The sequence below is a fragment of the Cydia strobilella genome, chromosome 9 (genome assembly GCF_947568885.1).
Source record: "Cydia strobilella chromosome 9, ilCydStro3.1, whole genome shotgun sequence".
NCBI classification, from domain to species: Eukaryota; Metazoa; Arthropoda; class Insecta; order Lepidoptera; family Tortricidae; genus Cydia; species Cydia strobilella.
The window spans coordinates 3,319-75,407 of NC_086049.1; the positions used below are offsets into that span (position 1 = coordinate 3,319).

General features: G+C 39.1%; 4 protein-coding genes across 4 annotated transcripts; 2 read left to right on the plus strand and 2 right to left on the minus strand.

Moving 5' to 3' along the window:
* Window positions 1-25,709: 25,709 nt before the first annotated feature.
* Window positions 25,710-30,418, minus strand: LOC134743968 (uncharacterized). Its single transcript, XM_063677599.1, has 4 exons — window positions 30,261-30,418; window positions 27,061-27,272; window positions 26,673-26,893; window positions 25,710-25,906 (listed from the first exon to the last, which is right to left on the minus strand). The coding sequence occupies exons 1-4, from the start codon at window positions 30,273-30,275 to the stop codon at window positions 25,710-25,712; spliced, it is 645 nt and encodes a 214-aa protein (XP_063533669.1). The 5' UTR covers window positions 30,276-30,418.
* A 983-nt stretch (window positions 30,419-31,401) lies between these two features.
* Window positions 31,402-38,070, minus strand: LOC134744009 (uncharacterized). Its single transcript, XM_063677641.1, has 6 exons — window positions 37,581-38,070; window positions 36,718-36,815; window positions 35,398-35,812; window positions 34,751-34,864; window positions 33,331-34,260; window positions 31,402-32,623 (listed from the first exon to the last, which is right to left on the minus strand). Exons 1-6 carry the CDS (start codon window positions 37,830-37,832, stop codon window positions 32,048-32,050), a joined length of 2,385 nt encoding a protein of 794 aa, XP_063533711.1. The 5' UTR covers window positions 37,833-38,070; the 3' UTR covers window positions 31,402-32,047.
* Window positions 38,071-40,803: 2,733 nt separating this feature from the next.
* Window positions 40,804-42,649, plus strand: LOC134744022 (large ribosomal subunit protein eL38). Its single transcript, XM_063677657.1, has 4 exons — window positions 40,804-40,987; window positions 41,197-41,257; window positions 41,591-41,713; window positions 42,590-42,649. Exons 1-4 carry the CDS (start codon window positions 40,913-40,915, stop codon window positions 42,613-42,615), a joined length of 285 nt encoding a protein of 94 aa, XP_063533727.1. The 5' UTR covers window positions 40,804-40,912; the 3' UTR covers window positions 42,616-42,649.
* A 1,863-nt stretch (window positions 42,650-44,512) lies between these two features.
* Window positions 44,513-56,822, plus strand: LOC134743969 (protein artichoke-like). The gene is made up of 7 exons (XM_063677600.1): window positions 44,513-44,702; window positions 48,341-48,592; window positions 49,147-49,282; window positions 49,676-49,786; window positions 49,934-52,854; window positions 54,019-54,212; window positions 56,694-56,822. Exons 1-7 carry the CDS (start codon window positions 44,513-44,515, stop codon window positions 56,820-56,822), a joined length of 3,933 nt encoding a protein of 1,310 aa, XP_063533670.1.
* Window positions 56,823-72,089: the final 15,267 nt, after the last annotated feature.

A 72,089-nucleotide genomic window follows, 5' to 3' on the forward strand; every position in this document is an offset into this window, starting at 1 on the left:
CTAACCTAACCTAACCTAACCTAACCTAACCTAACCTAACCTAACCTAACCTAACCTAACCTAACCTAACCTAACCTAACCTAACCTAACCTAACCTAACCTAACCTAACCTAACCTAACCTAACCTAACCTAACCTAACCTAACCTAACCTAACCTAACCTAACCTAACCTAACCTAACCTAACCTAACCTAACCTAACCTAACCTAACCTAACCTAACCTAACCTAACCTAACCTAACCTAACCTAACCTAACCTAACCTAACCTAACCTAACCTAACCTAACCTAACCTAACCTAACCTAACCTAACCTAACCTAACCTAACCTAACCTAACCTAACCTAACCTAACCTAACCTAACCTAACCTAACCTAACCTAACCTAACCTAACCTAACCTAACCTAACCTAACCTAACCTAACCTAACCTAACCTAACCTAACCTAACCTAACCTAACCTAACCTAACCTAACCTAACCTAACCTAACCTAACCTAACCTAACCTAACCTAACCTAACCTAACCTAACCTAACCTAACCTAACCTAACCTAACCTAACCTAACCTAACCTAACCTAACCTAACCTAACCTAACCTAACCTAACCTAACCTAACCTAACCTAACCTAACCTAACCTAACCTAACCTAACCTAACCTAACCTAACCTAACCTAACCTAACCTAACCTAACCTAACCTAACCTAACCTAACCTAACCTAACCTAACCTAACCTAACCTAACCTAACCTAACCTAACCTAACCTAACCTAACCTAACCTAACCTAACCTAACCTAACCTAACCTAACCTAACCTAACCTAACCTAACCTAACCTAACCTAACCTAACCTAACCTAACCTAACCTAACCTAACCTAACCTAACCTAACCTAACCTAACCTAACCTAACCTAACCTAACCTAACCTAACCTAACCTAACCTAACCTAACCTAACCTAACCTAACCTAACCTAACCTAACCTAACCTAACCTAACCTAACCTAACCTAACCTAACCTAACCTAACCTAACCTAACCTAACCTAACCTAACCTAACCTAACCTAACCTAACCTAACCTAACCTAACCTAACCTAACCTAACCTAACCTAACCTAACCTAACCTAACCTAACCTAACCTAACCTAACCTAACCTAAAAAAAAAAAAAAAAAAAAAAAAAAAAAAAAAAAAAAAAAAAAAAAAAAAACCTAACCTAACCTAATCTAATAGGTTTTCCATTTTCCATCCCATGACTAATGTTGAAGGTCCTATCAAAATCGGACAAGCCGTTTCGATTTGGGAACCAAACAGACAAAATGTCACAAACTGTCAATTTTGACAGATAGTATTAACAATGTCACTCGGTGCTATATTCTATCCCAAAAAGATAATTTTCACTGAAAATGACCAAAACTGTCAATCTGTCAAATTTGACTGATATGTCAAACAACTCTATACTATGTCACTTAGTACCAAACTTTAACAAAACATGTTAATTTTCACTAAAAATGACAAAAACTGTCAAACTGTCAATTTTGTCTTTTTTGACAGATGTGTCAAACTACATTTTCCATCCCGTGACTACTGTTGAAGGTCCTATCAAAATCGGACCAGCCGTTTCGATTTTGGATGCAAAATTGTCAAAATGTCACAAATATCAATTTTGACAGACAGTATAAATCTACACTTAACAATGTCACTTGTTGCTAAATTATATCCCAAAAAGATAATTTTCACTGAAAATGACCAAAACTGTCATTCTGTCAAATTTGACTGATATGTCAAACAACTCTATACTATGTCACTTAGTACCAAACATTAACAAAACATGTTAATTTTCACTAAATATGTAAAAAACTGTCACTGTCAATTTTGACATTTTTGACAGATGTGTCAAACTACATTTTCCATCCCATGACTACTGTTGAAGTTCCTATCAAAATCGGACCAGCCGTTTCGATTTTGGACCCAAAACTGTCAAAATTTCACAAAATGTCAATTTTGACAGATTTGACAGATAGTATAAATCTACACTTAACAATGTCACTTGGTGCTAAATTATATCCCAAAATGAGAATTTTCACTGAAAATGGCAAAAACTGTCAAACTGTCAAATTTGCCAGATATGTCAAACAACACTAAGTACATAAACTATGTCACTTAGTACCAAACAATAACAAAACATGTTAATTTTCAGTAAAAATGACAAAAACTGTCAAATTGTCAATTTTGACAGTTTTGACAGATGCGTCAAACTACATTTTCCATCCCATGACCAATGTTGAAAGTCCTATCAAAATCGGACCAGCCGTTTAGAAGATACAGAATTTTTCCTCAAACTGAATTTCGGTCAAGTTCGAGTCGGAATTAGCTTTTTCCATACAAAATCGGTCGAGGCGCCTGATGAAGGTAATAGCAATGTTTCTCTTTATTTTTACCTCTAAAAAATTAATATCTCAAAAACGGTAAGAGATAAAAAAAAATGGACTTGAAATTCGAGCTATCGGCACCACATAGTAGGTGCACGAGGTACGGCATGCCTACCTTATATATTTTTTTCAAAATTTTTGGACGCTAAAAAAAAATTCAAAAAAATGCAAAAATAATCTAACCCGGGTCTAAAATCTTTATTTATTATCCGATTTTAATGTAAAAAACGTCATTCGATGCGCAATTATTGAAATTTTGGGGTAGGGTAGAAACCAAATACCTAATTATTATAAGTTTTTAATAAAAAATTAAAAACCGCAAATTTTCAAAAAAAATGTATGGGAGGTACCAGACGCAGGGCGATTCAATACCAAAAGCGAAAGACCATAGATAGATTAGGTAAAAAAAAGCCCCTATGCCAAATTTGAAAGAAATCGACCGAGAATAGACCCTATAACCTAACCTAACCTAACCTAACCTAACCTAACCTAACCTAACCTAACCTAACCTAACCTAACCTAACCTAACCTAACCTAACCTAACCTAACCTAACCTAACCTAACCTAACCTAACCTAACCTAACCTAACCTAACCTAACCTAACCTAACCTAACCTAACCTAACCTAACCTAACCTAACCTAACCTAACCTAACCTAACCTAACCTAACCTAACCTAACCTAACCTAACCTAACCTAACCTAACCTAACCTAACCTAACCTAACCTAACCTAACCTAACCTAACCTAACCTAACCTAACCTAACCTAACCTAACCTAACCTAATAGGTTTTCCATTTTCCATCCCATGACTAATGTTGAAGGTCCTATCAAAATCGGACAAGCCGTTTCGATTTGGGAACCAAAACGGTCAAAATGTCACAAACTGTCAATTTTGACAGATAGTATTAACAATGTCACTTGGTGCTATATTTTATCCCAAAAAGATAATTTTCACTGAAAATGACCAAAACTGTCAATCTGTCAAATTTGACTGATATGTCAAACAACTCTATACTATGTCACTTAGTACCAAACTTTAACAAAACATGTTAATTTTCAGTAAAAATGACAAAAACTGTCAAACTGTCAATTTTGACATTTTTGACAGATGTGTCAAACTACATTTTCCATCCCATGACTACTGTTGAAGTTCCTATCAAAATCGGACCAGCCGTTTCGATTTTGGACCCAAAACTGTCAAAATTTCACAAAATGTCAATTTTGACAGATTTGACAGATAGTATAAATCTACACTTTACAATGTCACTTGGTGCTAAATTATATCCCAAAATGAGAATTTTCACTGAAAATGGCAAAAACTGTCAAACTGTCAAATTTGACAGATATGTCAAACAACACTAAGTACATTAAACTATGTCACTTAGTACCAAACAATAACAAAACATGTTAATTTTCAGTAAAAATGACAAAAACTCTCAAACTGTCAATTTTGACAGTTTTAACAGATGCGTCAAACTACATTTTCCATCCCATGACCAATGTTGAAAGTCCTATCAAAATCGGACCAGCCGTTTAGAAGATACAGAATTTTTCCTCAAACTGAATTTCGGTCAAGTTCGAGTCGGAATTAGCTTTTTCCATACAAAATCGGTCGAGGCGCCTGATGAAGGTAATAGCAATGTTTCTCTATATTTTTACCTCTAAAAAATTAATATCTCAAAAACGGTAAGAGATAAAAAAAAATGGACTTGAAATTCGAGCTATCGGCACCACGTAGTAGGTGCACGAGGTACGGCATGCCTACCTTATATATTTTTTTCAAAATTTTTGGACGCTAAAAAAAAATTAAAAAAAATGCAAAAATAATCTAACCCGGGTCTAAAATCTTTATTTATTATCCGATTTTAATGTAAAAAACGTCATTCGATGCGCAATTATAGAAATTTTGGGGTAGGGTAGAAACCAAACACCTAATTATTATAAGTTTTTAATAAAAAATTAAAAACCGCAAATTTTCAAAAAAAATGTATGGGAGGTACCAGACGCAGGGCGATTCAATACCAAAAGCGAAAGGCCATAGATAGATCAGGTAAAAAAAAGCCCCTATGCCAAATTTGAACGAAATCGACCGAGAATAGACCCTATAACCTAACCTAACCTAACCTAACCTAACCTAACCTAACCTAACCTAACCTAACCTAACCTAACCTAACCTAACCTAACCTAACCTAACCTAACCTAACCTAACCTAACCTAACCTAACCTAACCTAACCTAACCTAACCTAACCTAACCTAACCTAACCTAACCTAACCTAACCTAACCTAACCTAACCTAACCTAACCTAACCTAACCTAACCTAACCTAACCTAACCTAACCTAACCTAACCTAACCTAACCTAACCTAACCTAACCTAACCTAACCTAACCTAACCTAACCTAACCTAACCTAACCTAACCTAACCTAACCTAACCTAACCTAACCTAACCTAACCTAACCTAACCTAACCTAACCTAACCTAACCTAACCTAACCTAACCTAACCTAACCTAACCTAACCTAACCTAACCTAACCTAACCTAACCTAACCTAACCTAACCTAACCTAACCTAACCTAAAAAAAAAAAAAAAAAAAAAAAAAAAAAAAAAAAAAAAAAAAAAAAAAAAAAACCTAACCTAACCTAATCTAATAGGTTTTCCATTTTCCATCCCATGACTAATGTTGAAGGTCCTATCAAAATCGGACAAGCCGTTTCGATTTGGGAACCAAACAGACAAAATGTCACAAACTGTCAATTTTGACAGATAGTATTAACAATGTCACTCGGTGCTATATTCTATCCCAAAAAGATAATTTTCACTGAAAATGACCAAAACTGTCAATCTGTCAAATTTGACTGATATGTCAAACAACTCTATACTATGTCACTTAGTACCAAACTTTAACAAAACATGTTAATTTTCACTAAAAATGACAAAAACTGTCAAACTGTCAATTTTGTCTTTTTTGACAGATGTGTCAAACTACATTTTCCATCCCGTGACTACTGTTGAAGGTCCTATCAAAATCGGACCAGCCGTTTCGATTTTGGATGCAAAATTGTCAAAATGTCACAAATATCAATTTTGACAGACAGTATAAATCTACACTTAACAATGTCACTTGTTGCTAAATTATATCCCAAAAAGATAATTTTCACTGAAAATGACCAAAACTGTCATTCTGTCAAATTTGACTGATATGTCAAACAACTCTATACTATGTCACTTAGTACCAAACATTAACAAAACATGTTAATTTTCACTAAATATGTAAAAAACTGTCACTGTCAATTTTGACATTTTTGACAGATGTGTCAAACTACATTTTCCATCCCATGACTACTGTTGAAGTTCCTATCAAAATCGGACCAGCCGTTTCGATTTTGGACCCAAAACTGTCAAAATTTCACAAAATGTCAATTTTGACAGATTTGACAGATAGTATAAATCTACACTTAACAATGTCACTTGGTGCTAAATTATATCCCAAAATGAGAATTTTCACTGAAAATGGCAAAAACTGTCAAACTGTCAAATTTGCCAGATATGTCAAACAACACTAAGTACATAAACTATGTCACTTAGTACCAAACAATAACAAAACATGTTAATTTTCAGTAAAAATGACAAAAACTGTCAAATTGTCAATTTTGACAGTTTTGACAGATGCGTCAAACTACATTTTCCATCCCATGACCAATGTTGAAAGTCCTATCAAAATCGGACCAGCCGTTTAGAAGATACAGAATTTTTCCTCAAACTGAATTTCGGTCAAGTTCGAGTCGGAATTAGCTTTTTCCATACAAAATCGGTCGAGGCGCCTGATGAAGGTAATAGCAATGTTTCTCTTTATTTTTACCTCTAAAAAATTAATATCTCAAAAACGGTAAGAGATAAAAAAAAATGGACTTGAAATTCGAGCTATCGGCACCACATAGTAGGTGCACGAGGTACGGCATGCCTACCTTATATATTTTTTTCAAAATTTTTGGACGCTAAAAAAAAATTCAAAAAAATGCAAAAATAATCTAACCCGGGTCTAAAATCTTTATTTATTATCCGATTTTAATGTAAAAAACGTCATTCGATGCGCAATTATTGAAATTTTGGGGTAGGGTAGAAACCAAATACCTAATTATTATAAGTTTTTAATAAAAAATTAAAAACCGCAAATTTTCAAAAAAAATGTATGGGAGGTACCAGACGCAGGGCGATTCAATACCAAAAGCGAAAGACCATAGATAGATTAGGTAAAAAAAAGCCCCTATGCCAAATTTGAAAGAAATCGACCGAGAATAGACCCTATAACCTAACCTAACCTAACCTAACCTAACCTAACCTAACCTAACCTAACCTAACCTAACCTAACCTAACCTAACCTAACCTAACCTAACCTAACCTAACCTAACCTAACCTAACCTAACCTAACCTAACCTAACCTAACCTAACCTAACCTAACCTAACCTAACCTAACCTAACCTAACCTAACCTAACCTAACCTAACCTAACCTAACCTAACCTAACCTAACCTAACCTAACCTAACCTAACCTAACCTAACCTAACCTAACCTAACCTAACCTAACCTAACCTAACCTAACCTAACCTAACCTAACCTAACCTAACCTAACCTAACCTAACCTAACCTAACCTAACCTAACCTAACCTAACCTAACCTAACCTAACCTAACCTAACCTAACCTAACCTAACCTAACCTAACCTAACCTAACCTAACCTAACCTAACCTAACCTAACCTAACCTAACCTAACCTAACCTAACCTAACCTAACCTAACCTAACCTAACCTAACCTAACCTAACCTAACCTAACCTAACCTAACCTAACCTAACCTAACCTAACCTAACCTAACCTAACCTAACCTAACCTAACCTAACCTAACCTAACCTAACCTAACCTAACCTAACCTAACCTAACCTAACCTAACCTAACCTAACCTAACCTAACCTAACCTAACCTAACCTAACCTAACCTAACCTAACCTAACCTAACCTAACCTAACCTAACCTAACCTAACCTAACCTAACCTAACCTAACCTAACCTAACCTAACCTAACCTAACCTAACCTAACCTAACCTAACCTAACCTAACCTAACCTAACCTAACCTAACCTAACCTAACCTAACCTAACCTAACCTAACCTAACCTAACCTAACCTAACCTAACCTAACCTAACCTAACCTAACCTAACCTAACCTAACCTAACCTAACCTAACCTAACCTAACCTAACCTAACCTAACCTAACCTAACCTAACCTAACCTAACCTAACCTAACCTAACCTAACCTAACCTAACCTAACCTAACCTAACCTAACCTAACCTAACCTAACCTAACCTAACCTAACCTAACCTAACCTAACCTAACCTAACCTAACCTAACCTAACCTAACCTAACCTAACCTAACCTAACCTAACCTAACCTAACCTAACCTAACCTAACCTAACCTAACCTAATAGGTTTTCCATTTTCCATCCCATGACTAATGTTGAAGGTCCTATCAAAATCGGACAAGCCGTTTCGATTTGGGAACCAAAACGGTCAAAATGTCACAAACTGTCAATTTTGACAGATAGTATTAACAATGTCACTTGGTGCTATATTTTATCCCAAAAAGATAATTTTCACTGAAAATGACCAAAACTGTCAATCTGTCAAATTTGACTGATATGTCAAACAACTCTATACTATGTCACTTAGTACCAAACTTTAACAAAACATGTTAATTTTCAGTAAAAATGACAAAAACTGTCAAACTGTCAATTTTGACATTTTTGACAGATGTGTCAAACTACATTTTCCATCCCATGACTACTGTTGAAGTTCCTATCAAAATCGGACCAGCCGTTTCGATTTTGGACCCAAAACTGTCAAAATTTCACAAAATGTCAATTTTGACAGATTTGACAGATAGTATAAATCTACACTTTACAATGTCACTTGGTGCTAAATTATATCCCAAAATGAGAATTTTCACTGAAAATGGCAAAAACTGTCAAACTGTCAAATTTGACAGATATGTCAAACAACACTAAGTACATTAAACTATGTCACTTAGTACCAAACAATAACAAAACATGTTAATTTTCAGTAAAAATGACAAAAACTCTCAAACTGTCAATTTTGACAGTTTTAACAGATGCGTCAAACTACATTTTCCATCCCATGACCAATGTTGAAAGTCCTATCAAAATCGGACCAGCCGTTTAGAAGATACAGAATTTTTCCTCAAACTGAATTTCGGTCAAGTTCGAGTCGGAATTAGCTTTTTCCATACAAAATCGGTCGAGGCGCCTGATGAAGGTAATAGCAATGTTTCTCTATATTTTTACCTCTAAAAAATTAATATCTCAAAAACGGTAAGAGATAAAAAAAAATGGACTTGAAATTCGAGCTATCGGCACCACGTAGTAGGTGCACGAGGTACGGCATGCCTACCTTATATATTTTTTTCAAAATTTTTGGACGCTAAAAAAAAATTAAAAAAAATGCAAAAATAATCTAACCCGGGTCTAAAATCTTTATTTATTATCCGATTTTAATGTAAAAAACGTCATTCGATGCGCAATTATAGAAATTTTGGGGTAGGGTAGAAACCAAACACCTAATTATTATAAGTTTTTAATAAAAAATTAAAAACCGCAAATTTTCAAAAAAAATGTATGGGAGGTACCAGACGCAGGGCGATTCAATACCAAAAGCGAAAGGCCATAGATAGATCAGGTAAAAAAAAGCCCCTATGCCAAATTTGAACGAAATCGACCGAGAATAGACCCTATAACCTAACCTAACCTAACCTAACCTAACCTAACCTAACCTAACCTAACCTAACCTAACCTAACCTAACCTAACCTAACCTAACCTAACCTAACCTAACCTAACCTAACCTAACCTAACCTAACCTAACCTAACCTAACCTAACCTAACCTAACCTAACCTAACCTAACCTAACCTAACCTAACCTAACCTAACCTAACCTAACCTAACCTAACCTAACCTAACCTAACCTAACCTAACCTAACCTAACCTAACCTAACCTAACCTAACCTAACCTAACCTAACCTAACCTAACCTAACCTAACCTAACCTAACCTAACCTAACCTAACCTAACCTAACCTAACCTAACCTAACCTAACCTAACCTAACCTAACCTAACCTAACCTAACCTAACCTAACCTAACCTAACCTAACCTAACCTAACCTAACCTAACCTAACCTAACCTAACCTAACCTAACCTAACCTAAAAAAAAAAAAAAAAAAAAAAAAAAAAAAAAAAAAAAAAAAAAAAAAAAAAAACCTAACCTAACCTAATCTAATAGGTTTTCCATTTTCCATCCCATGACTAATGTTGAAGGTCCTATCAAAATCGGACAAGCCGTTTCGATTTGGGAACCAAACAGACAAAATGTCACAAACTGTCAATTTTGACAGATAGTATTAACAATGTCACTCGGTGCTATATTCTATCCCAAAAAGATAATTTTCACTGAAAATGACCAAAACTGTCAATCTGTCAAATTTGACTGATATGTCAAACAACTCTATACTATGTCACTTAGTACCAAACTTTAACAAAACATGTTAATTTTCACTAAAAATGACAAAAACTGTCAAACTGTCAATTTTGTCTTTTTTGACAGATGTGTCAAACTACATTTTCCATCCCGTGACTACTGTTGAAGGTCCTATCAAAATCGGACCAGCCGTTTCGATTTTGGATGCAAAATTGTCAAAATGTCACAAATATCAATTTTGACAGACAGTATAAATCTACACTTAACAATGTCACTTGTTGCTAAATTATATCCCAAAAAGATAATTTTCACTGAAAATGACCAAAACTGTCATTCTGTCAAATTTGACTGATATGTCAAACAACTCTATACTATGTCACTTAGTACCAAACATTAACAAAACATGTTAATTTTCACTAAATATGTAAAAAACTGTCACTGTCAATTTTGACATTTTTGACAGATGTGTCAAACTACATTTTCCATCCCATGACTACTGTTGAAGTTCCTATCAAAATCGGACCAGCCGTTTCGATTTTGGACCCAAAACTGTCAAAATTTCACAAAATGTCAATTTTGACAGATTTGACAGATAGTATAAATCTACACTTAACAATGTCACTTGGTGCTAAATTATATCCCAAAATGAGAATTTTCACTGAAAATGGCAAAAACTGTCAAACTGTCAAATTTGCCAGATATGTCAAACAACACTAAGTACATAAACTATGTCACTTAGTACCAAACAATAACAAAACATGTTAATTTTCAGTAAAAATGACAAAAACTGTCAAATTGTCAATTTTGACAGTTTTGACAGATGCGTCAAACTACATTTTCCATCCCATGACCAATGTTGAAAGTCCTATCAAAATCGGACCAGCCGTTTAGAAGATACAGAATTTTTCCTCAAACTGAATTTCGGTCAAGTTCGAGTCGGAATTAGCTTTTTCCATACAAAATCGGTCGAGGCGCCTGATGAAGGTAATAGCAATGTTTCTCTTTATTTTTACCTCTAAAAAATTAATATCTCAAAAACGGTAAGAGATAAAAAAAAATGGACTTGAAATTCGAGCTATCGGCACCACATAGTAGGTGCACGAGGTACGGCATGCCTACCTTATATATTTTTTTCAAAATTTTTGGACGCTAAAAAAAAATTCAAAAAAATGCAAAAATAATCTAACCCGGGTCTAAAATCTTTATTTATTATCCGATTTTAATGTAAAAAACGTCATTCGATGCGCAATTATTGAAATTTTGGGGTAGGGTAGAAACCAAATACCTAATTATTATAAGTTTTTAATAAAAAATTAAAAACCGCAAATTTTCAAAAAAAATGTATGGGAGGTACCAGACGCAGGGCGATTCAATACCAAAAGCGAAAGACCATAGATAGATTAGGTAAAAAAAAGCCCCTATGCCAAATTTGAAAGAAATCGACCGAGAATAGACCCTATAACCTAACCTAACCTAACCTAACCTAACCTAACCTAACCTAACCTAACCTAACCTAACCTAACCTAACCTAACCTAACCTAACCTAACCTAACCTAACCTAACCTAACCTAACCTAACCTAACCTAACCTAACCTAACCTAACCTAACCTAACCTAACCTAACCTAACCTAACCTAACCTAACCTAACCTAACCTAACCTAACCTAACCTAACCTAACCTAACCTAACCTAACCTAACCTAACCTAACCTAACCTAACCTAACCTAACCTAACCTAACCTAACCTAACCTAACCTAACCTAACCTAACCTAACCTAACCTAACCTAACCTAACCTAACCTAACCTAACCTAACCTAACCTAACCTAACCTAACCTAACCTAACCTAACCTAACCTAACCTAACCTAACCTAACCTAACCTAACCTAACCTAACCTAACCTAACCTAACCTAACCTAACCTAACCTAACCTAACCTAACCTAACCTAACCTAACCTAACCTAACCTAACCTAACCTAACCTAACCTAACCTAACCTAACCTAACCTAACCTAACCTAACCTAACCTAACCTAACCTAACCTAACCTAACCTAACCTAACCTAACCTAACCTAACCTAACCTAACCTAACCTAACCTAACCTAACCTAACCTAACCTAACCTAACCTAACCTAACCTAACCTAACCTAACCTAACCTAACCTAACCTAACCTAACCTAACCTAACCTAACCTAACCTAACCTAACCTAACCTAACCTAACCTAACCTAACCTAACCTAACCTAACCTAACCTAACCTAACCTAACCTAACCTAACCTAACCTAACCTAACCTAACCTAACCTAACCTAACCTAACCTAACCTAACCTAACCTAACCTAACCTAACCTAACCTAACCTAACCTAACCTAACCTAACCTAACCTAACCTAACCTAACCTAACCTAACCTAACCTAACCTAACCTAACCTAACCTAACCTAACCTAACCTAACCTAACCTAACCTAACCTAACCTAACCTAACCTAACCTAACCTAACCTAACCTAACCTAACCTAACCTAACCTAACCTAACCTAACCTAACCTAACCTAACCTAACCTAACCTAACCTAACCTAACCTAACCTAACCTAACCTAACCTAACCTAACCTAACCTAACCTAACCTAACCTAACCTAACCTAACCTAACCTAACCTAACCTAACCTAACCTAACCTAACCTAACCTAACCTAACCTAACCTAACCTAACCTAACCTAACCTAACCTAACCTAACCTAACCTAACCTAACCTAACCTAACCTAACCTAACCTAACCTAACCTAACCTAACCTAACCTAACCTAACCTAACCTAACCTAACCTAACCTAACCTAACCTAACCTAACCTAACCTAACCTAACCTAACCTAACCTAACCTAACCTAACCTAACCTAACCTAACCTAACCTAACCTAACCTAACCTAACCTAACCTAACCTAACCTAACCTAACCTAACCTAACCTAACCTAACCTAACCTAACCTAACCTAACCTAACCTAACCTAACCTAACCTAACCTAACCTAACCTAACCTAACCTAACCTAACCTAACCTAACCTAACCTAACCTAACCTAACCTAACCTAACCTAACCTAACCTAACCTAACCTAACCTAACCTAACCTAACCTAACCTAACCTAACCTAACCTAACCTAACCTAACCTAACCTAACCTAACCTAACCTAATAGGTTTTCCATTTTCCATCCCATGACTAATGTTGAAGGTCCTATCAAAATCGGACAAGCCGTTTCGATTTGGGAACCAAAACGGTCAAAATGTCACAAACTGTCAATTTTGACAGATAGTATTAACAATGTCACTTGGTGCTATATTTTATCCCAAAAAGATAATTTTCACTGAAAATGACCAAAACTGTCAATCTGTCAAATTTGACTGATATGTCAAACAACTCTATACTATGTCACTTAGTACCAAACTTTAACAAAACATGTTAATTTTCAGTAAAAATGACAAAAACTGTCAAACTGTCAATTTTGACATTTTTGACAGATGTGTCAAACTACATTTTCCATCCCATGACTACTGTTGAAGTTCCTATCAAAATCGGACCAGCCGTTTCGATTTTGGACCCAAAACTGTCAAAATTTCACAAAATGTCAATTTTGACAGATTTGACAGATAGTATAAATCTACACTTTACAATGTCACTTGGTGCTAAATTATATCCCAAAATGAGAATTTTCACTGAAAATGGCAAAAACTGTCAAACTGTCAAATTTGACAGATATGTCAAACAACACTAAGTACATTAAACTATGTCACTTAGTACCAAACAATAACAAAACATGTTAATTTTCAGTAAAAATGACAAAAACTCTCAAACTGTCAATTTTGACAGTTTTAACAGATGCGTCAAACTACATTTTCCATCCCATGACCAATGTTGAAAGTCCTATCAAAATCGGACCAGCCGTTTAGAAGATACAGAATTTTTCCTCAAACTGAATTTCGGTCAAGTTCGAGTCGGAATTAGCTTTTTCCATACAAAATCGGTCGAGGCGCCTGATGAAGGTAATAGCAATGTTTCTCTATATTTTTACCTCTAAAAAATTAATATCTCAAAAACGGTAAGAGATAAAAAAAAATGGACTTGAAATTCGAGCTATCGGCACCACGTAGTAGGTGCACGAGGTACGGCATGCCTACCTTATATATTTTTTTCAAAATTTTTGGACGCTAAAAAAAAATTAAAAAAAATGCAAAAATAATCTAACCCGGGTCTAAAATCTTTATTTATTATCCGATTTTAATGTAAAAAACGTCATTCGATGCGCAATTATAGAAATTTTGGGGTAGGGTAGAAACCAAACACCTAATTATTATAAGTTTTTAATAAAAAATTAAAAACCGCAAATTTTCAAAAAAAATGTATGGGAGGTACCAGACGCAGGGCGATTCAATACCAAAAGCGAAAGGCCATAGATAGATCAGGTAAAAAAAAGCCCCTATGCCAAATTTGAACGAAATCGACCGAGAATAGACCCTATAACCTAACCTAACCTAACCTAACCTAACCTAACCTAACCTAACCTAACCTAACCTAACCTAACCTAACCTAACCTAACCTAACCTAACCTAACCTAACCTAACCTAACCTAACCTAACCTAACCTAACCTAACCTAACCTAACCTAACCTAACCTAACCTAACCTAACCTAACCTAACCTAACCTAACCTAACCTAACCTAACCTAACCTAACCTAACCTAACCTAACCTAACCTAACCTAACCTAACCTAACCTAACCTAACCTAACCTAACCTAACCTAACCTAACCTAACCTAACCTAACCTAACCTAACCTAACCTAACCTAACCTAACCTAACCTAACCTAACCTAACCTAACCTAACCTAACCTAACCTAACCTAACCTAACCTAACCTAACCTAACCTAACCTAACCTAACCTAACCTAACCTAACCTAACCTAACCTAACCTAACCTAACCTAACCTAACCTAACCTAACCTAACCTAACCTAACCTAACCTAACCTAACCTAACCTAACCTAACCTAACCTAACCTAACCTAACCTAACCTAACCTAACCTAACCTAACCTAACCTAACCTAACCTAACCTAACCTAACCTAACCTAACCTAACCTAACCTAACCTAACCTAACCTAACCTAACCTAACCTAACCTAACCTAACCTAACCTAACCTAACCTAACCTAACCTAACCTAACCTAACCTAACCTAACCTAACCTAACCTAACCTAACCTAACCTAACCTAACCTAACCTAACCTAACCTAACCTAACCTAACCTAACCTAACCTAACCTAACCTAACCTAACCTAACCTAACCTAACCTAACCTAACCTAACCTAACCTAACCTAACCTAACCTAACCTAACCTAACCTAACCTAACCTAACCTAACCTAACCTAACCTAACCTAACCTAACCTAACCTAACCTAACCTAACCTAACCTAACCTAACCTAACCTAACCTAACCTAACCTAACCTAACCTAACCTAACCTAACCTAACCTAACCTAACCTAACCTAACCTAACCTAACCTAACCTAACCTAACCTAACCTAACCTAACCTAACCTAACCTAACCTAACCTAACCTAACCTAACCTAACCTAACCTAACCTAACCTAACCTAACCTAACCTAACCTAACCTAACCTAACCTAACCTAACCTAACCTAACCTAACCTAACCTAACCTAACCTAACCTAACCTAACCTAACCTAACCTAACCTAACCTAACCTAACCTAACCTAACCTAACCTAACCTAACCTAACCTAACCTAACCTAACCTAACCTAACCTAACCTAACCTAACCTAACCTAACCTAACCTAACCTAACCTAACCTAACCTAACCTAACCTAACCTAACCTAACCTAACCTAACCTAACCTAACCTAACCTAACCTAACCTAACCTAACCTAACCTAACCTAACCTAACCTAACCTAACCTAACCTAACCTAACCTAACCTAACCTAACCTAACCTAACCTAACCTAACCTAACCTAAAAAAAAAAAAAAAAAAAAAAAAAAAAAAAAAAAAAAAAAAAAAAAAAAAACCTAACCTAACCTAATCTAATAGGTTTTCCATTTTCCATCCCATGACTAATGTTGAAGGTCCTATCAAAATCGGACAAGCCGTTTCGATTTGGGAACCAAACAGACAAAATGTCACAAACTGTCAATTTTGACAGATAGTATTAACAATGTCACTCGGTGCTATATTCTATCCCAAAAAGATAATTTTCACTGAAAATGACCAAAACTGTCAATCTGTCAAATTTGACTGATATGTCAAACAACTCTATACTATGTCACTTAGTACCAAACTTTAACAAAACATGTTAATTTTCACTAAAAATGACAAAAACTGTCAAACTGTCAATTTTGTCTTTTTTGACAGATGTGTCAAACTACATTTTCCATCCCGTGACTACTGTTGAAGGTCCTATCAAAATCGGACCAGCCGTTTCGATTTTGGATGCAAAATTGTCAAAATGTCACAAATATCAATTTTGACAGACAGTATAAATCTACACTTAACAATGTCACTTGTTGCTAAATTATATCCCAAAAAGATAATTTTCACTGAAAATGACCAAAACTGTCATTCTGTCAAATTTGACTGATATGTCAAACAACTCTATACTATGTCACTTAGTACCAAACATTAACAAAACATGTTAATTTTCACTAAATATGTAAAAAACTGTCACTGTCAATTTTGACATTTTTGACAGATGTGTCAAACTACATTTTCCATCCCATGACTACTGTTGAAGTTCCTATCAAAATCGGACCAGCCGTTTCGATTTTGGACCCAAAACTGTCAAAATTTCACAAAATGTCAATTTTGACAGATTTGACAGATAGTATAAATCTACACTTAACAATGTCACTTGGTGCTAAATTATATCCCAAAATGAGAATTTTCACTGAAAATGGCAAAAACTGTCAAACTGTCAAATTTGCCAGATATGTCAAACAACACTAAGTACATAAACTATGTCACTTAGTACCAAACAATAACAAAACATGTTAATTTTCAGTAAAAATGACAAAAACTGTCAAATTGTCAATTTTGACAGTTTTGACAGATGCGTCAAACTACATTTTCCATCCCATGACCAATGTTGAAAGTCCTATCAAAATCGGACCAGCCGTTTAGAAGATACAGAATTTTTCCTCAAACTGAATTTCGGTCAAGTTCGAGTCGGAATTAGCTTTTTCCATACAAAATCGGTCGAGGCGCCTGATGAAGGTAATAGCAATGTTTCTCTTTATTTTTACCTCTAAAAAATTAATATCTCAAAAACGGTAAGAGATAAAAAAAAATGGACTTGAAATTCGAGCTATCGGCACCACATAGTAGGTGCACGAGGTACGGCATGCCTACCTTATATATTTTTTTCAAAATTTTTGGACGCTAAAAAAAAATTCAAAAAAATGCAAAAATAATCTAACCCGGGTCTAAAATCTTTATTTATTATCCGATTTTAATGTAAAAAACGTCATTCGATGCGCAATTATTGAAATTTTGGGGTAGGGTAGAAACCAAATACCTAATTATTATAAGTTTTTAATAAAAAATTAAAAACGTATGGGAGGTACCAGACGCAGGGCGATTCAATACCAAAAGCGAAAGACCATAGATAGATTAGGTAAAAAAAAGCCCCTATGCCAAATTTGAAAGAAATCGACCGAGAATAGACCCTATAACCTAACCTAACCTAACCTAACCTAACCTAACCTAACCTAACCTAACCTAACCTAACCTAACCTAACCTAACCTAACCTAACCTAACCTAACCTAACCTAACCTAACCTAACCTAACCTAACCTAACCTAACCTAACCTAACCTAACCTAACCTAACCTAACCTAACCTAACCTAACCTAACCTAACCTAACCTAACCTAACCTAACCTAACCTAACCTAACCTAACCTAACCTAACCTAACCTAACCTAACCTAACCTAACCTAACCTAACCTAACCTAACCTAACCTAACCTAACCTAACCTAACCTAACCTAACCTAACCTAATAGGTTTTCCATTTTCCATCCCATGACTAATGTTGAAGGTCCTATCAAAATCGGACAAGCCGTTTCGATTTGGGAACCAAAACGGTCAAAATGTCACAAACTGTCAATTTTGACAGATAGTATTAACAATGTCACTTGGTGCTATATTTTATCCCAAAAAGATAATTTTCACTGAAAATGACCAAAACTGTCAATCTGTCAAATTTGACTGATATGTCAAACAACTCTATACTATGTCACTTAGTACCAAACTTTAACAAAACATGTTAATTTTCAGTAAAAATGACAAAAACTGTCAAACTGTCAATTTTGACATTTTTGACAGATGTGTCAAACTACATTTTCCATCCCATGACTACTGTTGAAGTTCCTATCAAAATCGGACCAGCCGTTTCGATTTTGGACCCAAAACTGTCAAAATTTCACAAAATGTCAATTTTGACAGATTTGACAGATAGTATAAATCTACACTTTACAATGTCACTTGGTGCTAAATTATATCCCAAAATGAGAATTTTCACTGAAAATGGCAAAAACTGTCAAACTGTCAAATTTGACAGATATGTCAAACAACACTAAGTACATTAAACTATGTCACTTAGTACCAAACAATAACAAAACATGTTAATTTTCAGTAAAAATGACAAAAACTCTCAAACTGTCAATTTTGACAGTTTTAACAGATGCGTCAAACTACATTTTCCATCCCATGACCAATGTTGAAAGTCCTATCAAAATCGGACCAGCCGTTTAGAAGATACAGAATTTTTCCTCAAACTGAATTTCGGTCAAGTTCGAGTCGGAATTAGCTTTTTCCATACAAAATCGGTCGAGGCGCCTGATGAAGGTAATAGCAATGTTTCTCTATATTTTTACCTCTAAAAAATTAATATCTCAAAAACGGTAAGAGATAAAAAAAAATGGACTTGAAATTCGAGCTATCGGCACCACGTAGTAGGTGCACGAGGTACGGCATGCCTACCTTATATATTTTTTTCAAAATTTTTGGACGCTAAAAAAAAATTAAAAAAAATGCAAAAATAATCTAACCCGGGTCTAAAATCTTTATTTATTATCCGATTTTAATGTAAAAAACGTCATTCGATGCGCAATTATAGAAATTTTGGGGTAGGGTAGAAACCAAACACCTAATTATTATAAGTTTTTAATAAAAAATTAAAAACCGCAAATTTTCAAAAAAAATGTATGGGAGGTACCAGACGCAGGGCGATTCAATACCAAAAGCGAAAGGCCATAGATAGATCAGGTAAAAAAAAGCCCCTATGCCAAATTTGAACGAAATCGACCGAGAATAGACCCTATAACCTAACCTAACCTAACCTAACCTAACCTAACCTAACCTAACCTAACCTAACCTAACCTAACCTAACCTAACCTAACCTAACCTAACCTAACCTAACCTAACCTAACCTAACCTAACCTAACCTAACCTAACCTAACCTAACCTAACCTAACCTAACCTAACCTAACCTAACCTAACCTAACCTAACCTAACCTAACCTAACCTAACCTAACCTAACCTAACCTAACCTAACCTAACCTAACCTAACCTAACCTAACCTAACCTAACCTAACCTAACCTAACCTAACCTAACCTAACCTAACCTAACCTAACCTAACCTAACCTAACCTAACCTAACCTAACCTAACCTAACCTAACCTAACCTAACCTAACCTAACCTAACCTAACCTAACCTAACCTAACCTAACCTAACCTAACCTAACCTAACCTAACCTAACCTAACCTAACCTAACCTAACCTAAAAAAAAAAAAAAAAAAAAAAAAAAAAAAAAAAAAAAAAAAAAAAAAAAAAACCTAACCTAACCTAATCTAATAGGTTTTCCATTTTCCATCCCATGACTAATGTTGAAGGTCCTATCAAAATCGGACAAGCCGTTTCGATTTGGGAACCAAACAGACAAAATGTCACAAACTGTCAATTTTGACAGATAGTATTAACAATGTCACTCGGTGCTATATTCTATCCCAAAAAGATAATTTTCACTGAAAATGACCAAAACTGTCAATCTGTCAAATTTGACTGATATGTCAAACAACTCTATACTATGTCACTTAGTACCAAACTTTAACAAAACATGTTAATTTTCACTAAAAATGACAAAAACTGTCAAACTGTCAATTTTGTCTTTTTTGACAGATGTGTCAAACTACATTTTCCATCCCGTGACTACTGTTGAAGGTCCTATCAAAATCGGACCAGCCGTTTCGATTTTGGATGCAAAATTGTCAAAATGTCACAAATATCAATTTTGACAGACAGTATAAATCTACACTTAACAATGTCACTTGTTGCTAAATTATATCCCAAAAAGATAATTTTCACTGAAAATGACCAAAACTGTCATTCTGTCAAATTTGACTGATATGTCAAACAACTCTATACTATGTCACTTAGTACCAAACATTAACAAAACATGTTAATTTTCACTAAATATGTAAAAAACTGTCACTGTCAATTTTGACATTTTTGACAGATGTGTCAAACTACATTTTCCATCCCATGACTACTGTTGAAGTTCCTATCAAAATCGGACCAGCCGTTTCGATTTTGGACCCAAAACTGTCAAAATTTCACAAAATGTCAATTTTGACAGATTTGACAGATAGTATAAATCTACACTTAACAATGTCACTTGGTGCTAAATTATATCCCAAAATGAGAATTTTCACTGAAAATGGCAAAAACTGTCAAACTGTCAAATTTGCCAGATATGTCAAACAACACTAAGTACATAAACTATGTCACTTAGTACCAAACAATAACAAAACATGTTAATTTTCAGTAAAAATGACAAAAACTGTCAAATTGTCAATTTTGACAGTTTTGACAGATGCGTCAAACTACATTTTCCATCCCATGACCAATGTTGAAAGTCCTATCAAAATCGGACCAGCCGTTTAGAAGATACAGAATTTTTCCTCAAACTGAATTTCGGTCAAGTTCGAGTCGGAATTAGCTTTTTCCATACAAAATCGGTCGAGGCGCCTGATGAAGGTAATAGCAATGTTTCTCTTTATTTTTACCTCTAAAAAATTAATATCTCAAAAACGGTAAGAGATAAAAAAAAATGGACTTGAAATTCGAGCTATCGGCACCACATAGTAGGTGCACGAGGTACGGCATGCCTACCTTATATATTTTTTTCAAAATTTTTGGACGCTAAAAAAAAATTCAAAAAAATGCAAAAATAATCTAACCCGGGTCTAAAATCTTTATTTATTATCCGATTTTAATGTAAAAAACGTCATTCGATGCGCAATTATTGAAATTTTGGGGTAGGGTAGAAACCAAATACCTAATTATTATAAGTTTTTAATAAAAAATTAAAAACCGCAAATTTTCAAAAAAAATGTATGGGAGGTACCAGACGCAGGGCGATTCAATACCAAAAGCGAAAGACCATAGATAGATTAGGTAAAAAAAAGCCCCTATGCCAAATTTGAAAGAAATCGACCGAGAATAGACCCTATAACCTAACCTAACCTAACCTAACCTAACCTAACCTAACCTAACCTAACCTAACCTAACCTAACCTAACCTAACCTAACCTAACCTAACCTAACCTAACCTAACCTAACCTAACCTAACCTAACCTAACCTAACCTAACCTAACCTAACCTAACCTAACCTAACCTAACCTAACCTAACCTAACCTAACCTAACCTAACCTAACCTAACCTAACCTAACCTAACCTAACCTAACCTAACCTAACCTAACCTAACCTAACCTAACCTAACCTAACCTAACCTAACCTAACCTAACCTAACCTAACCTAACCTAACCTAACCTAACCTAACCTAACCTAACCTAACCTAACCTAACCTAACCTAACCTAACCTAACCTAACCTAACCTAACCTAACCTAACCTAACCTAACCTAACCTAACCTAACCTAACCTAACCTAACCTAACCTAACCTAACCTAACCTAACCTAACCTAACCTAACCTAACCTAACCTAACCTAACCTAACCTAACCTAACCTAACCTAACCTAACCTAACCTAACCTAACCTAACCTAACCTAACCTAACCTAACCTAACCTAACCTAACCTAACCTAACCTAACCTAACCTAACCTAACCTAACCTAACCTAACCTAACCTAACCTAACCTAACCTAACCTAACCTAACCTAACCTAACCTAACCTAACCTAACCTAACCTAACCTAACCTAACCTAACCTAACCTAACCTAACCTAACCTAACCTAACCTAACCTAACCTAACCTAACCTAACCTAACCTAACCTAACCTAACCTAACCTAACCTAACCTAACCTAACCTAACCTAACCTAACCTAACCTAACCTAACCTAACCTAACCTAACCTAACCTAACCTAACCTAACCTAACCTAACCTAACCTAACCTAACCTAACCTAACCTAACCTAACCTAACCTAACCTAACCTAACCTAACCTAACCTAACCTAACCTAACCTAACCTAACCTAACCTAACCTAACCTAACCTAACCTAACCTAACCTAACCTAACCTAACCTAACCTAACCTAACCTAACCTAACCTAACCTAACCTAACCTAACCTAACCTAACCTAACCTAACCTAACCTAACCTAACCTAACCTAACCTAACCTAACCTAACCTAACCTAACCTAACCTAACCTAACCTAACCTAACCTAACCTAACCTAACCTAACCTAACCTAACCTAACCTAACCTAACCTAACCTAACCTAACCTAACCTAACCTAACCTAACCTAACCTAACCTAACCTAACCTAACCTAACCTAACCTAACCTAACCTAACCTAACCTAACCTAACCTAACCTAACCTAACCTAACCTAACCTAACCTAACCTAACCTAACCTAACCTAACCTAACCTAACCTAACCTAACCTAACCTAACCTAACCTAACCTAACCTAACCTAACCTAACCTAACCTAACCTAACCTAACCTAACCTAACCTAACCTAACCTAACCTAACCTAACCTAACCTAACCTAACCTAACCTAACCTAACCTAACCTAACCTAACCTAAAAAAAAAAAAAAAAAAAAAAAAAAAAAAAAAAAAAAAAAAAAAAAAAAAAAACCTAACCTAACCTAATCTAATAGGTTTTCCATTTTCCATCCCATGACTAATGTTGAAGGTCCTATCAAAATCGGACAAGCCGTTTCGATTTGGGAACCAAACAGACAAAATGTCACAAACTGTCAATTTTGACAGATAGTATTAACAATGTCACTCGGTGCTATATTCTATCCCAAAAAGATAATTTTCACTGAAAATGACCAAAACTGTCAATCTGTCAAATTTGACTGATATGTCAAACAACTCTATACTATGTCACTTAGTACCAAACTTTAACAAAACATGTTAATTTTCACTAAAAATGACAAAAACTGTCAAACTGTCAATTTTGTCTTTTTTGACAGATGTGTCAAACTACATTTTCCATCCCGTGACTACTGTTGAAGGTCCTATCAAAATCGGACCAGCCGTTTCGATTTTGGATGCAAAATTGTCAAAATGTCACAAATATCAATTTTGACAGACAGTATAAATCTACACTTAACAATGTCACTTGTTGCTAAATTATATCCCAAAAAGATAATTTTCACTGAAAATGACCAAAACTGTCATTCTGTCAAATTTGACTGATATGTCAAACAACTCTATACTATGTCACTTAGTACCAAACATTAACAAAACATGTTAATTTTCACTAAATATGTAAAAAACTGTCACTGTCAATTTTGACATTTTTGACAGATGTGTCAAACTACATTTTCCATCCCATGACTACTGTTGAAGTTCCTATCAAAATCGGACCAGCCGTTTCGATTTTGGACCCAAAACTGTCAAAATTTCACAAAATGTCAATTTTGACAGATTTGACAGATAGTATAAATCTACACTTAACAATGTCACTTGGTGCTAAATTATATCCCAAAATGAGAATTTTCACTGAAAATGGCAAAAACTGTCAAACTGTCAAATTTGCCAGATATGTCAAACAACACTAAGTACATAAACTATGTCACTTAGTACCAAACAATAACAAAACATGTTAATTTTCAGTAAAAATGACAAAAACTGTCAAATTGTCAATTTTGACAGTTTTGACAGATGCGTCAAACTACATTTTCCATCCCATGACCAATGTTGAAAGTCCTATCAAAATCGGACCAGCCGTTTAGAAGATACAGAATTTTTCCTCAAACTGAATTTCGGTCAAGTTCGAGTCGGAATTAGCTTTTTCCATACAAAATCGGTCGAGGCGCCTGATGAAGGTAATAGCAATGTTTCTCTTTATTTTTACCTCTAAAAAATTAATATCTCAAAAACGGTAAGAGATAAAAAAAAATGGACTTGAAATTCGAGCTATCGGCACCACATAGTAGGTGCACGAGGTACGGCATGCCTACCTTATATATTTTTTTCAAAATTTTTGGACGCTAAAAAAAAATTCAAAAAAATGCAAAAATAATCTAACCCGGGTCTAAAATCTTTATTTATTATCCGATTTTAATGTAAAAAACGTCATTCGATGCGCAATTATTGAAATTTTGGGGTAGGGTAGAAACCAAATACCTAATTATTATAAGTTTTTAATAAAAAATTAAAAACCGCAAATTTTCAAAAAAAATGTATGGGAGGTACCAGACGCAGGGCGATTCAATACCAAAAGCGAAAGACCATAGATAGATTAGGTAAAAAAAAGCCCCTATGCCAAATTTGAAAGAAATCGACCGAGAATAGACCCTATAACCTAACCTAACTCAAAACCTAACCTAACTCAAAACCTAACCTAACTCAAAACCTAACCTAACTCAAAACCTAACCTAACTCAAAACCTAACCTAACTCAAAACCTAACCTAACTCAAAACCTAACCTAACTCAAAACCTAACCTAACTCAAAACCTAACCTAACTCAAAACCTAACCTAACTCAAAACCTAACCTAACTCAAAACCTAACCTAACTCAAAACCTAACCTAACTCAAAACCTAACCTAACTCAAAACCTAACCTAACTCAAAACCTAACCTAACCTATGTATTGCCGAAACGAGTAGGCCCTTTGCGGAAAAATCTTAACAGCGCGAACTATTTACGATGCTTTCATAGGTAACTGCCATCTATTGGCTGTAAGTAAAACGATTTCTTGTATTTAATTTTCATTATTTTGTCAACAGGACCCTAAAAAACAATAGATTACCGATTGTTTTTTAGAAAATAGTCTACAATATTACTGCTCTTTACTTGCATTTAATTTGAAACAAATGGCCAAAAAGCAAAAATCATTCAGAAACGAAACATGGGCTTTTATTAAATATTACAAAGTTTATAAACTTAACCTAACAATGAAGTAGGTATTTTGTGATTTCCGGTCGTCAATATACAATATATAATATACAATATGCCGATATACAATCGGTGACGTACTCGTAAACCTACTATCTAATGTGTAACATTACCACAACGGACAAACAACGGGCAGGTGCAAGTGAAAATCCAAAATAATTCTCCATCTATTCCTATATTATCAAAGCACACCCTAAACCGTTGCATCAGATACGAGATTTAGTAGACACATAGGGTTTGAATGGTAAGATACGATGCTTGGACATCAATAAAAACAATGAGGTGTCATTATAATATTACAGTTTATTAAAAAACTTCAACAAGTTAGTGATTTTGTCAAGCAAGACGTCACTGGAAAGTCGCCCGCAGTGCGCGCAGATGTTCGTCGCGCGCGGTGGCCAGCCCGCCTCCGCCGCCGAGCCAGCCGAGCAGCGCCGCGCCGAGCGCGCGCCGGCTCCGCGCGCGCTCCACGTACCGCGCCGCGCCCCCTGCCCCCCCTGCAACCCCTGCGCCGCCGCCCACGAACCACTCCACTTCCAGCTCCTCTGTAACATAGCAACAGTCCGAGTTAGGTCTTAATAGTTACCATAATGACAACCCAACGTACGACGAGATGCAAACAACCTCACATTCAAATTTTTATCAGCCGCGGTACGAGTGCGGTACTACTTTTTAGGGTTCCGTAGTCAACTTATAGTCACCTTATAGTTTCGTCATGTCCGTCTGTCTGTCCGCGGGTTTGCTTGGTGGTCGTTATTCGTGCTAGAAAGCTGCAATTTGGCAAAGTTGATTATGCTGAAAAATGTTTAAACCAGAATCTAAAAAAATATTTTTTTCAGGGTACATAGTGGGGATATAATGTTTTTTTTTACACTTCAACGCTGTGTGGGGTATCGTTGGATAGTTCTTACAAAATGAATAGGGGTCTTGAACATTAGGTAAATTAAAACTATAACAATAACCGTTCCGAAAGAAAAAAAAATTGTGCCCCCTCCCCTCTAACTTTTAAACCATGGGTCCAAAAAATATGAAAAAAAAAGTAGAAATAGAACTTGCTGTAATTTTGTGATAGCTAAAGCTAGAACCCTGAATTTTCAGTGACGTTTAGAGTATAACATGATTTAGTTATATTCTCAATAACATGTAATTTGAACATGTAGTTTAAGAAATTGCATGTCAAAGTTCCTTAGTTTTATTACTGACACACTCACTCACGATCATCATCACATTTAAGGTACTTCTAGCAGACCAGCTCCAAATTTGAAACGTAATTAGCGTAATAAAAACTTAAAAATACTGCAATATCCATACCACAGAAATCAGGCCAGAAGAACAGCGGCAGCTTGCGACAGGTCTGTATACTGAAGTCCCCCCTGTGCGCCTGCGCCGGGCCGTGCGCCGGGCCGGCCGCGTACTCGTCGTGCGCGCGCACGTGCGCCGCGCCCGCGCAGCGCGCACCGCACCAGAACGACAGCGAGTAGCGCCACGACGTGTAGTTGCTCCATTGGGTTTCTAGCTTCCAGGATGAGCTGCTGGACAACAGTCACAATAAATTTTGTTTCAATGAAAAATAACCAAAAATAAAAATAACGCTCAACGGATTTAGATGAAATTTAATATGGAGATAGTTTGCGGCCCAGGGATGGACATAGGATATAGTTATCTTTTCACGCAGACGCTAGTACCACAGAGTACTCACATATGTGGGTATAGTAACCGCAAGCTGTTGAAGTCGGCGAGGTGTGCGGCGAGCTTGTGCGGCGGCGCGCGCAGCTCCGCGGTGAGCTCGCTGGTGGCCGGCACGCGCACGCGCAGCGCCAGCAGCGCCGCCAGCGCCGCCAGCAGCGCCATCTGCCGTCGCCAGCGCCAGCCCGAGTGACGGCGCCACCACATGCTCCACGGCCGGGATTGCTGACCGACGAACTTTTATTTATTTCATTTTGATTGTGATAAAAAAACAATTTCTAAAAACGTCTAAGCTAATTAATGTATCTATAAGGATGTAACTGAGGATTATTTATAGGTTAATAAACAAGTTATTTACAAGTTTTCTTATAAAAATACTGCAACGCACAGCCTCTTTAAAGGTAGGTCCTTGATATTTGAAACTTTACTTTCGTCGAGACACTAAATCCGCTACTGTCGATTACGAAAACAAACAGCATTTTGGTACAAGCATATATGTCAATGGGATTACATAGTTAGCCGTCTATGAGGAGTGTTAGGGTCGGCAACGCGCATGTAACCCCTCTGGAGTTGCAGGCGTACATAGGCTATGGAGACTGCTTAACATCAGGCGGGCCGTATTCTTGTTTGCCACCGACGTAGTATAAAAAAATGTATTATACTCGTAAGTCTATGTCTGGGTAAAAAATAATAAAATTAAAACATACGGTTACAATATGGTGTAGGTATATCTATTTTATCCCACACTATTAACGAGGTAGAAAAAAAAACCATTTCTAATTTACGTAGTAGTAAAATACCATTACTAAACTCTGTCAAAAACTGCAAAATACTTTTTAGGGTTCCGTACCTCAAAAGGAAAAAACGGAACCCTTATAGGAATACTCGTGCGTCTGTCTGTCTGTCACAGCCTAATTTCTCCGAAACTACTGGAGCAATTAAGTTGAAATTGGGTATACATATGTAAATTTGTGACCCAAAGACGGACATGTAACGCAAACAAATGAATTTTAAACATGGGGACCACTTTTGGGGGGTAAATGAGAAAATTAAGAAATAAAGTTTTTCAAACTATATCGTGTTACATATCAAATGAAAGAGCTCATTGTGAGAATCTCAAATTTTTTTTTTATAATTTTAGGATAAATAATTTAGAAGTTATTCAAGAAAATAGGTAAAAAATGACCATTCCCCCTTTATCTCCGAAACTACTGGGTCTAAAATTTTGAAAAAAATAAGCAAAATAGACCTTTACCTAATAATCCTTTAAATTTATATTACAGGAAAACTTATTAGAAATTGCAGTCAAGCGTGAATCGGACTTAATTACTTACTTTTTGATCCGACCCCTACGGGTTATTAAAGAAATTTCACTCACGTTTCACCCAAAAAATACATTGTTTAAATTGTGTAATATACGGAACCCTTGGAACGCGAGTCCGACTCGCACTTGGCCGGTTTTTTATAAGTGTTGGGTAATTGTAAACCAAATAAAACGAAATAAATTTCCAAAACCGCTACTATTAACGCCACCTAGTGAGGACAGGTCAAACTGTGAAATGAATTTTATGTGGTCTGGGTAAAGAAAAACAATAAAATTAAAACATACCGTGTATTCTTATTTAAGGCGCCATACGCACGACCTCTCAACACTGGGTTGGGGTAAAAAATATTTCTACTTTAGGCAGGATAGAGCTGATGGTGTAACATAAAAATACTAAACTGTGGCAAAAAATGCGGAATACTTTTTATATTTACGTTATTTAAAATTCTAAGGATATTTAAGTGTTAATTGTAAACTAAATAAAACGAAATAAATTTCCAAAACAGCTACTACTAGCGCCATCTATTAAGGACTCGAGACTTAATGTTATATAAATACAAACGTAAAGAAAAATAATAAAATTAAAACAAACTATTCAACACGCGTATTCTTATTTTGATATATGTATACTAATTCGACGAACTCCCACACTATGGGGTTGAGGTGATTATTACTTTATGTAGGATAAATGCTGGTGTAAAAAAAAAATACCAAATTACTCAAATGTGACAAAAAACGTTATTTCAGATTTTAAGGATATTTAAGCGTTAATTGTGAACCAAAAAAAAACGAAAAATTTCCATAACAGCTACTACTAACGCCACCTAGTGAGGACTCGAGTCAACCTTGCAAATGCGGCCTCCCACAATAGCAAAGATAGATATAACTCCGTAATAGATAGATACAGTCTAAGGAAAAAACGTGCCTCGAAAATCAAGAAAATTTGATTCTCGTTCAGAGGGCGCTACTAGTTTTGGCCTACAGTCGTATGGATGGCGTTGACGGTTTCGTTTGTTATTTAACAATTTTAACGCATATCAGTGAAAGAACATGGGTCAAAATCATAAAAATAATTAATGCAAATAAAAAAAATCATTTATCTATATTTAAATACATTCTATCGTATTTTTATAAATCTTCATTTTTAGTTTTAAAGTGTGTCGACAGATGGCAGTGAATTTACTGGGGTTACAAAATTTACTATGACAGTACCGCTCTAGTATAAGTTACTCTATGCACAATAGTATACGGTTTAGTTAAAAAAAACCAGCCAAGTGCGAGTCGGGCTCGCACACGAAGGGTTCCGTACCATTACGCAAAAAACGGCAAAAAATCACGTTTGTTGTATGGGGGCCCCACTTAAATATTTATTTCATTCTGTTTTTAGTATTTGTTGTTATAGCGGCAACAGAAATACATCATCTGTGAAAATTTCAACTGTCTAGCTATCACGGTTCATGAGATACAGCCTGGTGACAGACAGACGGACAGCGGAGTCTTAATAATAGGGTCCCGTTTTTTCCTTTTGGGTACGGAACCCTAAACAACCATTTCTACTTTAAATAGGATAGTTGGTGTTCTTAATATAATATTAAAAAAACCTTTCATATTTGTCGGAGCGATGACGAACGGATAGTCATGGCTGGTCATGGCGAACCTAAAAGCGTTCCTAATAGATCAATATATACTATAGTATGTAACTCTATTCAAAAATCTTCTCAAATATTTTTAAATCTTCTTAAAAAGAGGCCTATGCTCAGCAGTGGGCGATAAAAGGCTGATATGATGATGATTATAATGCTTTGAAATTTTGAGGAGCAAGGATTAAAGTGTCTGTTACCTATTAATATATGATATTTATGTTATTTTAATATTTGATATAAACTCACCTGGTACTTCATCATAATTATAATAAATAAATAACACCGAACACTACAAACCACTTAATCGACTAATTATGTGATTTATGTGACACAAACTAAGTAGAGTATATCATCATCCTTTGATTCGGAGGCGGAAGCTCTAGAGATAACAGCTTCCGCACGAATGATGCTCGCAGCCGCGGCCCGCCCGCTGTTCAATCTGATTGCAAACATAAAATATATATAATTATAATAAATCAAGAAGCGCGTCACTATTAGAATAATATGTCGCTCGCAACGCTACTCTTTTAATATTACTGAAAATGCTAGGACACAGATTTATGGCTAAATTAATTTTAAATATTAAAATAATAGCATTTACAAGCGTTACTGGTGTAAGGCTTCAGGCTTCTCAAACTGCCTGCTACGTAAAGATCCCGTTTACACAGTAGATACAAACATGATTCCTAAACTATATCGTCTGGGTGTAAGTTACAGCGCGTAATGCTGGCGCCGGTGGCTGTTCGTCACGTGTTGGTGTCGTCACATGTCTATTTATATGCCGACCGACGCGACGCTCCTGTCCGTGTATGTGTAATGTAAACAATGATACTTGAACGAGTGCGCCGGACTGCCGATGCCGGGACGCGGACGCGGACGCGGACCCTGTTTAATTTATCATGAAAGTTTTATATTTTTATTTTAACGCCATCTACTTTTTTAAGTTCTCTAGACATCATCAGATGGCGCTGTAGGTGTTTTAATCACGGATCATGAGTTATGAGATAATGTGGTAATATGCATAACCTTTATCTTTTTAAGTGTTTAGCATGCACCACTAGAAGGTGGGATCGTAAATAAAGGCTATTTTATTTATTATCGTGCGATTCATGCGTCCATTGTAATTTTGCACTTGTGACAGTGGTCGAGCAAGTCCAATTACGTTTTGAAGTTCGGCGAGGCATATGTCGCTCTCTGAAGCATACAATACGCTCCTCTTAGTAATTTCGTACATTTAGTACATTCAGACGTACTCTATTCTATGAGTAACCACAATTGAAATGAAACAGTACACAATGTCAAATAGGTACACATCTTAATCTCTTTTTGTCTGCCATGTCGTAAATAATCTCATGTCAAAGTAAAGGAAAAGTAAAACTAAAGTGGATTCGTTCACTTAATTATTTTAATTCATGTATTAAAATTTTGACACGATTTGTCCATGCACGTTCTAAGGTTACGCTTATTTATACAAAGTTCAGTTCAAATTCATTACAATTAGATATTATAATTACAACATTGTTCAATCGTTTAACCTAAGTATCCCGTAATTAAAACTCAACTCATAAACACACATTTAACATATTTGTTCGTTTGTGACTAATATTAGTTTGTTCATAAATCGCCTCTCGCGGGCGGCATACGAGCCGCTACACTTTTATTTGATTACAGTCGAACCGAGCTAACGTTGCGGGGCATTCGCAATGGAATAGTGTGGCGATGTCATCATTAATGTAAAATTTATGTGAAAAATATGCCGTTTATAATGTCACTCCTCCAATTCGCTCCGTTCGAGGCGGTGCAAAGCGAGCTCGGACGGACCGTACACAAGTACCCGGAGCAAAGCTCGAGTCGTCTTCAAAGCTACAGGGATCCTCGCTTCACTCGGACCTCACTAAGTACATTCGCGCCGCTTTAAACTAAATCAGCACTTCGATCACAACCGCTCGTCTACTCGTCCTTCACTCGGTAAAAAAATAAATATGAATATGTGGAGAGGCGCGACCGGCGACCGGCTAGGCGCCCGGCTCCTGCTACCGTTTCTTTTTCCGTCCCTTCCGGTAGCCCTTCCCGTACCAGCCCCCCTCCCCGCCGCCGCCCCCCTCCCCCCCGCTGGAGGGCGGCTCGCCCGGGCAGCAGGTGCACAGGTAGCGGCGCCCGCGCACGCGCCGCCACACGCGGCCGGGCGGCAGCGGCGCGCGCGCCGGGTACCACAGGCAGCGCCGGCTGCCGTAGCGTCGCGCGCACCACGCGCACTCCTCCTCCCCCCCTACACCCCCACCACCACCACCGCCCCCACCACCACCGCCCGCCGGCTCCGGCGACGGACCGAGGATCGTGTGCAGCCCGGAGTACAGCTTCCCTCTGCACATGAACACGGCACGCGCTATGAAAGCGGCCGCGGCCCGCTCGGCCTCGCTCTCTGGATCCTCCCGTTTGACGGCGGGCTCGGGGCCCATTCTGAGCGGGCCGGCGCCGCGGTCCCGGGGCCTCGGGGGCCGCGGGGGCCTCGGGAGGCCGAGGCCGCCGCCCTCGTCCTCCTCCTCCTTGGGCTCGGGCGCGTGCGCGGCGTGCAGGAGGATGCGGGCCGACCCGTCGGCGAGGGACACCTGCGACGACAGAAATTTAAATAAAAAATGTAATCATCGAGCGTCCGAGCGCTTTCGACTTTGTCCGATCGGATATCGCGTCTCCAAAAAAATGCCCCGTAGGGAACGTATTGTAGAGGACGGCCCTCGCTTTCGCGTGAAGTGTACAGTTTTTGTTTCCGATTCGGGCCACGAGATGGCGTTGGAGGCGACCCGCCCGGCCTCTCGTTGAACTTTTAAACCCTTTTTACTTCCTCACGGTCGTGTCCGACGTCCCGACCGATATCTTGGTCCGATGTGCATCGCGCCTCTCTCTCTCACTAAGCAAAATATAAGACACAAATACACTTTGGACAAAGAAATTGGCCAGCTGTAGTAGCACCCTAAGTGTAGCCGTGAAACATTCAGCGCCATCTATTGAACGTAACTTGAGTTATTTTGACCTGAGGTCTAAGCACCAAATAAAATGGATGAAACTGAAGCTTACTGCGTAAGTGTCGCCATCTGGTAATAAGTAGAACATTAGAGGAAAAGGAATTAACATTGTCAATTTTCTTGTTTTATTCGCCCATGAAACAAATATATAAACAACTACGAACTGTATTTTCTTTAACCTCTTTTTCTGTGTCTGGGGGCTTTTGTTTGATCGTTTCAGGCTTTTAATTTTAGCACAACATTTTGAATAATTTATGTCAGAAATATATTTTTTAATCAAGTCCCACACTCACCTCAAAAGATCTCAGGTGCTCCTCTTTAACCACGGCACATAAGCCGTTCTCCAGCTTGGGCTTCTTTTCTTCGGGCTCCAAAGTCTCCGGGTCTCGGAGGCGGTCCGTCAGGGTCTCAGGGCTCCGCCAGCGATCCCATAGGGGCCGGAGACCTCGTAAACGCTCCGCTAGGGATCGTGGATCTCGCAAGCCATTTACTGGGCACTGTCGGTTTTGCAATCGTTCCGATAGGGGCCGGGGGTCCGGCGGGCGCTCCTCCGGAGAATGCGGGCGCGGCGACTCATTTTCCGGCGTATTTGAGCCGCGCAAGTGCGTCGCTGAGGTTTCTAGGTTTTGCAAGCGTTCCTCCGGGTACGGTCGGTCTCGCGAGCGTCGCGGCCCAGATTGTAGATCGGGCCCTTCTACCGGAAAATTCGGGTCGCTCGAGCGTTCCGTCGGGCGCTCGAGTCTCCGGAGCCCCGGCACCGGGCGCGGCGGCCTCCGCGGGCCCTCCATTTGTGAGAGCGGCCGAGGACGTTCAGGAAACTGTCGGTCCCGCGGTCGATCCGGCGGGTCTCTCGGACACCGGAGCCCGTTGAGCCTCGCCCCGGGCCCCGAAGGTCCGTCGGCCCCCGGCGGAGGGCTCGAAGGGCCGTCGGTTCTCGGCCTCGAGGCACGCAAGCGCTCCTGCAGCCTCCTCAACGGCACCGCATCGTCGGAATCGGACGCGGAGGAGGAGTCGAACTCCTCGGGTTCGTCGCTCTCGCTGTCTCGCTCGTGGCCGTGCAGCGCCGGCGCGCGCAGCTCCGGCCGGGAGCAGGTGTGCCGCTCGGCGGCGGCGAGGGGCGTGGCGTGCGCCAGCAGCGGGTCGCGGGAGCGGCGGTAGCGCGGCACGCGCACGCGCAGGCGCCGCGCCAGCTCGCGCATCACCGAGTCGCAGCGCGCGTTGATCTATAGCGAAATATCACATAACGAACAGTTCACCACAGCGATGACAGGGACTTATCGTAAGACTTAAATGGGATTTCATGTGTTTTTTTTAAACACGATTACGTTTAATAGCCACTTCCCTATTACGAAATAGGACTCACTTTTACGTATCATTGCATTATTTTAGAGTACAAAAGGCATTCGACCGGCGTATCGTAAACGGATGCTCTATTTTTAATATTTTGAAAAATAAAGAAACGGCTAAAAGATTATGAGAGCGGCGGAAATGTGTTACGATTTAAAAGGGCTTATTGATAAGTCCTCCTAGAATAAAATATATTTTGACTCGACTATGTTACGACCGCGGACCACCGACCGACCATTTCGTCCGTTTGTGCATCTATATGCCTTTATGGTTCGAACTCCGATATATAAAGAATATCATATAGACAATTCAAACATGAAACTGGGACACTCCCTTCCCTCTCCTCTCTCCTCCCTCCTGTAATACCTTGAGGTCGGCGGCGGTGTCCTTGGGCGTCCACTGCAGGTTGACGATGTAGAGGCGCGGGCGCATGCGCGCCGGCCGCGCCATGCACCACAAGCGCGGGTAGCGTCGCAGCACCTGACCATATTCATTACATGTATATTAGTAGACATTTATAAACAAATCGACGAAAGTACCCGAACTAACCAAATTATTTGCCCCTCCGCCAAAATAATCTTAGGAAACCATCATTAATTTATTATTAACCGGCGACCCCCCCCCCCTGCTTCGCCCGGGTACGACTAATTTACACAAAACCTTTACAAATTGTACATATATAAACCTTCCTCTTAAATCACTATATCTATTAAGAAAAACGCATCAAAATCCGTCGGGTAGTTTTAATACATAGGGACAGACATACATACGGTCGGCGGAAAGCGACTTCGTTTTATACTACCTATGTAGTGATCTGTATGCGCGTGGTGTTCATAAATCATGCAGATAAACCTCGGTCGGGCCGTACGGAACGGCAAAAATCATTCTCGAGATAAATGCAAATAATTATAATACATAGAGGAGAAGTTAATGATGATCGAGTTTGAAAAGTGGGAACGTCGACATAAGTACGGGGTACACGGGGTACGGAGTCTGTTTGTCTGTTTGTTTACCTTGAGACTGGAGCCGAGGCACAGGATGACGTCGGCGGCGGCGGCGTGGCGGAGCGCGCCGGCCCAGTTGAGCGGCCAGGCGGCGCGCGCGCGCTCGCCGAAGTGCACGATGGTGTCGCGCAGCGGGCGCCCGCAGCGCGGCGCGGGGCACGTGCGCCGCGTGCCGTGCGAGTAGCGCCGCGTGCGCTGCGTGGTGTCGAACGCGCGCAGCAGCACGGCGCGGCATCGAGGCGCGGCGCAGCGCTCCGCGAACATGTCCCCGTGCAGCTCGGCCAGCGAGCGGCGCGGCAGCCCGGAGCGCACGTGCAGCCCGTCGCAGTTCTGCGACACCACGAACTTGCACAGCCCGCGCGCCACCAGCGCCGTCAGCGCCATGTGCGTGAACGTGGGCTGCGCGCTGGACACTTCCACGCGACTGCAACCGTACGATCAATACGAGTGCGAGTTACCTCTATACTATACTATACTATACTATACTATACTATACCTACCTACTCCTTTGCTAAGCTAACTAGCCACATACTTTAATACGACAAAGTGTACGAGTGTCATTATAAATATCATAATTATAGTTTTAAATGTTTAGTGAAGACTTTTTTATCTTCTTTAGAGTTCTGTACCTCAAAAGGAAAAAAACGGACCACTTATAGGATCACTCGTGCGTCTGTCTGTCCGTCTGTCACAGCCTATTTTCTCCGAAACTACTGGACCGATTAAGTTGAAATTTGGTACACATACGTAAGTATGTGACCCAAAGACGGACATGTAACCTAAACAAATGTCAAAGTCGAAGTCAAAATTTTTGAAACTATATCGTGCTACATATCAAATGAAAGAGCTCGTTATGAGAATCTCAAATATAATTTTTTTGTAATTTTAAAATAAATAGTTTAGAAGTTATTTAAGAAAATATCCAAAAAATTACCATTTTATCTCAGAAACTACTGGGTCTAAAATTTTGAAAAAATATACAAAATAGCTCTTTACCACAAAAACCTATTAGAAATGTGCAGTCAAGCGTGAGTCGAACTTAATTACTTAGTTTTTGATCCGACCCCTATGAATTTCTTAAAGACATCTCACGTATCACATAAAAAATAGGTACGGAACCCTTGGAACGCGAGTCCAACTCGCACTTAGCCGGTTTTTTTCTTATGTATGTATGTAGTATGTAGATGGTTTTTGCAATAAATGTTTTTTTATTGTATTCTATTCTATATAGTGTAAACAGGATGTTTGTAATAAAGTGTTTGAACACCCGCCAGCATCAGCAGAAGGGGTGTCTTCTAGGTGTGTAGTGTAACAAAGCAAGCCACTCACCCAATGTCCTCTCCCCGCTGCAACCTCGTCCACACGCCATGCGGGCCGCGGTAGTCGGGAATGTCGGCCGCTGTGCTGATCCCCGCTCCCGTGTACACCTGTATATACATCAACTTTACTTATTTACAATCTTAGCAAAAACTTCATTAAATATGTAGACAAAAGTTATATCTTTTGTGTGTCGCCTTGTTCAAAGATCCATAGAGAAACAGTGACAAACTATGAGTACATATTCTGTAAACAAATTGTCAAATTTCAATCTGAATACCCAAGCATTCTCCAGTTTGAACCGCTGGAGTATCGCTTTGAAACAAACTTTAAATATACAACTTAGCGGTACTTCGCTACAACTTCAAATCTATACTTTGCAATGTTACAAAACAAATATTATAATATTGATTACCTGTAGAACTGATTGTAAAGTTTTATCAGGAAATATAATATTTAAAGACGACTTGTTAAATCTTATTTAATTCAGATGTTGATGAACATTTCTTCTAACACCTGATAATTATATTTTTTTACTATTTAAGGGTTGTTTTTTATTCTTAGTCTTTTTAGTAATGATTTACATGAAACATTACTTATAAAGATTTATTTTTGCATCTAGCAAGCTTTGCGAGTTTTAATCGATTCATTGATTGGACCTAGAACATAAATAATTTAACACTTTGTCCCAGAAATATTTTGTGAAAAATGCAGTCGAGTAAAGCATGCTATGTATGTTAATACAGTAAGTATAAAGAAAGCATTGTTTGAATTGGAGAATATACCAGTTCCGTTTACGTAAGGAAAGTTGTCTAATGTGTGTATTTTGTCTTACAATAAACTATAGTAACTGAACATTTTGTGGTGTAACTGACCACGAGATGCTTGGCCTGGCGCACAACCCGCGCCAGCTCTCGGCACTTGTCGCGCAGCACGCTCGGGCTGTCCTCCACCTCCTCGGCGCGCTGGCGGGCCCTCTCGCGGCGCTCGGCCGCCAGCGCCGCCGCGGCCGCCCGGCGCGCCGCCTCGGCGCGGCTGCCGGCCTTGTCTCCACCGCCGCTGCTCTTGCTGGGGCCGCCGCCGCCGCCGCTGAGCCTGGCGCTCGAGCGCACGACGGCGCGCTCCATGGCGCCGCGGCTCACGACGCGTCCCGTGTCCCCGGCCTCCGAGCGCCACCGCTGTCGGTGCCCGTCGCCGCCCAAGGGCTCATGTTGGGTGCGCACTCTTTCACCGATCGCGATAACCGTTCATAAACATTAAACGATGCCAATGGCCGTCTGACCTGTCAAAGTGTCACCTCGACGCTTCTAGTCAGTGTTGCCACCATCGTCGGGCCATAAATCAACTTTGCTTCGTTCGGAAATTATTAATTATCGTTAAGTACAGTCTGGCAAAAAAAAAATAGAAATTAAAAAGTGGCACCACTGTAGTGTCGTCCCTTTCAGATCAATCTGAGAAAAACGGGACGACACTACAGTGTTGCCACTTTTTAATTTCTATTCTTTTTTGCCAGACTGCACCCAATATTTAGCACATGCTCAAGCTGCCATGTCTGTATGTTTATAAAATACATGGGCTTTACTGTTGTTCATACGTTGCCATAGACATAGTATAGTAGTTATAGACATGAAATCGAGCGACCAGGGGTAAGAAAATGGAGGGGTTGACAGGTTAATGTATGACAGCATAATCCTTTTTCTCTTTTACTCTTATATATTGCCATGTCAGATAAACGTCAGTCCATACACCATTACCATTTTGTATGACCATTGGTCATAGAGTTTCGACAGAGGGGAACGCCTGTTAATGGCTACTCCGTTTGGTTATGTTCTCCAAGTACAAGGGGAGCAACTAAAGTTGGTCAAGCAAATCTTGTCAGTAGCAATGTAAAGCAAACTAAAGTAGGGCAACACTCAAAGAGCAGTATTCATTCGTATTGCGCTAAGAAAAGCAGCAATGTACGTAGAAGTCATCGAACCCCAAAATGTTTTTTTTTTCCGCTGAGCGCGCTCTTCGTACGTCAATTCAAATTGCTGCTCGCGGTTTATACTTTATTGAAACATTTTGAAATTGTTATTATTATGGAGTAAAAACGATGTTAATATTGTTAATTAATTTTAGAAGACATAGATAGAGAGCAAACAGAATATCAGCACTGCGATAGGGAGCTGTTTTTGACGCCAGTTTAGAAATTGAAGCTCGAAGAGAATAAATATGCCACTTGTTAATGTTAATAATTGTACTTTTCCTGAAGAATGTCACATACTTGTGTAATTTTTTTATACGGTTGTATAGTAAAACAAACAACTGATATTTTGGTGTTTATTTATTTTAAAAATAAAATAGATATGGGTCACTTTAGCATACACTATATTCTGGTCATTCATTGAAAGAATATAATGAAGAACAGTTACCAATATTACAAGAATAATCTAATCCATTGCTCTCAATATTTTTGTTATATTTCAAATAATAAGTTTAATTTTCGACTTGGTTGCGTTGTACACGTACATTAAACCATCGTAGGTAAGTTGTCTGAAGAGAAAATACCACGAACGCCTTATATTGGGCGAGTTTTAATCCTTTGTAGTAAAAAAAGTCGAATCAGTCGCTGAAAATATTCCACATTTGGGCCTATGGGCGGTTTCCAGAACTCCATTTGTGATCTTATTGGGTAGATTTAGGCATACTTTTTATTTATGTCTTTTAACCCTAAAACAAAAAACAGCATCACTGATCTTAAAATCACTGGAAGAACTGAACTTCTTCCAGTAATTATCATAACCTCAAATTTTAGAAATGTTTACCATCAATGAGCATGATTATACATTGTAGGCACCTTAAGTTCATGCACATTTGCACAATCTTATTTAATATATTGGTATTTAATGATGACAACAGAAATTCTCTTATAAAATAGAGACGATTCAGAATGTAAACATGATGTAAACAAGCAAGATGACGATCCACATTCCACAGATAAGACACAGATGACACGCGATTTCGGAATTATTCGAACACAGTGTTGCTAACCCGCGATTTTTCAAATTTTCCGCCTTTTTCTACTGACAAGATTTGGTTGACCCACTATATATAGTTTGTCAAAGGACTGTCTCATTTCAAACATAGACAAGAGAGAATCATACTATCTTTGTCTTACACTAGTACTAGCACTCAAAAGAAAAGAATGAGTATAGTTTGTTTTGTTCTTATTTACTGCCAATTTGGTTTGACCAACTATAACTACTTGTATATACTATGTCTATAGGTCCCTCCACACTCATGCGCGAATCACGGCGCGAAGCCGCGAACGTAAGTGTGGCGTCGATTTCGCAGATTGTTCACGCCTTCGCGCCTAGTTCGCCGTTTTTTGTCGGTTTTTTAGCCCGTGTCAAAGGAGGCGCGAAGCGCGAGATAACTAGCAGTTAAGCTCGATCAGCTGATGCTTTTCCGCCATCTTGGCAAGAAACAAACTGCGAAATTGCCGTGAAGTTTGCGAGTATGGAGTCAAACGTCAACGTCGCGACATGTTCTCTCCGCGAAGTCGCGCCGCGATTCACGCACATAGTATGGAGGGGCCTTAAGTGTGGCGTCGATTTCGCAGATTGTTCACGCCTTCGCGCCTAGTTCCCCGTTTTTTGTCGCTTTTTTAGCCCGCGTCAAAGGAGGCGCGAAGCGCGAACTGGCAAGACCACATTACACACTATTTTGACTGATATGTGGCAAGATAAATAATAATGATATTATATGAAGCGGTTATATTTTACGGTATTACAACAAAACAAAATGGAAAAATAGCTAAATCACGTATGATGCCATAGATAACTAACAGTTAAACTCGATCAGCTGATGCTTTTCCGCCATCTTGGCGAGAACCAAACTGCGAAATCGCCGTGAAGTTTGCGAGTGTGGAGTCATACGTCAACGTCGCGACATGTTCTTTTCGCGAAATCGCGCCGCGATTCACGCACATAGTCTGGAGGGGCCTTATGAATAACACCTTAAACCATAGACTATAGATACTTCAAAATGTCATGGCGTCGCTGTCAGTGTCAATGTCAAATTGTCGATTTCTTTCAGAAAGTTTGACAGGTGAGTGTAGTGCGATTTGTGTATACAATTTCGAAAATCTGTATTAATCTTTTAATATTGGAGTGATTGTTGGTAATAATCGACTGCAATAGTCGCAGTGTGTCCCTGTTAATGTATGTGTAATAGTATTTTGCTGATAAACCTTGTTTTTTTGCAGTTACTTGTCATCCTTTGGAACAATTTCAACATGGTAAATATCTCTTGTTTTTGACTTTAATATTAATTGAATACGTGGTCAAGGCCCACATAATGAATAAGCATATTTAAACTAGTATATATTGTGACATAGTTTGTGATTTATTTTTTCGGTTTCAACTTAACCTCTTGTTATTCCTCGATCCCGGCCCGAGCTGACGTACGTTCCCTTGATAAAGCTTGATGTTGTGTTTTATGTTTCAGCCGCGTGAAATCAAAGACATTAAGGATTTCCTCCTGAAGGCGAGAAGGAAAGACGCCAAATGTAAGTATAGACTCTTATTGTAAAATTCTTCTAAGTAACATGAGAAGAGGTGTTGTTAAAGTTATGAAACTAGTGAAACCGGCCCCCCATCCGCTAGTTGTGATGTGTATATACCAAAATAGTTCTAACCTCCAGTGGTCTAAAGACAACTTTCATATAACTTTTTTGTGAAGTTATTAACCATGTAATGTAACCATCAAATCATTGTAACCACAATATTTTCCCAAAAGCAAATGCTTATAATCCTCGATATTTAATAAATATTTGAAGAGCATATTTATTTTGTTAGTGTCATGTGAATGAGCAAGATTAAACATGGGTTTATTTTTGCAGCGGTGAAAATAAAGAAGAACCCTGAGAATGTTAAGTTCAAGGTGCGTTGCTCGCGCTTCCTCTACACACTGGTCATCACCGACAAGGAGAAGGCCGAGAAGCTGAAACAGAGCCTGCCCCCAGGTATGTGATAGGTTTACTTCACAGTCTAGCGGTTCACTATACATATAAGTAAAATTGGCAGGCAAATCTGAATCAATGGTATTAGAGATTAAAATTCGTTAATTAAAAAAACAAAAACAAAATATACATTTAATAATAATATCTATTTGTTTGGAGGTGATTTGTACTAGTATTAGACCACTATGGGACGCTATAGGTTATGGTTCATGTGATTAATATATTAGGACAAGTCTATTGTTTCCTCTTTCAAAAATGACTAAACTTAACAAAGTGATTCACTATCTATAAATAGATATTGTTTTATAATTAAAATTTAAAAGTAAATTCCCAACTGGAAGTGATGTATACAAAATATACAAATCCCAGCTTGTCCCAATATTTCCATAGTTTCTCAGGTCTGTACCAGTTGTGTAATCTATTTGATAATATAATATGAAATGTGTATGCATCTGCAAAGAAATATAAGTGTGTGTACAGTCTATATTTCATGACCACTTCACAAACCCTCTTGCATTGCACCAGTGACCAGGCCTTGTGCCAGCACTTGAACATAATAAAGTACATTCAGACATCAAACATTTATTCAGCAAATAGGCCACAGGGGCACTTTTACATGTCAATTTTTTACAAGCAATAAAAATAACCAAAAATTACAAAAAACAATAAAACAGACGTCTGATTCATTTCATTTCATTTATTCATAAGCAATAAAGAAGATAAGATTCAGATTAAAGAAGAATTAAAATAATGTATACAAGTTTTTGTAGTGAAACCAACTCAAGATTTTTATTGAGTACAGCATATCCTCTGCACCAATAATACCAGCGGTGCGGTGCGGTGCTACATGACATTAACAATATGTTTGTGTTGTTGCAGGTCTCCAGGTGAAGGAAGTGAAATAATGACTAAGCGTAGCCAATAAAACATAAAAATCCACTGCTGTCTTTCACTTTACTCCAAGTCCATACATATTCAGGTACTATCAATTAACATGGTACGGAAGAAAAGATATACAGGGTGGGCCAGTGATAAATTAACTTTTCATCTCAACCTCTTTATACATAGTGCATATTTGATTGGCCCACCCTGTATTATTATTTATACCAGAAATTTTCAAACTATGGCTCCCGAGCATACAAATTGGACCTCCAATACCAAACAATTCAGCCCTCGAAAACAAAGCGGAAGCCTACCTGGGTCTTGTATATGTAGGTCAAATAGTTGGTAGGCCCCTGATCTTATCTAGCATGTCATGCCAAGGGCCAACAGGGCGATCGTCACAATCTCCTTTGATTGCCTTCAAGGATCATATGTATACCTACAATGGACAATGGTATATTATTATGATCCTTGATTGCTTCATATGATTTGATGCCTTGATAAAAACAAAATTGTGACGTTGCATTGCTAAAGGGTATATAAATACGATAAAATGTATTTAAATATGGATAAATGTTTTTATTTTTATTTGCGTTAATTATATTTATGATTCTGACCCATGTTCTTTCACTGATATGCGTTAAAATTGTTAAATAACTAACGAAACCGTCAACGCCATCTATACGACAGTAGGCCAAAGCTAGTAGCGCCCTCTGAACGAGAATCAAATTTTCTTTATTTTCGAGGCACGTTTTTTCCTTAGACTGTATCCATCTATTACGGAGTTATATCTATCTTTGTCTATAGGTAAAGATCTATTTTGTGTTTATAGTTTCGGAGATAAAGGGGGGAGGGAATGGTCATTTTTTGCCTATTTTCTAGAATAACTTCTAAACTGTATCCTGAAATTATAAAAACCGGCCAAGTGCGAGTCGGACTCGCGTTCCAAGGGTTCCGTACATTACACAATTTAAACAATGTATTTTTATGTGAAATGTCTTTAAAAAACCCGTAGGGGTCGGATCAAAAAGTAAGTAATTAAGCCCGACTCGCGCTTGACAGCACATTTCTACTAGGTTTTCCGGTGATCTATAGGTAAAGATCTATTTTGTGTATTTTTTTCAAAATTTTTGACCCAGTAGCTTCGGAGGTAAAGGGGGGGGGGGGGGGAATGGTCGTTTTTTGCCACTGCATCGATATGAAATTGAATATATGCAATCGTTTTGAAATTGCATCGACTCAACTTGTGCGTTCAGAATTATATTTAACATCATTATAAAAAATCTAACGTTTCTTATGGAATTTTAAGGTTTATGACTTAAAATTATTAAATAAAGTTATAAATTTGGTATTTTTTATTAGATTCTCAAACCATTTATTTAATGATAATTAATATCGAACGAACCATTAGAATAGAATAGAATAGAATAGAATTTCATTTAATCAAGTAGGATTTTACAATCTCTTTTGAATCGTCGAATATTATGAGCGTTTTACGTTTTGTTATCTGTCAAGCTACTTAAACACGCTCCATTCAAGGTCAAATTACTTTCCCCACTAGTGGATAAAATGCGTTTTTCCCCGCTTGTTTTAAAGGATAAAAGACTGCTTTCCGAGCTAGTGAGGGGAAAATATATTATCTGAACACGCACTCCACGCCTTGACATTAGAGGCGTGTTCAGTGTTCAGATATCTGTGAGCACCTTGGTTGCTCCGATAGTGCGACTGTACTACAATATCGCATCATAGTATTCATAGTTTTATTTTTTGCTTAATTAGTAGTCGTCCGTTTCGTTCCTTCTAAAGATGGCAGAGCTACCGAGACGTCTCAATTCCACCCACTTGAGAATATTTACCGAAGCTAGAAACTATTTTAATTGTAAATTAATTCATTGTCGTAAACCATAACACCCAAAAAGCATGTCGAAAGGTGACGTGTGGAAGTGTTCCCTGACCCACCCCAACCTCTTCCACCCTGTATACAAAGGCTTGACATCAGCCGGCGCGCCGCCGCCGCGGCAGGAGAGGAAGAGGACCCGCACCGCGGCAGCGGCAGTAACCGCGCGCCCGCCGTGCCCAGCGTTCGTTACTCCCTTTCGCGTCACCGCGCGTATTTCAACACAACTTCTGTAGGTACCTTTCGAACTTGTTAAATTAGTTCTGAAGTGTGACTTTGATAAGTATGCATTGTAATGTAGTTTTACATGGACGTTTAAGTAGTTCGCTAAGTTTTGGATTGTAACTAGCCGCTATTACGTAAGTAGACTTCAATTAGTTAATTAGTAACTTTACCTGCCCTATTTAAGCATATGTGGACGGTAAATAAAACCCGTACATTTTATTATGTTGGTACTTAATTAGTACTTTACACTATAGAGCATCGAGCAGCACCGTCCCCGTCCTTGATTTTTGAGTGAGAAATGTGAGAACGGCATTTAGTCATATAGCAAATTTTGTTTAACTTAACCCTCGTGCATTGAATTAAAACCCTCGCAAGGCTCAAGATTCCACTTTTCGTAAAATAGCGGAGAATAGTATTATTATGTAAAGTTACCTACGTTATTATACATAAATAACGATAGCGATTTGTTTGTAAAAAACCGGCCAAGTGCGAGTGCGGACATTACACAATTTTTAACAATGTATTTTTTTAATGTGAAACGTGAGTGACGTCTTAAAAAAACCCGTAGGGATCGGATCAAAACTAAGTAATTAAGTCCGACTCACGCTTGACTGCACATTTCTAATAGGTTTTCCTGTCATCTCATAGGCAAAGAACTATTTTTTGTGTAAGTTTCAAAAATTTCGGCCCAGTAGTTTCGGAGATAAATCCCCCCTCGCCTTGATCATTTTACCAATTATTATTATTATTATTATTTTTGATCATTTTTAGGGTTCCGTACCCAAAGGGTAAAAACAAGACCCTATTACTAAGACTCCGCTGTCCGTCTGTGCGTCTGTCCGTCTGTCTGTCACCAGGCTGTATCTCATGAACCGTGATAGCTAGACAGTTGAAATTTTCACAGATGATGTATTTCTGTCGCCGCTATAATAACAAATACTAAAAACAGGATAATATAAATATTTAAATGGGGCTCTCATACAACAAACGTGATTTTTTTGCTGTTTTTTTCTGTAATGTCACGGAACCCTTCGTGCGCGAGTCCGACTCGCACTTGGCCGGTTTTTTTATTTTTTATTACCTTGGTCATTTTTTTGGCTAGTTATTTTAAAATATTATTTAGAGCGCTGGTGGCCTAGCGGTAAGAGCGTGCGACTTGCAATCCGGAGGTCGCGGGTTCAAACCCCGGCTCGTACCGATAAGTTTTTCGGAACTTATGTACGAAATATCATTTGATATTTACCAGTCGCTTTTCGGTGAAGGAAAACATCGTGAGGAAACCGGACTTATCCCAACAAGGCATAGTTTCCCTTCTGGGTTGGACGGTCAGATGGCAGTCGCTTTCGTAAAAACTAGTGCCTACGCCAATTCTTGGGATTAGTTGCCAAGCGGACCCCAGGCTCCCATGGAGCCGTGGCAAAAATGCCGGGACAACGCGAGGAAGATGATGAAGATGATGATTTTAAAATATTATTTATTTTAAAATTACAAAAAAATATATATAGTTGACTCTCACAATGAGCTCTTTCGTTTGATATGTTACACGATATAGTTTGAAAAACTTTATTTTTTAATTTTCTCATTTACGCCCCAAAAGTGCGTTACACGTCCGTCTTTGGGTCACAAACTTACATATGTGTACCAAATTTCAACTTAATTGGTCCAGTAGTTTCGGAGAAAATAGGCTGTGACAGACAGACAGACAGACGCACGAGTGATCCTATAAGGGTTCCGTTTTTTTCTTTTGAGGTACGGAATCCTAAAAATATCAGAATTTTAGCTATCAAGTAGCTATGTAGTTAGTGGGAAAAGCACGGGGTAGGATCATCATAAGTTCCGAAAAACTCATTGGTACAGGCCAGGGTTTGAACTGATTGAACCTGCGACCTCCGGATTGAAAGTCACACGCTCTTACCGCTAGGCCACCAGCGCTCTTATAAATGGTTTATATAATCAAAAATAATAAAATGTTTTTTAACTGGAAAATTTGGCAAAGACTGTTATATAGAAGACCGTGAACAAAAAAATATTGTTACTGTGGAATATATATGACGCTCAGTCACATACAACTACTTCACGTTATCTTATGTTAATGTATGTAGTTTGATAACCACAAATTATCTTTTTTTAAGTTTAATTTAAATCAAAAATCTGGTTTTTGAAATATCTATATCTAAGCGGTTTATTTTATTAAATAATTTAATTCGAGTTTAAATTTTAGCCAGCTGAGAGCGAGATATGTTCAGCTTCAGATTCAGTGCACGTTTATATTGTATAGGCACAGGCAGCGCACTAACAATGTGTTAACAGCTTAGTAACCTAGTCGTGTTCAAATGTTTGTCAGCGGCTTGTGTACGATGTAGATAACATACCTACGATGTATGCTAAACGTCGACGGCATGGCTAGTTGGGATGGGAGAGAGTAGGGACATTGTGTCCGCAAACGATATACGGTTATACCTACATTGAACCACAGAAGTGAACTAGACACGGCAAATGCTTTTGTACTTTTTTGTACACCGCTCCATTACGAGTACTTTCCTGTTTTAGGGTTTTAACTGTCAGATCTTTGTTGCTACAATAGAAAATATTTAAAACTGTAAAAGATGACTTTCCCATTTATATTTCGGTATCGTAACTGTCAATAGAGGTAGGTACCGTAAAACTATAGTCCAATACTACAACTATAGTCCACAGTTCCAAATGTTTCAATACGTAACTAAGTATCAAAACCAATGCTAGTTTTAGTTTTGTGTGAGGATTATCTCTCATTTTTGAAAATATCTTGCCTCAGAACTGCCTTATTCAAATAATAGTCAATTCACGCCTAAACAATTTTTTTTAAGTTTTGGAATATTATGGAAGATTTTAGAACATAGTTGGGTGGCTTTACGATTTACAAAATCGGCACGCTTTGTTTCATAGTACATATCGAGGGAGCTCGTTTCATCTAGTCAATGTAAGCTCTTCGCTGCGACTAACTGCTACATCAAGTTATTTCCGCTCGCCGCTGGCAACTTACCAAATGTCGAGGGACGCCCGAATAGCTAACTTACTATCGAAGCCATAAAACTATGTATTTTTTGCATTTTGTCTTACTGCCATTTAGAAGAAAACTAAGACAATTGCAATGCTAACCTTGTTTGTTTGACTACGCTACGAGTAAGTGCTTTGGGTTTAGGTAGAGGTAGGTCTTTATTTTTGTGTTGAATCATTTAACGTCGTCATCAATCGTCGGTGACTTGTTCATGAAAATCCAATAAAAATTAGGTCAGCAAACAATCAATCGGTGATAATTTGGATAAACTTTCTTTAACAAAATACTACTTAACTAAGAAAGAGCCCTCCAGTGCCATTCTCCACTCCATCCGGCCGTCACCACTGGAGGGCTTCGTCATCCATTTCATTTGGATATAATTATGTTGTACCTACTAGTCTTTTAAGCGAACTGCATGAAATCAGCTAAAAGAAAGTGTCAACAAAAGTTGCGCCAACGTTGCGTCGAGAAACAGCCAGAGTTGACTAGACGCTGACGCTCGGCAGACGCTATTAGTGTGGGGTACGTGTCTTAGTAAACCACGCACAGAAAGCAATCAAGCCACGTTCTGGTCAATGTGTGAATACAGGGAGCGGTGGCGGGGCAGTGGCGCGCGCGGCGCGCATGGCGGCGCGCGTGCTGCTCGCGCTGGCGCTGGTGGCGCCGCGCGTGCTGCTCGCGCTGGCGCTGGTGGCGCCGCGCGTGCTGCTCGCGCTGGCGCTGGTGGCGCCGCGCCGCGCCGCGCACGCGCACGCGCCGTGCGCCGCCGCGCCTCTGTGCTTGTGCGCCGAAGACCGCTTCACCTGCGACGCTGTGCAGTTCCATCGATTCCCCAACACAGGTACATTTCCAACTCGAGCTCTGAGAAAGCTAAATGTCTCCTCCTGGCGCCCCGCGTCTCCGCGCTAAATATTTATTCACCTGCAGCGCAAACCATCTCGCTTATTCTGAATCTACCGTTTTAACGTTAAAACATCAACATACATAAAATAAACAAACATCTGAAAAACGTTCAAACCGCATATCAGTTTGGGTGACCTTTCAAATCAACACCGCGTCAAGTCGTGCGTCCGGAATTCCAGATGTGCCGAATGTGCCTCGAATGTGCTACTCGCGCACTGCTGCTTGCGCATTGGACATCACTTATTTGACACTACAGTTAGCGAACTTTATCCGTACGATATCTATGGTTGGTGGTAGGTGGTTGGCAGTGCGTTCCTTAGATCTGGACGCACCTTTTTATAATCAGTTTAAAAATGACAATCGTGAAATCAGCTTCCTGCATGGTCATTATCGCCTCTCGCTTAGTTTTATATAGGTAGGAAGACAGCTAAGTTTATACAAAACTTGACTATACGCCGCGTACAATGTCAACTTAACGAGCATGTCTTGCAGAGGCTGGCGTGCGGCACGTGTCAGTGTGGGGCGCGCGGCTCGGCGCGCTGGACGACTCGGCGCTGGACGCGCGCGCGCTGCAGACCCTCGTGCTTGTCGCGTGCCGGCTGGGCGCGCTGCAGCCTGCTGCGCTCGCGTCGGTACCCTTCTCCAACTACTTTCTACTATACTAAAAAAACATATTTCTTCAGTCTTTCTAAAATCTCGCAGATCCGGATCGAAGGACCAATGTTAAACTCAGGAGAGTTCTTGTAGCAACCGTAATTGAATTCCGCCAGGGTGATGGGTGCCCAGTATCAGGCGCTTAATTTTTACAGCTTACTAGACGATTATACATATAAATTAAACACGTATATATGGCATCTCAGGAACATTTTTTGTGATAGGCACACAAATAGATGCCTTTATCTCTATCCAGCTCCGTAGGCAGGGTAAGGTAAGGGCAGTAACAAAGTTTCTGATAGTATATTTTCACCTTGTAGTTACCGCAGTTCGAAGAACATGGTGTTTAATTTAGCGTCTTGGACAGGTCGATGCGAGAAACGCTGGCATCCTTGGATCTGGGCCACAACGAGCTCACGGAGGTGCCCCACGAGGCGCTCCGGGACCTGAAGGTGCTCAACTGGCTTAATTTGCAACAGTGAGTCCTGTTCCTAAAACATTTGTTAACTTACTCTTGGCTACCAGCATACATTTTTCTAAATCTAAATGTAGTGGTATATTGTTACTGATAGGGATCAGTAATTTAATAGAAGAGAGTAATAAATAACATTATCTTTTGTTTCAGTAACTTTATAAGCGACCTGGACGGTGTAGAATGGGGCGGGATGGCGGAGACGATAACCAGTCTGTCTCTGAGCAACAACCGTCTGACTTGGCTGAGCGCCGGCTCGCTGAAGTCGCTTCGCGCTCTCACAACGCTAGAACTGGATGGAAATAGGATCCGCGCGGTGGATACCGGCGCGTTACCACGAGCCCTTGTGACTCTGCGTCTGTCTGACAACTTGCTGCGCGAGCCACCAACGCTGGCCGCGCTCCCACGTCTTCAGCACCTCACGCTCCGCGACAACCTCATACACACCTCCAACGTACTTGAAAGCGATGTGCAACTACACGCACACTTGCACACGCTCGACCTCACCCACAACGATTTAGACGATGACTTTAGCTTGGAACTAGGCGTGAGGTTAGAGTTAAGGAACTTGCTGCTTGACTTGAATGATTTTACGTCGTTGCCGGCGTTTGTGATTGAGTGCGGCCGTTTGGAGAAGCTGTCGGTGTCGCATAATCGAATTACAGCGATGCCGGAGACACTAAATGCATTTGCAAGTGATCTGCGTCAGTTAGATTTAGATTACAATGAATTGGTTGCGTTGCCTTTAGCAATGAATGAGCTAGTGACATTGCGGAGACTGTCAGCCGCATACAACCGGCTGCGGGCGGTGCCGTCGCTGCCACCGCGACTCTACGCGCTGTCGCTGGCTGGAAACGACTTAGCGAATTTTCCAGAAAGCCTGACTAATTTAGAAGCGGGGACGTTGACGCACCTGGATCTCGGCTACAACCGTATCGCGCACGTGGCAGCAAGCACGTTTGGTGCATGGGCTATAGTTCTCGATACACTGAGTTTGCGCGGCAACAGGTTAGCAGCGCTGTTGCCAGGCGCCTTTCCACCGCTTCCTTTGCGTGAACTAGCGCTTAGCTTCAACGAACTGTACTCTCTGTCATCGGAAGCGTTGTCTCCGTTGCGTGCGTTATCCGTGCTGGAGTTGTCAGGCGCCCTGGCGGGAGGGTTCATGCCGCGCGCGCCGGCCGCCGCCTGGCTCGCGCTCGACAACAACGACATCCGCCGCGTGTCAGCCGCCGACCTGCGCGCGCACCCGCTGCTCGAGCATTTAAACCTTGACTTCAACAAGATAGTGGAATTCCCGAGCGACTCTAATGGCTGGGGCAATGCTTCGCTTAAACTGAGAGAGCTGAAACTAGCCTACAATCATATCAGCATCATCAACGGAGAGTTTCTGACGACACTGACGGAATTACAGAGCGTAGACTTGTCTTATAATCGCATGGTGAATGTTAGCGAACGAGCTTTTGCATATCTAAATAATCTAGTGTTTGTAGGTCTCGCGGGGAACGACATAGAGTGTGTTGCAGCGGGGGCATTTCGGGTGCTTCCTCGGTTGCAAGCCTTGGAGCTGCAGTACAATCACCTGGAGCGTTTCGCAACCGACGTCTTCGAGCATGTCGCCAATGAAGAGCCTAACTTGTCTGTTAACGCGAGCCATAATCGGATTTCAGTGCTAGCGGGTGGGGGTACCGCATCTATTAGTGTGTTAGATTTATCATATAACGTACTCGAAATTCTACCTGCTATGTTTTTTGAAGGCGTGTCGTCGAATCTACGGCGTCTGCTGTTAGCGCACAACCGGGTAGTGGTGTTGGATACGTTAGGTTCCCTGCCGCGACTGGCCGTGCTTAGCTTGCGCGAGAACGCGTTGGAGGCGGTGCGGCGGCGCGCACTTGCGTCCACACCCGCGCTCGAAGAACTCGACTTAACGCGCAACCGTCTGGCTGTCCTACAACCTGAACAATTCCGTGCGTTACGGCGTCTACGCGTGCTGCGTCTAGCCGCGAACCGGCTACGGGGAGTTCCGCCGGGTGCATTCGCAGGCACGCTTCTGGAAGCGCTCGATTTACGCGACAATAGGTTAAGCAGTTCACCGGCCGCCGCGATCAGCGCGGTGGGTTTCACGCTGCGGCGGCTGGAGCTCGGCGGGAATGAACTAGCGCGATTAGACACGGCCGCTCTCGCCGTCGCTGGCTTCCTGCGTGAGCTGGGTTTGGCGCGCGCATCCTTGCGCGTGCTACCCGACGCCGCGTTCGCCGGTCTCGGAAGATTACGTCGTCTGGATTTATCACACAACCTGCTAGTTACTAACTTTCGGGAGCTGCTGCACCCAGTGCCGCGGCTTCGGCGGCTGGCGCTGGCGGGTGCGGGGCTGCGCGCGGTGCCGGCGCTACCGCTGCCGACGCTGCGCGAGCTCGACCTCAGCGGGAACGCCATCGTCGCGTGCCGCGAGGAAGACTTGCGTGCGTTACTTGAATTGCGGGCACTGAACCTTTCCAACAACCGTTTGACGATGCTACAAAGTGGCGCGTGGGCGATGTTACCTAGACTGGCGGTGCTGGATGTGTCTCACAACCCGCTGACGGCAATAGATGGTCTGGACGGTTTGGGTCGGTTGCTCTGTTTACGTATACAAGGCTTGCGCGTTGTCGAGCTCGAGCGGCACGAATTACGATCGCTGCTATCTCTACGTGAACTCGAGCTGGATGTCGGGCCGTCGTCGGTCGGTGCAGCGTTGGCTGGTGTGTCTCAAGTTCAAGCGTTGATACTGCACGTGCGTGTGGATGTGTTAGACGGGCAGTTGGTCGGGGTTGATGCGCGTAAGCTCCGCGCTCTTGAGTTGCGTGGCAGCGTGCGCGTGTTGTCGGCGCGCGCGCTGGCGCCGATGGCGCGCGCTCGGTCGCTGGCGCTGCGGCTGCGCGGGTCGCGCGTGGGCGCTCTGCCGGCGCTAGGCGCGCTGGCGCGCGTGCCGGCGCTGGGGCTGGAGCTGGCCGGCAACGCGTTGGCCGCGCTAGTGCCCGCCGCGCTCTACCCCAACCTTACCGGATGGAACACGCGCGCCACCAAGCTGCTATCGGGTGAGTGCGCCATCCATTACGCGCATTGCGCATGACCTTAGAACGTAAAAATAAATAAGTGTTAAAAAAAACTTTATTCTCATTCCGTTTCTCCTTATATGAGTATTTGTAGGGGTCCCTTTGTTTGACATAATGATTGAAAGTCATAATGTAATGATTGTCATATTATCATTAGTCATAATTCTGAAATCGTTAACTTTTCAGGATTTTCCTCGGGTTATCCTATAGATAGGTTAGGTTAGGTTAGGTTTGTTTTATGGCAATCCTGAAAAGTTACGCGTTTCTGTGAAAAACCAAATTATGACTAATGATAATATGACAATCAAATAACAACACATAATACATTATGACTTTCAATAATTATGTCAAACAATAGAGACCCGTATTTTTAACGTTAAAAAAAATTAGGGAAAAAATACTAATTGGAATCTATAATTGACTTTTTATTTTACTCAACTATAATTGACTGCAATTATAACATACATAATATATAAGCATTTGGTTCTCGGAATACCGATCCTAAAAGGTAGGTACCGATACCCTTATTAATAGGTATTGTTATTCTAATTAGCGATAAAAGAGAATGAAAATACGATTGGGATCAAACAAGTCTTAATTAACTTATTAAAAAAATACGAGTAATTAAGTAAATAGGTTATTTTAATGAGACTTAAAATTAAGCCGAAAGTAAAATTCGAACTTAAATTGTTAAAAAGTTTTGAAATTTTAAACTGAACTACAAAGAAATTAAAATTCGCCCCTCTCGGATAACGAACCAGGACAAAGGATTACAAGGGCGACGAGGGGGGGGGGCGTAATTAATGGTCGGTAATGGCCGCCGATTTATCGTATTTTGCACTTAATCGGCACAAAACCATTACATCGTGTTTACCTAAAAGGGTAATTGGACTAATAGGCGTTCCAAACTTTGATAAGTTTCAAGATCGTCCACAAGGTTGAATTATTGGTTAGTTTAGTAATATTAAATTTAACAACTACATTTTTTATTTTATCTTTAAATCGATGTCTGACTTAAAAGACTTTAATTTCACAAATTGCATTATTAAATGCATCTGTTTACAAATATTGTACATATAAAATACCTTAATTGCTGTCTCTAGAAAAGTTAAACCTATTGAACCTAAAATCAAATGTACGGCGTAGGCGGGCTGGTGGTGCAGGAGGCAGGGCTGCGGTGCGGCTGCGGCGCGGCGTGGCTGAGCGCGTGGCTGCGTCGCTGGACGCGCGAGGTCGGAGGCGGCGCGCGAGCCGCGCTCCGTGCTGCGCGGCGGTCTACATGCGCGACGCGGGGCGGCGGCGGCGGCGGCGGCGGCACGCGCGCGCTGCTGCAGCTGGAGGTTAGTGGCGTGGCCGGGCCGTTGGGCATGCCGCATGGGGCATTTCACGTCAAGCGGGCAGCAAAAAAATTGTCAGGTTCTGGATTTTATTCATAGTTGGATTAATTGGACCTATATGTGAATTAAAAAATTTGGCATCATTACTTTTTTAATATATTGCTTCGTTAACAATTTATACGCATTTGAAAAAACTACAAAATTTGAGGAACGGATTTTTTAAAAATTATTATTGCAATTCTTTCAGTGGATTTAATTATAACTAAATAGTGATTATTTGAGAATATTAGTTGATTTCTTTGAAAATTTATAAAAAAAGTTTTTTTTATCTTTTTTTCATATAACAAACCGGAAGTTAGTATTAAATATCTTTTTTTTTCCAACTTCGCATTTTTTTATATTTTTTATTTTTACACAATAATGTAGCTTATGGTGTACTAATGTCCTATAAAAATTTTTATAATGGCATCTCGATTGGTTTTGAAGATTCATGAAGTAATTCGAAAGTACTGCGCTACGCTCCGTACTGAGAGGTAGTTCTATGTGGCAGTCTTTAATGGCCAATTACGGGTTTTTTTACTTTTGCGTAACGGAATTAAAGCAATAAACAATATTTCATCGGTTAAGATGTAGAAAAGCTAATGATGTATTATTCAATCGTGCCTTGTAGCGCTATCACTGATCAACCATATCTTGGAACTGAAAACAAAACGTTTATGTTTTAACAAAACGCTAGAGGTAACTTAATAACTATAGCTAGGTTTAGGCGGGGTATGTCACATGCTTAAGAGGTCACTTTCGAGTTAGGTCACGTTCTGAGGACGTCACTTTCTTTAACGTCACATTCTGAGTTCGTCACATTCTGAGTACGTCACTTTCTGAGAACACCACTTTCTGAGGCCCTCGCTTTCTGAGTTCGTCACTTTCTGAGTACGTCACTTTTATAGCAAAGTAATATTTAAGCGTATACCTGCATTAACAATGATACCAGCAATCATATTAGCTGTACGGCATAAAAACGTCCGTATGCCGTACAGCTGTTATGATTGCTGGTATCCATTGTTCATGCAGGTATACGCTTTAATCTTACTATGCTATAAAAGTGACGTACTCAGAAAGCGAGGGCTTCAGAAAGTGGCGTTCACAGAAAGTGACGTCCTCAGAAAGTGCCGTTCTCAGAAAGTAACGTACTCAGAATGTGACGAGCTCGGAATGTGACAAACTCAGAATGTGACGTACAGAAAGTGACGTCCTCAGAACGTGACCTAACTCGAAAGTGACCTCTTAAGCATGTGACATACCCCGCCTAAACCTAGCTATAGTTATTAAGTTACCTCTAGCGTTTTGTTAAAACATAAACGTTTTGTTTTCAGTTCCAAGATATGGTTGATCAGTGATAGCGCTACAAGGCACGATTGAATAATACATCATTAGCTTTTCTACATCTTAACCGATGAAATATTGTTTATTGCTTTAATTCCGTTACGCAAAAGTAAAAAAACCCGTAATTGGCCATTAAAGACTGCCACATAGAACTACCTCTCAGTACGGAGCGTCGCGCAGTACTTTCGAATTACTTCATGAATCTTCAAAACCAATCGAGATGCCATTATAAAAAAATTTATAGGACATTAGTACACCATAAGCTACATTATAGTGTAAAAATAAAAAATATTAAAAAATGCGAAGTTGGAAAAAAAAAGATATTTAATACTAACTTCCGGTTTGTTATATGAAAAAAAGATAAAAAAAACTTTTTTTATAAATTTTCAAAGAAATCAACTAATATTCTCAAATAATCACTATTTAGTTATAATTAAATCCACTGAAAGAATTGCAATAATATTTTTTAAAAAATCCGTTCCTCAAATTTTGTAGTTTTTTCAAATGCGTATAAATTGTTAACGAAGCAATATATTAAAAAAGTAATGATGCCAAATTTTTTAATTCACATATAGGTCCAATTAATCCAACTATGAACAAAATCCAGAACCTGACAATTTTTTTGCTGCCCGCTTGACGTGAAATGCCCCGCATGCCGCATGCGAGGTGATGGTGATGACACCTGTGTGCTGCTCTGCGAAACGTAATACTAAACCGCCTGTTAACATCATCCTAGTTTTTAGGGTTCGTTTTATAGTTGTTGTCCTTCCGTTCGTCCGTCCGTCAGTCTGTCAAGACTCTTTATCTCGAACTTTATATTTGTCAAAAATAAAAAATGCGTATGTTAAATTTCTACAGAAGTTCTGTAACAGAACCCTCAGTGGGCACAAGTCCGACCCGCACTTGACCGGTTTATAACTTTATAGAACCGAGGGAAAAGTAATTCGAAGTGTGCAATAGTAATTTTAATGGAACGATAACATAATGATGGAATGGAAACATGCGATTGACTTAATAGCTAGATAATAATAAATCATTTCATTATATTTACATAAATAAATGACATAAATATCTAAAATAGTAAATGTCTTTTTGTGTTAGGTGGATGCTGCAGCATGCCGCGCACGCGCACTGTCCGCTCGTGCGAACACAGCGCGCGCTCCCGCGCTTGCCGCGCTAGCCGCGCTTGCCGCGCTAGCTGCACTCGCACTGCGAGCATCACAAGCGTAGCTAGCTAGCTAGCTAGTAGTAGCTAGTGATCGTCACAAGGTGATGTGATTCACCTGCAATGTAAGGGGCCGTATTCCTGTGAAAATAACTTTTTGGCTACTTTCATTTCATCATAATCATTTTGGAGAAAGAGATGGTTAAATATGGGTGATGTACCTAATTAAATATTTCTTTGTTTTAACTGTTTCGTTCTGCGTGCAATCTTCAATGTTTATGTATATGCATAAGCTTGTCTCAAAAAGGTACATTTGTCCCTGTTTACTGTATACCTAGACCTACCGTACAGAAAGAAAGCAATAACAGTGTTGTGACAAATGGTTGGCAGTGTAAAACGGTCCTACAATATTAAAATGAATTTTGAGTGTGAGTTTCAGTGAAGTGATATTATACGGAAAATATTTAGTGTAAAAATAAACTGCAGTGTCTGTCCAGCGGTCCGAAAAAGTAAGGTCCTTGATAAAGATTTTGTTATTGGAGATTTTGTATCTCTTTAATAGATTCGAATTCTCTTTAGTGATTTTATAATATGTAATTTTAAACTAACTTTTAACATTTCATAAATTAACATAGAAATCTTTTGTACTTTATAAAATGCGATATCTAAATCGCTATGTAAATGAGGATTCTAGGTAAAAACGATGACATTCCGATTATTTACAAAATACTTACAAAAAAATTTTGAGACTCGTTTTTGTTGCTGACTGTACTTCTCATTAATATGTTAATCAAACATTCCTTGAGATGTTTCTAATGAACCTATACACGATGTAGGCTAGGTATATGTGTGATTCCATCGAGGAGCTCCTTTGGTTAGCTTCCGACTGCATCATCAGATCAGCAATATCAGCATATTATTGCATTTTCACCAGAATTACAGAAGTACTAGTACCTACTACAACATTTCAATAGAATCAGCCCTCGAGAAGCGTTCCTAATGTTGAAGTTACAAAATTTAACAATTATGCGCAGTGAAACTAAATGAAAGTGTGTAAAAACGTCGAAATACTTACCTAAATTAACTTTTTGTATATTAAATGCCACGGTAATAGAATAGAGTACTAATAAGTATTCAGTCAGTTTAAAAAATACAGGTTGAAATTGAACTATTCCCTAAAAAGGAAGTGTATTCATGTTAATTAACGAATATTTTAATATAAAAAAAACAAACGTGAAATAAATGTACCCATCGTTTTTCCTTTGGTTGAACCATAATGAAAGACATCCAGTAATCTAAATCCGAGGTCACACCCGACACTTCTTTAACAGTTGTGTGTTAAATTCGTTTTCTATAAGTAAGTATAAAGTTTTACTCGAAACTCCGCTAGTTATAAGTTGTAGTGGAAGAGACGCCGGCGCCGCGACGCGACGCGACACTTCGCCTTCAAGTTTACTTACAACTTCTACTTGGAATCTTTCTGACAAGTGTATTTTTGTAATATAAACCTATTTATGCGTAGTTGTGTACACACGGGTTTTCGGCTGCGTTTCCACCAGAGATGTGCGAGGATGCGTAGCGAGGGATGTGTTTGTTTAAAACCAAAGGCAACCAAACCTGGCTGAGTTAAAGGATTAAGAGAGATTTACCTACTTAAAATGAATGTAAAAACGAGATTTAAGTTTGTTCTGTGCCGTGTTTGCTATTTAATAATATGTTAAAGAGTTGAGGAGAGAGAAGAGTTTGTTTACATTTTAGAGCCGGGTATAGAGAGGTATGGGCACTGTGAGTGTCATCTCGCTTTGTGTGGTAGGGCACAGCACAGCGGATGTCGTTACAGATCTAAAGCAAAACCCAACTGGGGAAGTACATCCACCTTACAGAAACCGCAGCCAAATAACACTACACTACACTACTCATAGTGTTGTGTTTCTGCCGGTGAGTAAGGTTGCCAAGCTCAACGAGGGTGTGGAGTATTAGGGTCGGCAACGCGCATACTGTAATAGCACCTCTGGAGTTGCAGGCGTTCATAGGCTACGGAGACTGCTTACCATCAGGCGGGCCGTATGCTTATTTGCCACCTACAAAGCGCGTGCTCTATCGATCCTACACGTTGGGAGGAGCTCATCTTGTCATCTTGGCGGTCTACCATCTTCGAATCCATCAAGTCGTTTGAAGAAAACCGCCTCACGACGTTAGATGTAAAACGACAATCGCGCAAGGAAAGACCTAAGCCCTCCTACGTGTATATGTACAATATGGCCGGTCAACTCTACTGCCGTGCCGTAAGTGTAAATTAGTTTTTAAGAGCAAGTTTGGCCTGGCCAGCCACATAAGAGCCCATGAGAGGAAAAAACCTTGATTGTTGAGGTCGCCGTCATCGAAATCGATGTGGAGGACTATATAGTATTTTTATTTTTATTGGATCATTCTTTAAGTAAAACATATGTTCTAATATTTATTTTATGATGTTTATTGTATTGTTTCTGAGCGAATGTCGCGGTGCGAGTGATCTCTCAAATGCATATAATCGAACAATTGTGATCTGTGGAATGAAACGAAATGTATTATATTTTTATAAATACAAAGTGTTTTATTTTGTCACACCTTTTACTTCCTTTAAGTGCCTACATCCACCCCGCAGTTTATTTAACTGCGGGGTGCATGGGCGGGGCGGGGCGGGGGGGCGATGTGAGCTTCATTCGAAACTGTTACATTTTGTATTAATACCATTCATACTAGCGTTGCACCAAGGAGAAGTTTCCGAAGTTGCCAAATTTCTATGGAATAAACGCGATATAATCCGTTTTCATAGTTTTATTTCATTCAAACATTTTTTATTTAATAGATACACTGCGCCCTGCTGAAGGTCGCAGCGTAGCGGCAGTCATAGCACGCTACGCTCCGCATTCGTAGTATATACCTACTCGTAGTATGCCACGCTTGGTGTACGAGCACTAATTTTAATCTAACCATATAAGCTAACAAAGATATTAGATTTTCAAAATATGATATCTAACGATATAATAAACCCAACATGCGTTCAGTTATAGCGAAATAAACCGATCATTTTTGTAGGTACAGCATACATTTAGCAGCAGGCCGGTAACCATGCGACATAATCAGTGAACATTTTATTGTTAAGGGAGTAAGAGAAGTGTGTAGATAATTTCTAGCTCTCACCCGCTAAGCTACTTCAATAAGTTCAATATTGTCCAATTTCCCATTTCCAACAAAGTATGCGGTATCTCTTATATCTCTATACCCACTCGTAATACTTCGGATATCAGAAGAGATCTCGAAGCTCCACAGCGTTCGCTACAAGCTACAAACTTCATACTTAAGTATGCTTACAAAGTTATGGAACTCATAAGTTTAGTTATGGTACGTATACAATGTAATGTATTGCTCATTTTCTTTTTTCTATTTTGTATTTTTTATTTTTTAGCTATACCATTTTGTTATTAGTTCTAACCAATCAAGCGTTTAATTTCAGTGAAGATGTTTTTGGGAATATCCGAAAAGTAAATAATGAGTAGAAGTGAGTTTTCACGACAACTCCAGGTAAGTGTAACGTAGAAGTTTACAACTTTGCCCACCGCGTCACAGTCCAGTAAAAGCGAAATAACTTTAAAGTAGTTACAGATACACTTTCTTTTTATTCTTTGTTTTATACACGTACACGCATATTTCAATTTTGGCGATTTAAGTCCTCTTCGTTATATTTGTTAAGCACAAGTAAGTTCTGAAGGAACATTTGTGTTAAGGTCTAGTTCTGATGATGGGTTCCATGAGGTCCAACTCCTCAAATCTCGATGGCTTATATCCAGACCTTGAAACTTACCCGAAGTGAAGCCAGACAGATGAAGAAAAAACTAAAAATGGAATAAGAAGAATAAGAATGATTTATCGCAGTACTGTGTACATTTGTAGGTGGTAATCATGATACAATTACAATTTGTTTCAACAGTTACCCATTTCGGGTGTGCAACACTTAAGTAACTTATGAACTAAACTTAAAATAACATGCAAAGATATTTACAAATCAATTACATTCCAATTAATATTCAAAATATTCTTTCAAACTATAAAATGTTTTTTCTAGTAGCCAGTTTTTCAACCTTACCCTGAAAAAATAATAAAATTAATCTTTAAAAAAAGTAAAACCGACTTCAAAAGGGATAAAATAAAATATTATCTCGTTTAATATGCGATATGCGCTAGCAAACTGATACGTTTGAAAGTCGGTGCCAAGTTAAATAGTTACAATACTGGTTTTTTTGTTCTTATCAAACTATACCGGTTTGCATTCGGTTTGACGGCAACTTGACTCTTTTAAGATTTGGCTTGGAAGTCTTGGAACCGACTTCAAACGTATCAGTTTGCTAGCGCAATTAAAAGAGAAAATATTTTATTTTATCCCTTTTGAAGTCGGTTTTACTTTTTTTAAGGATTAAGTTTTGGCTTCTTTTATGACACTTATGTCTGATTTTATTATTTTAAACAGTAAGTTATTCATGAGCTGATGCGGAAGTACGAGGACCTGATTCCAATGTTACTTATATTATATAAGCTCTGAAAAATAATTAGGTTTAAAATGAACAAGAAGAAAACTGTGGTCAAACGTTACCCGGTATACATATAACCTATAAAATATTGCTGTATGACTAAAATGATGTACCGGCCGGCAAATTGAAACAACCAAACTTATCCCGAGCCAAGCCCATATAACTTGGCGCATAATGGAAAAATGCAGCTGGCGTGTCGCCAGACCATTGCAATTCAATGCAATACGAGTAATATACAAGTACCTACAGTACATGCGCCAGTTATTAGAGGTGGTGTGAACTCGAGACTTATTAGAATACTAGCTTTTGCCCGCGACTTCGTATGCGTGGAGTTAGTAATTTGGGTAGCTTATTTTTTATCCAATCTGCTTTTTATCGATTTCCCAATGTCCTTCCCCGGGACTCAAACTATCTCTATACCAAATCTCAACTAAATCGGTTAGGCGGTTTAAGCGTGAAGAGTTACCGGTCTGGCCTAGTGGGTAGTGACCCTGCCTGTGAAGCCGATGGTCCTGGGTTCGAATCCCGGTAGGGGCATTTATTTGTGTGATGAGCACAGACATTTGTTCCTGAGTCATGGGTGTTTTCTATATATTTAAGTATTTATATATTATATATATCGTTGCCTGAGTACCCATAACACAAGCCTCCTTGGGCTTACCGTGGGTTTTAGTCAATCTGTGTAAGAATGTTCTATAATATTTATATATTTAATTATTTTTATTTAAAAGGTGGTCAGACAATATTATACATAAGTCACACATATTTCACCAGCATCTGGCATGCAAAAAACTAAACTTACAACTAAAGCTAAGTTTAAACAATCATAGTCCAGGCCTATATTATAATTATCATGCACCTACCTCACTCAAAAGATGTCATGTACAACGGAATAGAAGACAGACAAACAGTTACACTTTCGCATTTTTTATAATATTATAATTAATAATTAACTAATAGTATATATGTATATTTAAGCGTCATATTTTAATAGAAATGTACATTAACGTTGACATTGGCTCCCATTGTTAGCTTAGCCCGACTACGACTCTAGCTGTGAAGTGACTACTTATACCTAGGTACATATTTAATAGGCTTAGCTAACGCATCGTAAACTAATCGTAAAGTGTATAACGCTTCCAAACTCTTACACTAAGAGTTCAAAGCCATTAGAAGCCCATGTAAAGAGCTACGTTCTAGGTTACCTAGGTTCTAGGTAATGTACCATTCTCAAGTTAACTGACAGTTTGTAAGCCTTAATGCACAGACATAAGGTTTACGATTGGCGATTGATTTAAAAGTGTTGCTAGTAGTGGCGGGCTCGGTAATAGGTCGGGTCAAAGGAATCATGTTAATGAAAGATTGGTGCCTCCTGCTCCTGCCTAGTGCCTACCGACCGCTAGTGGTCGTTCATTTCCTCGCACCTTATTACTGACTTTATGATATTTTTTTTTTATTTAAAATTTGTTCAGTATGACTGCAACGTTTATCACAGAGACCAATCACCAACCAATCGTAACCAATTAACCAACCTTGATGTAACCAATCGTTGAAAAAACACAGGAGTAGTATAGTTAGGTAATAAGCGAATTACAAAATAGCCTAGTAACTATGTACCTAGTACATTTTAGATTCCTTAGTTATAACACTGGCAGGTGTCGATGTCGCCTCTGCGTATGACACTCATCAAGGGCGGCATCAGCTCGGAATAGCCCTTACATTTCATTAGTGTTAGTGTTTCATTGAAAGATAAGTTATAGGTGTTCCAAAATTGAAGCGCTTTACCTTGTGACAAATTGTACAAGTTGCCTTTACCTGGGCAAGCGAGAAATGTGCACGTGCTAACGAGCTCCCGCTCACCGAAAGAGAAAGAGACAAGCTTAATTATGTTTAAAAACGAGTACTTAACTACTTATGACAAAGATGAATGGAATGCGATAATTAATCAATAATAACCGATTTCTTCGTAGGTATAGAAATAAATATGAAAGTATTTTTCGTGCTCCTTTGGTATGAGTATTAGGTATTAACCTATCTAAGTATAGTTATGGTGATGGGTAAAGAAGTGAATTAAAATTGCCTATAGTTTTTACAAGCCCATAAAAAATAAAGTAAAATAAAGGTGTCTAGTGTTCCATAGGTTCTTTAGAAGTTTAGACGATAGAGAGTATTCAACTAGGAGTTACATTAGATCAATCCATGTCCTATCAATAAATCAGAGAGAGGGATTAGTCCAAACATGGATTAACGCAGCCGATAAACCACGAGGTCGGTTTGTCCGCTTACCTAACTGGAGGCAAATTCGAACACTCAACTTTATTTAAAACTGATTTGATATCACTCACAGTACATCAGTCAAGGTGTAAAAGTATCGATCCGGACGACAACGAGTTCAATTGTCAAGTGCGGAAGGGCGTACCCCGTCACGCCGGGCGTCGTAGACCGATCAGTTTAATTCAATTCAGTTTATTTACTGATACCTAAATATAATTTTTTAGGATAAATTCAAGTAAATATTTTTTTATTGAATCAGACAAATGTTTGAAAGTTATTAGAAATTTGCGATACATTTCGAGCGCAATTCTTGCGAGTTATTAATGTCAACATCGTCAAAAATAAATCGGATATCATCAAGATATAGTTCGAATAGTCTCCTGTGCTATCAGGGGTCGTTCTGTATGGAGGACCGAACCGCTGTAACAAATGATATTACGACCATCAATCGGCACAGATAAGTTGAGTTCTGCTTTTTAGCAAGAGTACGAGTACATATGCACCGCCATCAAGCATATAGGTAGTTTTCAACCGTACCAATCAATCGAAAACTTTTTACCGTATTCCCATGCAGTGCATTCAAACCGAACTTATTTATCACTTAGGGTTGTTATATATGCGTGCTGGACAGAGTTGTAACTATAATACAATATTTTATTTTATTAGAAAATTAACTTTAATTGCACTTTTGTTTTGTTTACAATTTATCCATTTTAGTTTTATCCATTTTTTATCCATTTTTGTTTTATTTTTCCATTCTTGTTTTATTTTTGTTAAAATGAAAGAGTATTGTTGTAACATTGTTTTGACAACTTGGAATTTATATTTCTAGTTTAATTTAGTATTTATATAAGTCACATGGTTTTCATACTATTTTTTAGGAAACTGTAGGTCTATAAGTCTATTACCCTACATTGTAACAAGTTATTAATATAAGAGACTGTTTGTTTCTAAATAAATTAAATAAAAAATAAAAAATATTTTTTTTTAGTATTTTTATATTTATTCGGAGAACAAACATCTATCAAATATATAATAGTTAATATGTAGTGCTCATATTTATATTTATAAGACGTAAAAAACTAGCAACACATGAAATGTCATTTTAGTCTACGGAATAAAAAAATAGACTATAGTTGTCACTTGCCTGTCAATAAACTAATTTATTATTTACCTTGAAGATCGCTCACGATGATTAATGTGAAATTCGTGCGTGAGATGAGCGCCGACCACCAAGACGATCGTCGAGGTCGTATCAAAACCAGTTCAAGACCATAACAAGTTGTTAGATCTGAATCTGGCTCTTGGATTGACGAACTCAAGTTTGAAAGGCTTGGTCTACAGTCTCGTGCTCAATACGGATCAAACGAACACCTGTGTCGATGAATTTTCCAAAAACATTAACGTAAGAGCGTTTTCACATTGTCCGATCCGATATCGGATGTCGGAAGGAAGTAAAATGTAAGATATATGTGTAAAGCATTTATTTTATTCATTTAATAAATGATTATTACTAAAAACGATACATAACACAAATAACTTGGTGCCATATTATGGCACTCTCCTGCAGCTGTTTTTCTCCTAAGCGCCTTCCGATATCGGAAGGGCGCTTGCGATAACTTCAGACCGATAATATTTGTTTGTGTGCGTATGTGTATGCATAATGTTTGTTGTAGTGTGCGTGACCGCTAAAGCCGGCGCCCGCGCCCCCGCGGCCTGACTACCTACGCGGATGTAGGACCCTACATCCGATATCGGATCGGACAATGTGAAAATAATTCTGTTTTATTTATAGATATATTAAGTTTGTTTTGGACTATGATGATGATGATGATGATGATCTATTTTGGACTATATCGCATTCTTAAGTCCAAGATGTGCTTAAAAAGACGAGTGACCTACTTTAATATACATACATATTTACTAATTAAACGTTCATTGTGAAATTGTTGCACTAAATTAAATTTCTTGAGTATTTCTGTATTTAATCAAGTCGCAGTCGGCAGTTATTTGATTCGATTTTACCCGTGGATTTTACCGAATATGAACTAAAGTCATCTAGCCCTAGCGTAAACAGCAACACTTAAACGACCCGCCATCGTACACTCTATCTCCTTGCAATAAGGCCTACGTATGGTTAGTGAACTGCACCGGGAGGCCAATTCGAACATTTTGATATCAAAATGATGTTTTTTTGTTATGATTCGCGCGTGCATTTCGCTCGCACTTGTTCGTGTTTGTATAAGCGCGAGCGAAACGCACGGGCGAATGATAACAATATCACATCATTTTTACATCAAGGCGTAAGTGTGAACTGGCCTCCGCGGGCGTGCTGGCGCCTCTCCAACGTGCATTTGCATGCAATCGCGGGATTCAATTGCTCCCCCTCCTCCTCCTTGCTCCTTGGTTAGATCGCCGCGTGATGGACGAGGGCAGGCGGCTGCATACTGTGTAACAGCGACACTTAACTGTCCGTCTGTCAACCTAATGTCGATACAATAAGATTTTTTGAATTGTCAGTGTGGACGACGGCACCGGGCGGGGGCGGGGGTGCTATTCTTGAGCAGCTTGGCGAGTTTGACCTGATGCCGGTGTGATTTGACCTTTGAGTCTACATTTGGCGAAGGCGTCTAGCTGTTTGCAAAAACGATCATGAGTAGTGTAGTACGATCTGTTCGTGTATCTATCTAATGTTACACCTATTCCTTACTACTAAGTCAGGTCAAGACCTTCTCTTCTATTGTCCTTGTTCAGGTCTTTCAGGGGCTTTAGTCACTACACTGTACAATACAATATAGTGCGCAAGGGTGCCGGGTAGGACGGAGATTCATCGTCTCGCTACGTGTCGTATCGAACCGAGAGCTATATAGAATGACTACACGTGTGTAGCGATCGTGGTTACTATATTATTATTTAGACTATATAGTGCGCGAGGCAACTTCATGAATGACCCGACTGTAGCGGTACATGCCGCTGGGAAGGCTAGAGATTAATCATCTCGCTACGTGTCGTATCGAAGGAGAGCTTTATAGAATGATTGCACGTATGTAGCGGTGGTAGTCACTAGTCTCTACCACAGGACGGACACGCCATACATTAGAAATCACTTGCGTTTCTATGTGTGACTACACGTCTGTACACGCGGCATGCGTCATAGTGTGAGTAAGTTGTTTAAAAATAGTACTGAGCGGCCGGCAAACGGCCGTCAATCTGCTGTCGCGGGGCGAGGTAATTCGAGTCGGGGCGGGGCGGTGCGTGGTCGTTCTGTATGATAATACTATTACTTATTCTGTGTCTCTACACTGTAGTGCGAGAGGCAACTTTGTGAATGACCAGATTGTAGCGATACCTGCCGCTGAGAAGGCTGGCGATTCACTACGTGTTGTACCGGAATGAAAGCTTTATAGAATGACTAGACGGATGTACCATCGGCCGCAAAAGTGCACTGAAACTTTATCAATGAATTCATTCATAATTTCTCCATGCAGCAGCTGACTGTACACTACACTGTACACCGTAGTGCGCGAGGCAACTTTATGAATGACCCGACTGCAGCGGGCCACCTGTCCCGCGATAGGAAGGAGATCCATCGTCTCGCTACGTGTCGTATATTATCGGAACGAGAGCTTTATTATAGGTAGAATACCCTGCTACAAATATAACTAACATTACTTAACTGATGCGTTTTTCTCTTGTTTTATGTTTCTTTTTGTACAATAAACAGTTTTACTACTACCACTACTACTTTAAAAACTTTATGGGACATATTTATACTGAAGAGCAAAATGAGTATCAATATGTGAAGTTATGTTTATATCACTCGGTCCTAATAAGTTAATCATAGTATACCTACACGATGACCCCTTACCCTTGGGCGGGGCGTATGCTTGTTTGCCGCATAACATAATACTACTGTTTCACGACACGACATCCACAAGTCGTAAAGGTAGTTCGGTTTCAGCTCAGGTAAGAAATGCCTGGAGAGGCCTGGTATTACCTCGCTATTACAATTTTCCTAATTTTAATCATCTGAACACTGGAAACACGTACATAATTTTATGTACCACTAAACTTATTTTTACAAACCAAGTAGAACCTACTAGAGTGCTTATATTTTATTTACACAGATTTAGGCACCGAATGAATATTCCTTCGACACAAGTCCATAAAAGTATGTCCATACAGCATGTTACCCCCTTTAATTCTCCCAGAGAGACATGCTCTGTGCCAAAGAGATTTGTAAGCCTTAACACTATCAACTACTTAGTTGATAGTGTTAAGCACTTACTTAACCTAATATGTGCATAATTCTAAGGTGCTGAGCAAAATTTCATCGTATCAAAGCAGCTAATGTGGTTCGGATGGCAACTGGTGCTGCATTGCTGCTGCGACACTACTGCTGAGGCCATTTTATCAAGGAACTTGACAGATACAACGGCGACATCAACGCCGCAGCAGTAACGTCCTAACAGGAATGCAGCTGCAGTTGCCACCCCAATGTCATGTTTACTGGTTTTCAGTGTCGCCTCATGGTCGCCTCACACCACAAATTATTAATACCTGTCCTAAAGTAACAAAAACGTTGCAGAGAGCAAAACGCGTCGCACTACGCAGAGCAATGAAGACGTCTCGGGATTCCTTTGAGCAGATATCCAAAGACAACAACATACAACTACATACAACTGCCAAAGAGCACTCACGCCTTTGTCGCGCTCTACCTACTGCCGGATTCACTACGAGTACATTAACAAATCTTTATTCTCAGCCGTTAATTCCAGTATTACAAATGCAGATTAGATCCGAAAAGCTATATAAAAACAGAGACGTGTCCAACTTATAAAGGGGTTGCTGTAAAAACTAGATATTAAAATAATGTTAAATTTAGTAAATATTAATGAAATAAAATTTGAAGCCGTTTTTAAGCGAAGCTTGAAGGTGTCGGTAATATATAATATACACATTCATGTATCATGAGTGGGATTACAGACATTACAGTGTCTTATGTGACCGGTGCGTGAATCGCCTAAATTTGTTTTTTTAAGGGGCTACCTGAGGTTTTCATCGATTTTTGACAAGTTTTGAATCGTATCTCCTACTTTTGCACTACATATAGAATTATAAGACAAGCGGCTATCGGTTCTTCAATTTTTTATCTCCATTTTTGTCTACCGGATTGTGAAAAAAATTAATACTTATTTATTTATGATTGTTTTAAACATTGTCTAAAAAAACACTTTTTTCGTATCTCGATTGCTGTGAAAGTTTTTACTTATACGAAATCTACATATTATATAGACGTCTCTAAAAATTTGTCTAAGGTTTTAATCTTAAACAAATTAACACAAAAGTTATGGTTACCAGTTTTTTGGCCTAAAATTGTTCAACTTTGATGCCAAATATTTCGAAAACAATGAACTTTGAAGTAAATATGGGATACTATATTGCTAAAATCCGTTGCTGTTAATATGATAAGCTACAAAAAACATTAGAAAACTAAGGGATTCAAATCGAAGGTCATTGGGGCATGGGATCCCCTTAAGCCTTTTCATTTGATAACCCGAAGGTGTCGTTAATACACATTCATATATTCATATGATAAGCGTCTTTTGTGATTACTCACCATACCCACAGTAGACCGCGGTATGTGAATCGCCTAAACATGAATCTTTTGAACCGTTTCATTAGCGAACCCGAAGGTATCGTTAATACACATTCATGTATTCATGAGAGTGGGATTAGCGTCCTTGCGGCGACGTCTTACGGCGGTGACGTTAAACTTGAAGCAAATTTTTTTTTAACCCAGCTTGGGTTCTGTAAACCGTATTTTACACCATGGCATCCGTCGAATGCGTTACGACAGTCTCTTCTAATTAATCTGGCTAGGAAACGATGGATAGTCAGAGTGGAGAGTCAGAAGTTTGTCGCCGCTGCTCCTCCTCCGTTAGGTCTTCGACGATATCAAAATGTTCCTGTGACAATGAGCACGGACGTAAATTTTATGATTACTGATAACAATTTAGAAAATAAAACGCATTCCTTCTCCAGCTACCCGATTATTACAGGTTTCTTAAACAGCGAAGCGGAGTCCCTCGAGTCCCTAAAATGAATCGCGATGTCACGGTATGGTTCACTAAAGTATTCCTGTGACAGATGTGATACAGTGAGCCAGTTGTTTCATACGATACTTTTGATGATGACTGCGCTTAGCGTTAGTTAGCTAACTTTTGCTTTATTGTACTGCATTTTTCTATCTTTTTCTATTATTCTATATGAATTGTAAAGACATGTTAAATGCCAAAACTCGTTGGTACAGGAGAAAATATAAGTGAGCGTAATGAATTGGGGCAACTTAACTGCCATTTTAGTATCTCGGATATAAAGAAGTTTTAGTACACTAGGTACTGAAGTTCCGTAGGCCAGAGTAATTGCTAGCCAGAGTTTAAGCCTCGATCGCCCACAAAGCCTTCCAAAGTGCTTCTTATTCATAGAATTTCGTCCCGACGCCGTTTACCGACATCCTCCGATACATACAACACAACCCAAACGACTCCCAACCCTAAAAGGAATGAAACAAGGTTTAAATTACATTAAAAGATACGATCGCGTTGGAACCTTGTCGCTGTTAGGTGGAACTTCAAAAGCAATTCAACTTTCCTACTTAGGAATATGTTTTTGATGGGAAAAACTCTATGTTATTCGTCAACGTTACAGTCCTATTGTTCTGCCCGCTACACTGCTCGTATACCTGATAAATTTATCTTTCGCATCAAAGTCCTTCTTTCACTGGTATAAGGTTTGATTTAACCTGGCAAAAGTGTTACCTGTCGGAATCGCGGATATCGCAGTTATATGAGTTTTCTAACTGCATTGAGATAATGCAAAAACATTTTTGTTTTTGTTTGTTTGCTTTATGTTTTTCTGCGAAATGGCGTTGGATTCAGAGAAGTTCCTACCTATTTTCGTAAGACTGTTCTTTCTGAGGAGCCAGAATCAATTCAATAATACCGCGGAATTATCGATTGTATTGTGATTCTACCGTTTTGGTATTTCCATGTCTATTTTGAAAAAACATTAGGGTTTCATCAACGGCACCTTTTTCACTCGTGATACTAGATAAACTTAGGTATGAGTACCTAATATAACTATACTATAGGTCCGCTTAACTAGCATAGATGGCATCATCTTAGTGCTGAATTTTTGAGCATGATAATATTCATTTTATCGTGCATTGTTTCAAAGTCGTAACTACGAGTTCCATAATTAGGTATACTACTCGGCAGCCCTGCGTCTCTTTGTGCGACATACGAGAGAAAATTACTCTGTTTGTACTAATCACTGTTGCATAACTCTAGACTTTGTGCAATGCACTTGTCATACCAAAACCTAGTCTTTTACCGTAACGTTTACGCTCTAGTGTGTTCATTAAGTTACGTTTGAAAGGCTTTATGTTGTGTGTCGAGTGTTGTATCAGTTGTATGCAAACGAGACGGTGGCTCGAGCTCGATCACTCGAGCACTCGAGTCGAGCCGCTCGAGCAGCGCTGACGCCGCGGAGTGCTCGAGCCAGAGAGACAGAGTGTCGTCGCTCGGGATATTCGTTAGAGACTGAATTGTATTTTGTGGTTTATACTTTTTAAATCCCTCACACGTTACGAGGTTACGATGCGAGGAGGTCCTTGAATATATTTTTTAACGTAGGTTAGGTAAGTATAACATGATATAAGTTAGTAAAATTGATTGATTGCCTTTCATGATTTTAGGTAGAAGTGTGAAAGGCACGGAAATGGAATTTCTTGGCAGACAGACAGACAAAGGTAGACAGGACATTCTTCAAAATCGGATTATTCATAGTATTGCCCTGGCGATTTCCATTTAACCATAATTTGACCATAAAATATGAAATTTAATTTATTTTTAAAGTCCACCAATCGAATCTCTTTTGGACTTTCAAACTTTCGAACCGTAAGATTATAAAACCTTCGTGCTTACGTCGAATAACTTCTTAAAACTGTGTTTTCTTTGATACCTACTTACTTCTAGGTGGCTATGCCTAGCCAAGATGCCAATCGTGTGCGTCGTAGCAGACGAAACGCCAATGTCTCTCTGTCGCACTAATGTGGAATAGAGAGAAATTACCGTTTCATTCACTACGGCGCAAACTATTATCATCTTTGCTAGGCCCCCTGATCCGATACATTACTTAAAATACCCCAGTAGCTGCGTTTCTTTATTTGCAAATGGCGTGTCGCGCGTCGCGTCGGCCGAGTGTCGTTTCTATTTATATCCAACCAATCACCGTCTTTTCAATTTCAAAACTAACTTTAAAACAAATTAAGATAAACTATATTAAATACCAAAAACCCTACACTAAGGAATTAATAAAATTACATGCCTAACGTTTTAAAATAACACTCAAACAGTCATATTAGAGTCATATACATACCTATACCATACCGCCCTAATCTATAACTCCCTAGGCCCAGTTTTTTAT

Excerpts from the sequence above, each read along its gene's own strand:
- LOC134743968 (XM_063677599.1), bottom strand. Across the intron at positions 26,894-27,060 it reads CGGTTACTATACCCACATAT|CAGCTCATCCTGGAAGCTAG; the intron begins GTGAGTACTCTG and ends ACTGTTGTCCAG. Across the intron at positions 25,907-26,672 it reads CTTCTGGCCTGATTTCTGTG|AGGAGCTGGAAGTGGAGTGG; the intron begins GTATGGATATTG and ends GCTATGTTACAG.
- LOC134744009 (XM_063677641.1), bottom strand. The coding sequence starts at position 37,832 with ATGGAGCGCGCCGTCGTGCGCTCGAGCGCCAGGCTCAGCGGCGGCGGC. Across the intron at positions 36,816-37,580 it reads GCCAGGCCAAGCATCTCGTG|GTGTACACGGGAGCGGGGAT; the intron begins GTCAGTTACACC and ends ATGTATATACAG. Across the intron at positions 32,624-33,330 it reads AGCACCTGAGATCTTTTGAG|GTGTCCCTCGCCGACGGGTC; the intron begins GTGAGTGTGGGA and ends CTGTCGTCGCAG.
- LOC134744022 (XM_063677657.1), top strand. The coding sequence starts at position 40,913 with ATGTGTAATAGTATTTTGCTGATAAACCTTGTTTTTTTGCAGTTACTT. Across the intron at positions 40,988-41,196 it reads TTTGGAACAATTTCAACATG|CCGCGTGAAATCAAAGACAT; the intron begins GTAAATATCTCT and ends TTTATGTTTCAG. Across the intron at positions 41,714-42,589 it reads GAAACAGAGCCTGCCCCCAG|GTCTCCAGGTGAAGGAAGTG; the intron begins GTATGTGATAGG and ends GTGTTGTTGCAG.
- LOC134743969 (XM_063677600.1), top strand. The coding sequence starts at position 44,513 with ATGTCGAAAGGTGACGTGTGGAAGTGTTCCCTGACCCACCCCAACCTC. Across the intron at positions 49,283-49,675 it reads CTGCAGCCTGCTGCGCTCGC|GTCGATGCGAGAAACGCTGG; the intron begins GTCGGTACCCTT and ends CGTCTTGGACAG. Across the intron at positions 52,855-54,018 it reads CGCCACCAAGCTGCTATCGG|GCGGGCTGGTGGTGCAGGAG; the intron begins GTGAGTGCGCCA and ends TGTACGGCGTAG.